This window comes from Chiloscyllium plagiosum, chromosome 14, assembly GCF_004010195.1.
Source record: "Chiloscyllium plagiosum isolate BGI_BamShark_2017 chromosome 14, ASM401019v2, whole genome shotgun sequence".
Classification (NCBI taxonomy): domain Eukaryota; kingdom Metazoa; phylum Chordata; class Chondrichthyes; order Orectolobiformes; family Hemiscylliidae; genus Chiloscyllium; species Chiloscyllium plagiosum.
Window position 1 is genome coordinate 56,853,392 of NC_057723.1, and position 72,089 is coordinate 56,925,480.

At 39.6% G+C, this 72,089-nt stretch overlaps 1 protein-coding gene across 4 annotated transcripts; it reads left to right on the forward strand.

Moving 5' to 3' along the window:
* Positions 1-8,009: 8,009 nt before the first annotated feature.
* Positions 8,010-36,367, forward strand: bnip1b (BCL2 interacting protein 1b). Of its 4 annotated transcripts, XM_043703849.1 has the most exons (9): positions 8,010-8,216; positions 8,337-8,513; positions 11,972-12,064; positions 13,390-13,481; positions 23,102-23,206; positions 23,627-23,745; positions 26,748-26,835; positions 27,942-27,979; positions 36,329-36,367. In XM_043703849.1, the coding sequence occupies exons 1-8, from the start codon at positions 8,169-8,171 to the stop codon at positions 27,964-27,966; spliced, it is 747 nt and encodes a 248-aa protein (XP_043559784.1). In that variant the 5' UTR covers positions 8,010-8,168; the 3' UTR covers positions 27,967-27,979; positions 36,329-36,367. The 4 variants fall into 4 exon arrangements, with proteins under 4 accessions (XP_043559784.1, XP_043559783.1, XP_043559787.1 ...); XM_043703848.1 differs by lacking the exons at positions 27,942-27,979; positions 36,329-36,367 and having other exon boundaries at positions 8,048-8,216; positions 26,748-27,903; XM_043703852.1 differs by lacking the exons at positions 8,337-8,513; positions 27,942-27,979; positions 36,329-36,367 and having other exon boundaries at positions 8,060-8,216; positions 26,748-27,902.
* Positions 36,368-72,089: the final 35,722 nt, after the last annotated feature.

Here is a 72,089-nt window from a genome sequence, read left to right on the forward strand (position 1 = left end):
AAAAATGCGGGGTAGACCATTTAGGACAGAGCTCAGGAGAAACTTCTTCACCCAGAGAGTGGTGGCTGTGTGGAATGCTCTGCCTCAGAGGGCAGTGGAGGCCCACTCTCTGGATTCATTTAAGAAAGAGTTGGATAGAGCTCTCAAAGATAGTGGAATCAAGGGTTATGGAGATAAGGCAGGAACAGGATACTGATTAGGAATGATCAGCCATGATTATATTCAATGGCGGTGCAGGCTCGAAGGGCTGAATGGCCTACTCCTGCACCTATTGTCTATTGTCTATAAGCGATCCTTGAACTGCTCCGCAAGTTTGCGCTCAGTCTCTGATGTAAAGGAGATTAGAATCCCTACAGTATGGAAACAGGCCCTTAGGCCCAATAAGTCCACACGAACCCTCCGAAGAGTAACCCACCCAGACCCATTCCCCTACCCTATATTTACCCCTATATTTACACATGACACTATGCGCCATTTAGCATGGCCAACTCAACTGACCTGCACATCTTTGGACTGTGGGAGGAAACCTTAGCACCCAGAAAAAAACCCACGCAGACACAGGGAGAACATGCAAACTCCACACAGACAGTCACCCGAGGCAGGAATTGAACCCAGGTCCCTGGTGCTGTGAGGCAGCAGTACTAATCACTAAGCCACAATGCTGCCCAACCAGGAGACCACATCAGGAGCAACAGATGCAATAAATCATGTTAGAAGAAATGCACATGATCTTGTACTGGACTTGGAATGATTCTTTGGGGCCTTGGATGGAGGTGAGGGGGCAGATGTGGTCGCAGGTTTTGGACCTCCTGTGGCTGCAGGAGAACATTCTGGGTGCGGAGGAGGGGTTGGTGGGAAGTGTGGACCTAATGAGGGAGTCGCGAAGAGAACAGTCCCTGCGAAAAGCAGATGGAGTGGGGCAGAAAGTATCATTTTGGTGGTGGGGTCAGACTGCAGGTGGCAGAAGTGGTGCAGGATGATAGGTATGGCTTACAACCATACAGCATTAAAATGAAATTCACCAGCTTCCAAATCTCCCCATCCCCCACCTCATCTCAGACTCAGCCTTCCCACTCCACCCTGACCCTTTAACCTGACCTTACCTGTCCATCTTTATTACCTTCTACGGGACAGCTGAACACAAAACTCTCCTACTTGTACAGCAGTCATCAAACGTATTGGAAGGATTTACCAACTAATAACTTATCCATCTCCCCAATGCATCATCTATGGTCAACAATAAAACAGATCTTGGTTTGGGACTCTAACCTGGACCTTCTGGTCCTGAGGTAAGCACTTTACCAATGTGTCACAAGAACAGCTGCTGTCCAAGTGCATATCTTTAGAAGTTGGCATTTGGTTACAAAAGGTAAGTTAGCAAGCCCTTATTGCCCATATCCTGAAGAATCTGAAATTCAAGACTAAACAAATGATAACCCTGTTTTGAAACTTTGGTTTGAATTCAGCTGATGTTTGGGTACCATCCTTCAGTAAAAATACATAGGCCTTGAAGTGGATGCAGCATAGATTAACCAGAGTGATCCAGGGATTAAAGAGTTAAGTCACAAAGACAAATTAGCAATGCATTCACTTGAGCTGGAATGATAGAGAGGTAAGTTCATTTCTGGTTAGAATGACCAAGGATTTTAGTAGAGTAGGTACAGAGCAACTATTTATTTTCTATTATTCCACACATGAGTTTGGTTGATGGACCAACATTCATTGCCCATTCCTAACTGTCTTTGAGACTATGTAGACTATGTGGTGTAGGTATACTGACACTACTATTAAGTAGGGAATTCGAGTTTTTGACTCAGTAGCAGTGAAGGAACCCTGATTATAATTCAAAGTCATGATGGTATGTGTCCAGGAGGCATTCTTGAAGATGATAGTTCCCATGCATCTGCAGCACTTGTCTTTTGAGGTGATAGTGATCATACTTCTGGAGTGTTATGTCAGAGGAGGCATAATGAATTGCTGCAGTGCATCTTCTTAGAACACACTGTAAATACTGTATCGGTCATGGAAGGTGTGTATATTGAAGATGGTGAATGGGGTGACAATTGAGGTCTATTTTGTCATGGATGGCATTGAGCTTCTTGTCTTGTTGGAGCTACACTTATTCAGACAATTGTCTGGATAACTCTTCTGATTTGTACCTTGTTGAAGACAATTTTATGCTATTTTGTGAAATCTGGACTGGGCCTTGCAGTCCTAAATAAAATATTTTTGATTATTAAACTCCTCAAATAATTTCTTGGTGAGTATCTCTCAAATACACGGACTTTTGACAAGTTATTTCGTGAAAGGAAGTTTTGAGCTGACCAACGATAACTAATTGAGTGGGTTTTTCTTTTATGAATTTCTCTTGATTCAGAAAGTTGAAGAGAATCCAAAAGATGTGTGATATTTTAACCCCTGGATGCCTCTGCTATTTGTTTAAAGTGGTGGATCTCGTAAAAAAAATTTAAGAGTTTGCATCAAATGCAGATATTTCAGAAGTAGGAATAGTGACTTAATATCAGGCAAAAATTAACTACACTCACAATCTGGATAATTAACACCTAAGAAAGTTAGCTCGCTGAGCTGGAAGGTTTGTTTTCAGACATTTTGTCACCATGACTAGGTAACCTCAGTGAGCTAACTTACATACGTATTATCAACCTGAGCTACAGATCTTCTCAAAAATCGCTCGGGATAATTAACATTAAGCTGTCCTGTCATTTGCTACTTTTTCTGTATTATTTCTTTCATTTGACAATGGTCTCAGCTGATATTATTACTGGACAAGTCAAATTCAAGACTGAAATCTGGCTTAATACGTCATATTGTTAAAAATATTAATGAGGTTTCACTGAAATCACAATGCTGTAGGTTTGGTTTGATCAATAAAAGCAGTTTATAATTGAAAAGAAATGAAGCTATTTGCATATGACACAATTTTAAAGATTTCAAAGCACGAGTAAAAACAATCCCATTTATCCTAACAGCACCCCTTTACAGTATTAAACACCAGAGAAAATCCTTCTCTACCATATCTAGTTTTAACTTGACTGTTCCTTTCGATTTCTGGTTTTGAGAGCTTGATAACCTCTTCCTTGGATATTCACTCAACTGGTTTTAAATTTTCTCAGCTTCAAATAACTCGTTTGGGGTGCTAACTGAACATTTCTGGTCTGGAACTTTCAAGTTAAACTTATACCAAAGAAACTTATTTCTTAATAGTTTTATGCTCATTCATGATCCAAATTCTACAATAAGATATATATATATATATGTATATAAAAATAATCTTAGAGATGATTTTAATCCACATATAGATTGGATGAATCAGATTAGCGAAAGTAGCCTAGACGATGAGCTCATAGGTTTTCAGGACAGTTACTTAGAGGAGTCTGTTCTAGATCTAATAATATGTAATGAGACAGGATTAATGATCTCATAGGGAAGGGAGCCCCCAGGTCACAGGGACCATGATTGAATTTTGCAGTTTGAGGGAGAGAAAGGTTGATTAAATGCTAGTGTTTTAAACTTAAATAAGGTTAATTATGAGGGCATGAAGACAGAGCTAGCTAGAGTGAACTGGGAAACTAGGTTAAGGGACAGATTGATGTGAATAGAATGGCAAACATTTTACAAAATATTTCAGAAAATAGACATTATAGTGAGAAAGACACAAGGGGGAAACAATAATCTTAGCAGCTAACTAAGGAAGTTAAAGATAGATTAAACAGAAAGAAAAAACATACAATTCTAGAGTGATGATTGGCAGATCAAAAGGTTGTACTAAATATAAAGATCAGCAAAGAATGACTAAACAATTAATAAGGAGGGAGTAATTAGAATATGAGAGCAAACTAGCTAGAAATATAAAGAAAACAGATCTTAAGAGTTTCAAAAAGTATTTAGAAAAAGATTAAGTGAGTGTTGGTCCTCTAGAGAGAGACAGCCTGAGAAACTAACAATAGAAAGTAAAGAAATAGCAGATGAGTTGAACATTTTGTGTCTATCTTCACTGTCGAGGATATAAATAACATCCCAGAAACAATTCAGGATCAGGATGTGAAAGGCACAAGTAATTTGAAACATCCTCAGAGAAAAAATACTAAGAAAACTATCAAAAATAAAACCTGGTGGGCATCACCCTAGGGTCTTAAAAGAAATGGCTGCTGAGTAGATGCACTGGTTTTAGTTTTCCATAATTCCCTATTCAAGACTCTGGAAAGATCCCATCAAATTGAAAAATAATGTGACTCCTTTATTCAAGAAGGGAGAGAGACCAGTTAGTCTAACATCTGTCAGAGGGAAAATGCTGAAAGTTATTAATCAGGAGGTTATAACAGGGCAATTAGAAATAAATCAGACAGCGTCACTATAACTTTGTGAAAGGGAAATTGTGTTTGTGTAATTTATTGAAGGTCTTTGAAGAAGTAACTGGCAACATATAATAAATTAGTGGATGTACTGTATTTGGCATGTACTGTATTTGGGTACAGTCCTTTCTCACCCACCAGCAGCTTTAAAGGATAGCTTTAAAGAATCTCAAGGAGCTCTGGCAGAAATAGCTCAACCTTCAGGAAGGAGTGCTGCAACTCCATGTAAATGATCTTTCAGCAAAATCAAAGATCAGTTCTGCACCATAAACAAACTCAAAGTTGGAACAAATAACTCGAACCACGTTTTCAGCTTTGCATTGCGTATTTGACCGTAAGTTTTGAAGATTTTTTGTAAATAACTGTAAAATCATAGAATCCCTACAGTGTGGAAATAGGCCACTTGGTCCATCAAGTCCACACTATTCCTCTGAAGAATATCCCACCCATCCCTTACCCTATTCCTGTCACCCTACATTTCCCAAGGCTAATCCACCAAGCCTGCACCTCCCTGGACACAATGTGCAATTTAGCATGGCAAATCCACCTAACCTGCACATCTGTGGACTGTGGGAGGATTCCAGAGCACCTGGAGGAAACCCACACAAACATGGCAAGAATGTGCAAACTCCACACAGATAGTCACTCAAGGGTGGAATCGAACTTGGGTCCCTGGCGCCATGAGTCACAGTGCTAGCCACTGTTCTACTCCTTGAACACTTGAATCTGAGCATTTCATAATAACCAGTATTTAAGTATTTTTGTGTACATTTGCTGTACCGTAATTTATTTGCAAATGAGTAACATTTGGACAAAAAAAAGTCCCTTTGTCTCAGTTGGTATTATAAAAATGAAACAATGAAGAACAATCTATGGCTGTCAAGGTCAAATAGACTTAGTTCATTTGTTCTTTGCTTTATTATTATTATACTAATAAAGGTTCACTTCAGAACACAGTGCAGGGACCCTGTTAAAAAAAAAAGAGTACAGTATTTAATTGCAACTCAGTATTTTGACAGTATTAAATGTTGAGTTCTGTATTGAACATTATAAAATGTAGGGTTTTTATGTGAAAGTTAACAAATAATGGCATCATTTTTTTTTCAAGTGTTTTCCATACCAAACTTGTTTGCAAGGATTATAGTTAAGACATATCATCAGGTTTCTTTTTTCAAAAACTTTACAATTCATTCCCTTATTTGTGGACAATTAAATAATCAGGCAGAATTAGAGAGTTTTGCTGTGGTGGTTCCATATAGTTTCTTTGGTAAAATAATCCATTTTCAAATGAATTATTAATTACAAACCCCAACCCCATCTCACTGATAATACTAAATAAACACTGTTTGCAAACAGTATTTTAATAATGCTTTTTAAAAAACAGGTCTTGACTTGAAGATATTTTTGGGACAGGTATTTCTCAGGATGTTTATCTTTAGTGTAACATTTGACAATACCATCAATAGTTTATAATACTTCACAGGAGCACCAATTTTTTTTATTTTCTTAGGGGAAAGTGGGTGGAAAATGGAATGTGGTCCCATTCAAACACAGTAAAAATCCCATGTAACTTTTGTATAAAGCAATGATGCTGAAGAGATTAATGTTCATATAACTGTAATGGGGCCTCCATTAGCATGTAGCAGTGGTGTGGAAGGAGAGTTTCAGTGATCGATTGCATCCTTCCTGAAGGATGGAGCATCTTTGTCAGAAAAGAGATTACATGCAGACAGGGAGAGACAGGCAAAGGATTATTTCCATACAAATACCTTGTTTTCCTAGTTTAACTCTAAAATCCCCTTATGTTTGTAAAGACCTGATGCCTGTGGAATAAAGAGTCTGTGCTTCATCCACATGCTTAAATCTTACATTATATTTCTAGCATTGTCAGCAGGATTCCACAGAACAAGCATCAGGCTGATGAGGTTGAAAAGTGCCTGGTCAGGTTGGAGATGATGGCAGAGGATTTGAAAATGGCAACGTTTATGAGGGAAGTCAAAGCTGTTCTGGTATCTGAAATCCAGGCACAGGCTCCTCCTGCTCAAATATTCTACTTGACAATGAATAGAAAAATTGACAGATTTGGAGGAAGACTAGAAACATCTGATAATTCATTGAATGAAGACTGGACTGAGGGAGCACAGCTGATTATGGCAATGCAGGAGCCTCAATAAGAACAAGCAGGTGGTGTTCATGATCAAACATATGGAAAGCCTAGTGGGAAATATTAGGAATATGACCAGGGATTCAAATAAGTCCACAGCAGACCTTTGAGGTACTGAGAATGGTTTTTGGGATAGCACGAGACTGACATAGCTACAGCCATGGTTTTATGAGTGCAAGCAAGCTGAATCAGAAGACACTGTTTCCATATCCCTGGAGCTGAAAATGTTTTTTAGTCACGTCATCCTCCTGAATCTCTTACTCAAATTAATCAGGGACAGGCAGTATAGGACTGCCTATGGGTTGTAGCCAGATTGATATTCCGGTGGCAGTAGAGACATTGAGAACATTCATGGTTTTAAGTTGAATGTGTTCAAAGATATTTGGGTGACTTTGGAAAGATGCTATAAACAGAAAATTAAGGTTGGCAGATGTAGCTCAGCAGTCTTTAAGCATGCTCCATGCACTCAAGGTGTATCAGGCTTTAATAAATGTTAACAGCAGGGAATCGTTTTTTTACCCATCTGTGCAGTGACTGCTTTTGAACTTTCATGCCAGTGTCTCCAACTTGTCAACATGGGGCCTTGCTACAACATGATGGGTCACATGGAAAACTCTCACTTGATATAACATTGGGAGCTTTACTGTGGGAGAAAAGGGTAGTCTACCCATTCCCGTAGCCAACTTCAGTGACTAGGGACACAAACATGCAACTGTCAAGGACAATGGACTGATGGAGGAGATATTTCTCAACTCATTTCAAAGATGGACATTGGTGAGTTGGAGGACACCCAGAGAAGGCAACTTGTTTCTACTCTTGCAGTGTATGGGACAAATTTCAATAAAGGTGATGATGACATAGAGTATTGTAACTAAAGATGATGGTCCAGTGAAGATTCCCTCCCATTGGAACCCATTTCATCATCTGAGACTTCCCGCAGAAGCCTTTGGAGAAAGATCTCATCCAAGAGTTATCAAGACTGTTGGCCATAGGCCCATAAACCATGTGAGAAAGAAAGTTGGAAAACTTCCAGAGCTAAATTGTGGATCCCCTTACATGACTCACTCAGTCACACCCTCCTTCCCTGACTATGGATCAAATTTGATGTAATTAAGCTAAGGGATGTGACTGCCTTTTGAATACAGATATGTCCAAGACAAAAAAAAATGAGGGTTAGTCAAACCACCACCGCAAGGAATCTTCACCCAGTACCACATGCTGGTAGAGGTAGCAAATACAATTAGGTACCAGGACTGGTCATACATCCAAATCTCAGTAACAATAGCCCAAATTTGATTCACTTATTGTGATAGAGCAACAACACTAGAATGCTGTCCAAAGGACATTTCGATGCTAGTTTGACAGTTTTGTGGGTTTCTTTGATTGACAGTGCACCATTCTAAGACACAATAGACTTTTATTAACATTTGCAAATTAATTCACCACATAGATAGGTTTTGAACAGTGGGAGGCAATCTTGGGTGTCTGTTAGGTGGTATAAAATCAGATTTATTAAGGCCTGTTTGTTCTGGTCTGTCCCTCATTACCCACACACAATCCGACCAGGTCTTATTCTTCAAACACTTCCATGAAATCTCACTAAAATATTTTGACTGGACCTCCAAAATTCTATGGGCCGTTGTCTGGGAGAAGAGATGCTAATCACTCAATCTTCACTCGTAAGTACGAGGATGAGTACAACCCGTTTTATATTTAACAATAAATAATAAAAGCGCTACAAGCATTGCTATCAAGCTGCAGAAACAGAGATTGGAAGTGTAACGTTTTAGTGTTTACAGCAGCAGGGTGATGTTGCCTTTTGGCTGCCGTCTGTTTTGGGAGAAATGCGTTCCGCCCAGGCGGCTCTGGGCCTCCGTAGCCGCTGGGGAAAGATGGTGGTGGTTCCGGATGTTCACGTCAGAATCTGCGCGCAAGAAATCATCAAATATGATCTGGAAATAAAGGCGTTGGTCCAGGTAAAGCTGTCAATGCTTCACTCGTTGTGGCAATACAGAAAAATAGCAGTTAATCCAGAATGATTTGGACCGAACTGTGCGCGTGTGCCGGCAGATTGTGTTCGGACATTGGACCCGGAGTGTGGATTCAAACTGTAAACTATTGTAGATCTGTGTTTTTATAGCAGCTTCCCCATTAAAGGTCCAGTAATTGTGAACAATAAGTATCTGCTTCTGGTTTTTTTTTCATGGGATGTCGGCGACGTGGTCAAAACCAGCATTTGTTGCCCCCCTCCCCCCATCCTCCCGTTCCACCCCACCAACCTCCACATAAACCGCATCATCCCTCAACATTTCCACCACCTACAAATGGACCCCACCACCAGGGTTATATTTCCCTCCCCACCCCTATCCGCTTTCCACAAAGACCGTTCCCTCTGTGACTACCTGATCAGGACCATGCCCCCCAACAACCCACCCTCCTCTCCCCTCCTGGCACCTTCCCCTACCACTGCAAGAAAATGCAAACCCTGCGCCCAAATCTTCCTCCCTCACCTCCATCCAAGGCCCCAAAAGAGCCTTCCACATCAATCAGAGTTTCACCTGCACTTCCACAAATGTCATTTATTGCATCCATTGCTCCCGATGCGGTCTCCTTTACATTGGGGAGACTGGACACCTTCTCGCAGAGCACACCCGCACCAATCAACCCCACCGCCCTGTGGCCCAACGTTTCAACTCCCCCTCCCACTCTGCCGAAGCCATGCAGGTCCTGGGCCTCCTCCACCGCCGCTCCCTCACCACCCAATGCCTGGAGGAAGAAAGCCTCACTTCAACCCCTGGTCATCAATGTGGACTTCACCAGTTTCCTCATTTCCCTTCCCCCAACCTGCTTTTCCAGCACCACTCTAATCTTGACTCTGATCTCCAGCATCTGCAGTCCTCACTTTCGCCTGCTGGATTAGTGAACCAGAATACCTTTTACAATAAATGATAACTTCACTGCAACACTGTGAGGTCAACTTTCAATTTTATCAATTGTATTAAATTTCACCAGTTGACCACTGCACCACACTCTCTTGATTGTGTAGGCGTGTGCACTTTTCATCCACATACATCAAGGGGATTTTTTTAATGCCAGCCTCTGAATCACTCTGGGCAGAATGAATGAGTTTTGGTGATGATAACAAAATAACGTAAATCATGTCAGAGTAACATTTACATTTTCATGGCACCTTTACGTCCTGCATTTTTGTGCAGATGATGTTTTTAAACCATGGTTTGTTTCCAGAACTTTTATGTTGTCTTGCTTTTATCAGCTCTTGTCAACGTTTTTTAACCATGGAATAAATTTTGGTTTAAACCAAATATTGAGTGTGATCACTTATTTGGTCCTTCAGCAGACTTTTGGAAGTGAAAATCCTGCAATCATTGAAAAAAAATTGGATGTTGCCATTAGTGGACCTTCAGGCTGTTCTAGATGACGAAATAATAAAGAATAACCTGCTCCATCCAGAAGTAACGGAAATGGCTCTTAAGTTATATTTAAAATTTGCTAGTGATTTGCTGTGTGTATAAGTTCACACAACAGATGAAGTTCAGAAGTGATGATTCACTATTTTAAGGTGTTCACTTTTTAGATTTGTTAGGAAGTTTATCTTTAAACAGATGAGTAGGAATTTCTGAATGTGATGTGCATTTTCTCAGTTTCCTTATAAATGAACAGCATTTTCATTTTACCAGTGAAATGGAGGAGCTCACTCTTCAGTTTTGGATAGAAGCAGGTTATCTGAACCACAATTTCTGGAGAAACAAATGCAAGTATGATTGTAAATGCAGGTAGAAATACAGATCTGTGTCTATCAACCCTCTGACTGACTTGAGAGCTTTCTTGCTGCTGATGGAAATCAGCATTTGGAAGTGCTCGGTGTAAGAACAGAACACACAAAGGACTTATAACTAGAAAAGGTTACCCTAGTCTGTCTTTGGCTATTATGAGACTTTCTGCCATTTTCTGGTCTGTGTGGATAAAACAGTGGCTCCTAAAGCTCCCTTTCATTCAGCTGCCTTGTAAATAAAACATTTGGAAAACAAAGCAGAATTCCATGACTGCTTCTTTCCTCTCTCTCACGTGTATGCCTGTGATTCCCAATGCAGCAATTCATCTGGAGGATGTTCTCCAAATCATTTAAGGCGGTTAACATTCAGGAATATGTTCTTAATGGCAGTAGACTATAATCTGTGGAGAAACAAAAGGGGTTTGGTGTCCATGTACACATTATCAATTATTGGAATGTTCACCTCCATCTCAAGGGGGACTGGAATATAAAAGTGAAGAAGAGATATTTCATTGTATAGAGTATGGGACCAACTCCAACTGAGGTTCTGCAGTCAGTGTTGGGTTCTGCTGTTTTACCTCCGTAAAGCTATATTTATCTAAGATTGCAATAGGTTGCAAATTCACTGAAATTATAGCAGAGCTTAAGGGGTTAAGTTACAAAGATGGATTTCATAAACAAGACGTTTATGAGGTTTGAAGACCGGTGGGTTGAGATCTGTAAAACACTAAAATAAATTGATAGATTAGAAGCTGTTTACTGTGGTGGGGAATTATAAAAGAATGAAGTTAGGAATCATTTTTCATAAAGAATGTGGTGTAAATCTGTAGTTCTTTGACTGCAGCTGCTCTGTAAATTGAAAATCTCAAGATTTGGGTGTACTTTTTTTTATCTTAGGTAAACAGTATGAATCAGCGGTAGGTGAGGAGTTGAAGTTGAGGTTAGTCATGATCTAGCACATTTTCTTATGCTCGTGTCCTAAAGGATAAAAGCAATGGTGAAAAATGATAATACATTGCAAGTGAAACTGCCAGTGGTATTCTCATGATAACATGCAATCTCAGTTCCGTCCTGCCCACTTGCATTACTTAAGTTATTGTGCCACACTTAAATGGAAGTCAAAACAGTTTTTTTTAAATAAAGTAGTGTAACTTTTCATTTTTGTGTTGGCTTTAAACCAAATAATGTTTCTCAGCATTCAGATTTTCTGTCCAAATTAATTTTCAATTTTACCAATCAAAGCATATTTCGAGTTTTAATGCTAAGCTGACTACAGACAGTTGAAAATTCTTCATTCTCTTGTTAAATTGTAACTTAACTCTAAAACCTTTATTGTAATATTGAATGATAAAGCAGATTAGTAATATATTGCATTTGTTAAATTAGAGGTTTCTATTATCATATCTGAATAGTTAAACATCCTTATGTAACAAATGTTGATCAAACTGCTTTGAATTTACAGTATTTTATTAGTTTTGATTTATTTTCCATATGCTTTCAATTACTTCTCAATAGACTGTAAAACAATTATGACTTCATTTTGATCCATCAGTGGTAAAGAATCCCTCATATCTGTGCAATGTTAAACCAGTAAAACAGTTAGAAGATTTGAATAGTGAGTACCTGTTGATTTCCCTTCAGGATATCAGAGAAAGTCCTGGACCCTTGAGCTTACTCACAGAATTAAATGCTAAAGTGAAAGTCATGTTTCAGCAACTCCGGCTTCAAATACAGGTGAGTGAGGACTTGAATGGCTTTCTAGTAGATATTTTTACTTAAACGTTCAATGAGAAATGTTAACAATGTAAAACAAAGAACTGTAGATGTTGGAGATGTGAAACAAAAACAGAAATTGCTGGCAAAACTCAGCAGGTCAGGCAGCATCTTTGGGAAGAAAGCAGAGTTACCGTTGAGTCAAGTGACTCTTCATCACATGCTGCTAAAAACCCACCAAATTCAAAATGATAACTCTGATTTCTTCCCACAGGTACAGCCAGACCTGCTGAGTTTTACCAGCAATTCCTGCATTAATTGAAGAAACATGACTATATCATCATTTGAAACAGGCACATAATTAAACTGAGAAATTGTGCTCAATACCTTTGCTCAACAATCATTGATCACTTTTAGTTCGAAGCACATATTGATTTTTTTGGTAAGATCCTGTACCTGTGCGATTTTGGAATCTTTTTAGTTCTGTGTAAGTGACAATTAGCCTTTCTGATATATATCACTAATTGTCTATTCCTATATCGGTTCTAACAGCTAAAAATGAAAACTACAAAATTCTTGGCTTGTTTCCTCGGATTCTATCCATTAATGTCTTTCAGTCTCTTTTGAAAGTATTGTCTGCAACTTCCTAGGATCTCATCCATGTGGCCATTCCTGAGTGAGTTTCTGCAGGAAGTATTGGCTGACAGTTCAACTCTTAAGAATGTTTAACTTAAACTCAATTCTATTCTTGATGTCTGTAACAACAGCAGCAATTTGAGTTTGGAAAATACCTTTAATTACCTCGGATACATAACCAAAGTACATAATAAACATGAGCGTGAATAGTTGAATTTGAGGGGCAGAATTGAAGGCAGAGACATTGATGAAGTTTTCAAAATTGGAAAGAGGTAATGTTTGCATTGACTATAAATACCTCTTTGGGTTCAGTGGTGTCATTTGCTTTCTTCAGTGACCTGTGTGCCTACCTTTAATGGAAATTGGCACCCACTCTTCTGTATGTATTTGTGCAGTAAGAGGACCCAGGAGTGTGATAATGACATTGCCTGTTGAAATGGATTGAAAATTCATGCTCCATACATGAGTGCACCTTCAATCTCCGAGGATGAACAAAGTTAGCACTAGGTAAGGCATCATTTGGTTTGAAGCACATTGGGCCTCCCCATTTAGTGTCTGTAAAGTGGATAGTAGAGGAAAGAGTTATAGAGGAAATTATTGCACTCTATTAATGTAGAGTTGGATGTTCTGGCTTCTGATGAGTCATTGTTGGGCTTTAAGTGGGTTCATTCATGTACGAACGCTAACATAATTTCCTGATATTTTTGAAGGACCTAGAACAGATGGCAAAGGAACAAGATAGAGAATCTGATAAACAAGCTCTACTGGCTGAAGTAGAGAATCATCGCAAGCAAATGTTAAGGTAAATGATATTTTTTGGTAAGTCTGAAACTCTTGGGATAATTATAGTTTCAAACTTTACAACAGTTTCTCTTCCACAAAATCCTTTACAATCCCAATGACGATCCATTATAAGCAAAGTAGGAAACTAAAATTATTTGAAACTGTATTGCAACTAAAAAGGAAACAAGTCCGAAAGGATTTATTATTTGGTTTAATTGATCCCTGAAAAGTTCAAGCACATACATTTAAACACGTATCAAAAAAATCTGTCATAGAGTCTTGAGATGTACAGCATGGAAACAGACCCTTCGGTCCAACCCGTCCATGCCGACCAGATATCCCAACCCAATCTAGTCCCACCTGCCAGCACCTGGCCCATATCCCTCCAAACCCTCCCTATTCATATACCCATCCAAATGCCTTTTAAATGTTGCAGTTGTATCAGCCTCCACCACTTCCTCTGGCAGCTCATTCCATACACGTACCACCTTCTGTGTGAAAAGGTTGCCCCGTAGGTCTCTTTTATATCTTTCCCCTCTCACCCTAAGTCTATGCCCTCCAGTTCTGGACTCCCCGTCCCCAGGGAGAAGACTTTGTCCATTTACCCTATCCATGCCCCTCATCATTTTGTGAACCTCTATAAGGTCACCCCTCAGCCTCCGACGCTTCAGGGAAAACAGTCCCAGCCTTTTCAGCCTCTCCCTATAGCTCAAATCCTCCAACCCTGGCAACATCCTTGTAACTCTTTTCTGAACCCTTTCAAGTTTCACAACATTTTTCCGATAGGAAGGAGACCAGAATTGCACGCAATATTCCAACAGTGGCCTAACCAATGTCCTGTACACCGCAACATGACCTCCCAACTCCTGTACTCAATACTTTGACCAATAAAGGAAAGCATACCAAACGTCTTCTTCACTATCCTATCTATCTGCAACTCCACTTTCAAGGAGCTATGAACCTGCACTCCAAGGTCTCTTTGTTCAGCAACACTTCCTAGGACCTTACCATTAAGTTTATAAGTCCTGCTAAGATTTGCTTTCCCAAAATGCAGCACCTCGCATTTATCTGAATTAAACTCCATCTGCCACTTCTCAGTCCATTGGCCCATCTGGTCAAGATCCTGTTGTAATCCGAGGTAACCCTCTTCGCTGTCCACTGTACCTCCAATTCTGGTGTAATCTGCAAACTTACTAACTGTACCTCTTATGCTTGCATCCAAATCATTTATGTAAATGATAAAAAGTAGAGGACCTAATACCGATGCTTGTGGCATTCCACTGGTCACAGGCCTCCAATCTGAAAAGCAACCCTCCACCACCATCCTCTGTCTTCTACCTTTGAGCCTGTTCTGTATCCAAATGGCGAGTTCTCCCTGTATTTCATGTGCTCTAACCTTGCTAATCAGTCTCCCATGGGGAACCTTGTCGAACGCCTTACTGAAGTCCATATAGATCACATCTACAGCTCTGCCCTCATCAATCCTCTTCCTCTAAAAGCTCAATGAAGTTTGTGAGACAACTGTTGTGCAATTCACAAAATGTTCAATATTAAATAACTTTTTTACAAAGTAATATTCCCTTTATAATGAAGAAAGAATATTGGATTGGATCCAAAATGAATTGTATTTTGACACGAAACTACCTAGATTCTGACATAAATTACTTCTAAAGATCAGCAAATAAAGATGGGCATTTTGACAAGCCTGAAACAGATGTGAAGCATAAAGCTAGATGTGTGTTCCTGAATTCTTATTGTTCTGCCTCCTGTAATGTAGTTCTTTCGTATGTTGTATTGCATTGTGTTGGCCTACTTTTTTTTAAAACAAGTACACCCAAGTTATCGTTAGAGTATTTTTTTAAGCAAGTGAGTAGGACATAGAAAGGACAAACCAGAGATAGGTGTTAGGAGAATTCTTAAATAGCCAACACCTCTCTTCATTCAGTACTCCCTCAGTTTCACCACACTGAGGCATTCCATGATAGACCACAATTTATGTTCATATAGTTAATATAAAGCATTACCATTTGGATTTTTATTTGTTACAGCACTTCTAAGAAAGGGATTCTTCTTTTATTACCAATATCTGCCATTCCCAAATCTTAGAAACTCCCTCAAAATTCTTTTTGAAACTGTTTCTTTTTGGGAGAATCATTGTTACAAAATTTGAGCTTTATAAAATTATGTTTTGGAATTACATATTTTAAATTGAGTAAATGATTGGGCTCATGTGACCTGTTTTAAAGTCTGACAAATGGTTAGTCTGGCTGGTTTGATTGTTAGAAATCAATGGAAAGCCCAGATTATTTTGGTTGGAAAAAATGCACAGTATTGAATGCAATAGGAGCTGCCTCTGTGTTAAAAATGAGTAAGGTTTGAGTCTCCCAAAGTCTCAGAAAAATGTTGATGCACTTGGTTGTAAATCGTTGTACCATAAACTGACCATTTACTTCTGAGATGGTAGAGATTTATGTTGTTGAGGATAACTAATTAGGATTTATACGTGGATACAGAATTAACATGTTTCACGTTACAATAGGGAAATGGGGCAACAGAAGCCATCTCTGAAATCAAATTACAAACTTCCTTACAGATAAATGAATTCCAAACAGCAGTTTTTCCTGTGGTTAGAGAAGTGAAAAGCTGCCTGGCTTTGCAAACTACAGCAGGAGGGAAATGGTTTTCATTCAAATACATTCGCCCTGCAACTTTTTAAAAAGTCTGAAAAATTCTGGCATAACTAGGGAAAAGAATAATCAGAATTGGCTTTATTGCTGGTGGTGGATGTAAGATCATCTATGAAAGCTGCGGAAAATGCCTGGAGATAATTGCGGGAACTGATTTAAAGCTGGGAGCAACTGTGGGATGTTTTGATAGAAATAAGTTGCCTATAAAAATATTATTTAGTTAAAAATGTTTTTTTATCATTTGTTGAAGTAAAAATGTTAAAACTTTAAATTTTGTAATGTCATTCAGTTGGAAACTAGAAGTTTGATCCTCTTTTGAAAGGCAACAATCTTGATGGAGATTGTGACAAAGTTTAGGTTCCAAATTGCTTTAGGTGTGTCTGTTTTTTTTGTGCAAAGTAGTTTAAAAAATATGTTCTTGCTTGCACCAAGCAAAACCTGACTTTAAAGAAAATAAGCTTACATTCCAAGGAATTGAATTAATCTGATTAAAACACAGATAACTGACAGTTCTAATTCATGGCTGTTGTATAATGTTAATCTTAGTGATGCTTGGTGGCTCCAAATATGAGCACTTTTTATGCAAGGCTGTCCAACTGACATGATCACGATCAGATTCTTTCTGTTATTTAAATAATCAAATACATCTTCTTCAAGATATGTGTTGCAAAATCTTAATAATCTATTAAACCATTTTATATAACCATAAAGATTTGAGACAAAGCAAAATAAAATTATTCTGTTCATTAGCATCAGTTACAAATCCACAGAAACAATATATATACACAAAGAAAGGGGATGAAATCTAGTATATTCTGGAACATAAAGTTAGTCAATCATTATTAACCAATATGTAAAGAATGCACTGAGTTTTAAAAGTCTTCATCAAGGATATCCAAATTATGGCTTGAGGTTTAGATCTAGATCATGAGCTTTGACACCCAGTCCAAAAACGTACAGCACTACTGCTTTACACTCCTTTCTCTTGTCGTCAGTGCCTGATTCCAGTTTTCTAGACACCAGACCACACTCCTTACCTGTCTGTGCTCTGCTAGTTTGTACCCCAAATGCTTCTCAGTGTGACTGAACGATAGTAAACTGTGTGCAGGAATTCCTTCCTGTTGTGAGTTATTTGGTGTAGTAATAGAAAATAGAACATTATAGTGCAATACAGGCCCTTTGGCCCTCTATGTTGCACCAACCTGTGAAACCAGTCTGAAGCCCATCTAATCTACACTATTGCATTTTCATCCATACATCTATCCAATGAGCATTTAAATGCCTTTAAAGTTGGCAGGTCTCCTACTGTTCCAAGCAGGCTGTTCTGCGCCCCTACAACTCTGAGTGAAGAAACTACCTCTGACATCTGTCCTATATCTATCACCCCTCAATTTAAAGCTATGTCCCCTCGTGCTAACCATCACCATTCGAGGAAAAAGGCTCTCACTGTCCACCCTATCTAACCCTTTGATTATCTTTTATATGTCTCAATTAAGTCACCTCTCAACCTTCTTCTCTGTAACGAAAACAGCCTCAAATCGCTCAGCCTTTCCTCATAAGACCTTCCCTCCATACTAGGCAACATCTGAGTAAATCTCTTCATGAACCCTTTCCAAATGAATCCTTTCTATAAGGACGAGAACTGGACGCAATACTCCAAGTGTGACTGCACCAGAGTTTTATATAGCTGCAGCATGACCTCATGACTCTGAAACTTAATCCCACTACTAATAAAAGCTAATACACCATATGCCTTCTTAACAACCCTATCAACCTGGGTGGCAATTTTCAGGGATCTATGTACCTGGACACCAATATCTTGCTGTTCATCTACACTACCAAGAATCTTACCATTAGCCCAGTATTCTTTATTCCTGTTGCTCTTTCCAAAGTGAATCATTTCACACTTTTCCACATTAAACTCCATTTGCCACCTCTTAGCCAGCTCTTCTTTCACCTAGCCAATTTCTGATCCAAGCTGCTAAATCACCTTCAATCCCATGCCTCTGTATTTTGTGCAATAGCCTATATGGGGAACCTTATCAAATACCTTACTGAAATCCACTATGCCACATCAACCGCTTTATCCTCATCTACCTGTTTGGTCCCCTTCTCAAAGTATTCTAAGGTTTGTGAGGCACAATCTACCTCTCACAAAACCGTGTTGACTATCCTTAATCAACTTATTCCTCTCTTGATGATTATAAATCCTATCTCTTGTAACCTTTTCCAACATTTTACCCATAACCGAAATAAGGCTCACTGGTCTATAATTACCAGGATTGTCTCTACTCCCCTTCTTGAACAAGGGGACAACATTCGCTATCCTCCAGTCTTCTGGCATTGTTCCTGTAGGCAATGACAACATAGAGATCAAAGCCAAAGGTTTTGCCGTCTCCTCCCTGCCTTCCCGGAGATTCCTAGGATAAATCCCATCTGGCCCTGGGGACTTATCCAATTTCACACTTTCCAGAATTGCTAACACCTCCTCCTTATGCACCTCACTCCCTTCTAGTCTAGTAGCCTATATCTCACTATTCTCCTCAACAACATTGTCTTTTTTCAGTGTGAATTCTAACTAAAAATATTCATTTAGTGCTTCCCCTATCTCCTCTGACTCCACGCACAACTTCCCACTACTGTCCTTGATTGGCCCTAATCTTACTCTACTCATTCTTTTATTCCTAATATACCTATAGAAAGCCTTAGGGTTTTCCTTGATCATATCTGCCAATGACTTCTCATGTCCCCTTCTAGCTCTTCTTAGCTCACTCTTTAGGTCTTTCCTGGCTAACTTGTAACTTTCAAGCGCCCGAATTGAGCATTTACATCTCATACTAATATAAGCTTTCTTTTTCCTCTTGACAAGAGCTTCAACTTCTTTAGTAAACCACGGCTCCCTCACTCAACAATGTTCTTCTTCCTGACATATACTTAATTGGCAAGGACACGCAGTAGCTGTTCCTTTAATAAGCTCCACATTTAAATTGTGCCACCCCCTGCAGTTTCCTTCCCCATCCTATGCATCCGAAATCATGCCTAATCTCATCCTAATTGCCTTTCCCCCAGCTATAACTCTTGCACTGCAGTATATACCTATCCCTTTCCATCAGTAAAGTAAACATAATCGAATTGTGGTCACTGTCACCAAAGTGCTCACCTACCTCCAAGTCTAACACTTGGCCGAGTTCATTACTCAGTACCAAATCCACTGTGGCCTCGCCCCTTTTTGGCCTGTCTATGTACTGTGCCAGGAAACCCTCTTGTTCACATAGGACAAAAACAGGCCCATCTAAAGTACTCGAACTATAGTATTCCCAGTCAATATATGGAAAGTTAAAGGCCCCCGTAACAACTACTCTGTCACTCTCGCTTCTATCAAGAGTCATCTTTGCTATGCTTACCTCTATATCTCTGGAACTATTCGGAAGCCTATAGAAAACTCCCAACAGGGTGACCTCTCCTTTCCTGTTTCTAATCTCAGCCCATACTACCTCACTAGACGAGTCCTCAAACATCCTTTCTGCCACCATAATACCATAATGGTTGATGATGCCAAGAAGAGGAGAACTCTCAAACGTTGCTTTGGGTATAATTTATCGGATTGAAATTGGAGTAAGTATTAATGTAAAACTGCAAATAAGGCAGAAGAAAATTCAAGCATCAAGTTAAGAGAGAGAGAAAGCAAGAGAACTGCAGTTTGAAGTGACCACGAGAAGAATAGAATCCTGAATGAAAAGGAAGAGGCAAAAAAAATCACCTTTACCTAAGATGAATAAGAAAGAGAGTAGCTACCTGAACTGGAGCAGAGGTAAAAGGTGCCGATGCATAAAAGGTTATGAAGAAGGTAACCCTAAATAGGTTACCGGTTGTGGTAGGAGCATTAATACATAGCAATTAATGGGCAATGAGTGCTATCCTACCCAGTGATGGCAACATTCTAAAAACAACTCAAAGAGAAAAAGTTCATCAGGTATCAACAGCTTTGATTATTTGTTAATAGAACACATTTTCATGTAATCATGTGTTTGGAAAAGCAGACTTTGACATTTAGGAAAAAGGTGTAGACCATTTAGACTTTTGATCCTGACTTGCCATTCAGTGAGATCGTAGCTGACCTGTAACCTAACCTCTTATGGCCTTCTTTGCCCGTACATTCCTTAATGCCATTCGTTAACAAAAAAAAGTCTCAAACTTATAAGCTATTGTCATGGTCCTATGGATAAATGCCACAAATCCCTTTTTTTTTGCTCCATTTAACCCTTATAATGTTCACTGTCTGCTAAGGCAGTTCTCTCACTCTACAATTTTTCCAATCTTTATTGTAGATTATTTGCAGCATGCATGTTTTGCCCAAAGGCAGATCTTTGGTTCATAAAAGTAGAATCCCTACAGTGTGGAAACGGGTAATCAGCCAACTGAGTCCATGTCGATCCTCCAAAGCACATCCCACCCTGCCCTACCCCTGTAACACTGCATTTTCCATGGCTAATCCACCTGGACATTATGGGCAATTTAACTTGGCTAATTCACCTAAACTGTGGAAGGAAACCGGAGCACCCAGAGGAAGCCCACACAGACATAGGGAGAATGTACAAACTCCACACAGTCACCTGAGGGTGGAATCGAACCCGGTCCCTGGCGCTATGAGGCAGCAGTGCTAACCACTGAGTCACCATGCCGCCCCATGTTCCATGTTCTCCGTCATTTGCCATCTTTTAATTTACCAATAGCTTTCCTTAATTTTGAAGGCATTGAACATTGTTATTTTCTTCAATCCTGCTTCTCTCTTTCCTTAAAATATACCATTCATTTCATCTCTTATTAATATTTCCTTCTAAAATGTGCCCTAACAGTTTCTCTGCCTTTTCATAAGTATGTTCAACAATTTCCTTTGTTTATTCTTTCGCCTCAGCACTTCAACAGATCTTTTGCATCCTCTTCCAAATCTGTGTTTCAAAGCTACCTTTCCATAATTGTTGTTATAATTCTCTTCTAACTACCCTCATCTTAACATCAGATTGTGTCTTCAGAGCAATCTTTGATCATGGCTTCTGCATAGTCATTAAAGAGAACTGATGATGAACATCTTGTCAGACACCTCTTCAAATTTCACATAGTTTTGACTCTATATTAGCTGCTATCACTTTTCCTGTTTGTCCTATATACACATTCCTTATGAGTGGTCTATGTTCGCAGTCTACTGCTCTATCCTTCAGCATCTTAATCCAGTCAATCAGATGATATGCCTTTTCAAAAGCTACCATATATATAAATCTTGTCAAACTCTGAACTGTGTTCACCAATTAATCTTATGCCACTTGCTTCTCTTGTTCATCATCCTCCCGAGAAAACCTTAATAGGCTTTACAACCTGTTACATTTAGTTATCACTCCCAACCATCTGAGCCATACCTCAGTAATGACTAATGACTTGCAATCCAAGTTGAATTTGAAATTTGCAAGATCTGTTCCTTCTACTTCATCCTAGTCTATCCTTTCGCTCCAGTGTTGCACTTAGGCATTTCCTACTTCTTGCCTGCTGTAATTAGTTTACACTGCTTAAATTTTTACTGTAAAGTCTGTTTCATTTGTAGAGTTCCTTTCTGTCCCAGTGTTGTTGCCAGTGTTTAATGAAATGAAACTCGTCATCCCACACCTCTTTCAGCCTTGTGTTCGCCTCCCTAATTATTACCAAAGTACTAATTTGCACATGGAGAAAGTGAGGACTGCCAATCAGAGTCAAGAGTATGGTGCTGGAAAAGCACAGCAGGTTGGCAGCATTCGAGGAGCAAGAGAATTGATGTTTCGGGCATAAGCCCTTCGTCAGGAATGAGGTTTGTGGGTCGGGCTGAGAGATAAATGGGAGGGGGCTTGGGTTGGGGGGAGGTAGCTGGGAAAGTGATAGGTGTATGAAGGTGAGGGAGAAGGCGATAAGTCAGAGGGGGGAGTGATGGACGAGTCCGGAGGGCGATGCGGAGTTGGAGGCTTGGGACTGGGAGAATGTAGGAGGAGGGGAAATGACGAGACTGTTGAAATCCACACTTATTCAGTGTGGTTGCAGGGTCCCAAGGTCGAATATAAGGCATTCCACCTCCAGGCATTGGGTGCTAACGGTTTGGCGGTGGAGGAGGCCCAGGACCTTCATGTCCTTTCCAGATGGGAGGGGGAGTTGAAGTGTTCAACCACGGGGCAGTGGGGTTGGTGGGTGCGTGTGTCCCAGAGATGTTCTCTGAAATGATCTGCAAGAAGGCGTCCTGTCTCCCCGATGTAGAGGAGAGACTGTTGCAGTAGATGACATTGGTAGAGGCACAGGTGAATTTCTGATGGATGTGGAAGGATCCATTGGGGTCTTGGATGGAGGTGAGGGGATGGGCGCAGGTTTTTGCACATGATTCATAATAATCCAGAACTTAGTAGTCCCTTCCTCTGATTTCTCTTCACAGATGCTTCTAGAATTGCTGAGCTTTACCAACAATTTTGTTTAGGATGTCTTGTTTACTCTTTCCTATTTTGTTTATCCCAACAAGGATCCTAACACTGGATCTCTGCCCCTGAGCTACGGTCTGCAAAACTCCATATACTGCAGTTTAACTCCATATACTGCCAGTTCCTATGCCTGTACCTACACTTTTGCTTGCAAGAGATACTCTTTCTCCCCCCCCCCCCCCCCAATCAACTTGCACTATAACGCTGGACAAAAAAAGTTAAAACACTTACTGTCTCAAACGTTTTTGAACTATGGGCATTGAAGTACAAAACTAAATGTTCTTTCCTTTCTGCATTTAATTCTCACTCTTATCAAATTCCCAATATTTATACCTTGTATATAATGCATTCTGCTTACAACGTGTGACCATTTTGCACGACATGCCTAACATCAGCTGGAGATATTACTTTGAGAAGAAGGTGCATTACCTTACAACATACTGAAGTTTTGTGTTTCTTTAAAGCAACCAAACAGCTTGGCGAAAAGCAAACCTAGCCTGCAAGCTTGCTATAGACAATCATGAAAAAGATGAATTGCTGCACAGTGGTGATTCTTCAATTCGGCACCGGTAAGTTGTGAGTTTTTTTTAAAGTCCATATTATTATTTTGTCTTACAATAGTCTACATATTCACGCTCAGAATTCCTTGCATTTGTTTGTGAAAGGAATTATCTTGATCTGGCACAGTGATAGCTAAAGAAAATTATTGGTATCTTTTGAACAAAATCAATTTAAAATTGCCAGTGATTTTTATTTTTGTATGGATTTTTGATACATTTGTATCTTTTGGATGTTCTCTGAAACAAGCAGAGACATCTTGTGAGTGTTGCTTTCTGTTCTATGACAGTTTATATAGTCCATGAGAAAGTGTAACCAAGCTATTTTTGTTGAGGATACTTTTGCATTTTCATTGAAATGAAACCAAATAACAAAGTACGACAACAGAAAAAATACTGCTGCTGAAATGGTCTAAGTTATTTTGGTTTTAGAAAGATGACGAAGGAAGGCTTGGTGCAGACTGCAAGCAGCATTACAGAGAGTTTGATGAGTATCAGTAGGATGATGTCACAACAAGTGCAACAGAGTGAAGAATCAGTGCAGACACTAGGTAAGGTTGAAAATATTGTGTGGATATCCGATATTCTCCATGTTAACTTATTATAAGGCACAAATGAGGAGTACTTCCGATAGATTATATAAGGTTCTTGCTAGCATCATTATGTGCAGATATAAAATTAAACTCTTTCTTCAGGATGCATAGAATTGCATGACTGTCTACTATATTAAGGAGATCACCATATATGTGTGTATATATACACTTTGTTCATATGAGACAAGATAATTAATTATGTTTATCATTTGAAATTCTTAGATCTATTTTGTCCAAAGTGACATCTCTCATGGTGAAGTTACATTGAATTTGTTTCTTTAAAGCCTTCATTTTTTTTTAAACTTATGTTCTGTGTTAAAGGGAAAAAAAATCAAGCATGTAGATGTTGAAGGAATGCACACACAGCAAACCAAAGTTTTAACCTGTGTCTCACTGCAATCCTTTCCAGAGACTCAAGTTCACAGAAATTATACACTTACTTCAAATCTTAAGTTTCTATTCAATTGATGTCTTCCAGTTTCTTTTCTGTGGACTGCAGAAGCTATTTTATGATTAGTTTCTGAGGCAGTAACTTTTCACAATTCTCATTCCCTAAATTGTCTCAGTTCTAATAATAAAATTACTTCTATACAAGCTCTCCTGGCTGGGAAACTGCACAGATGATGAAATACTTGCTGTGGTGACTGGACACCTGAATTGACCAACACTGTTATTTTTTTCTGAGCTGAACTGAAGAAGTTATTCTTTGTTCTGAAGTAAAAACAAAACTAATGACTTTGTTCTGTTTAATTTGTTTGATATAAATTCATTAGTATAAACATCTTACCCATTAATATTGCAAGAGTTATCTCAAGCTCTTGATTGTCATCATGTGTTTTTTTTAAGCAACAATATATTTAGGTCACTAAATACATTGTCCTTGACCTTTTTTAAAAAAAATCTTCATAGAATTAACCAAAATCCCTTTGCCTGTATTTTAAAATCCAGCTTCTGAATATGATGCTATATAACAAGGCTTTCATCAATCTCACTGTGTTCACTTAGATACAGGTTGCAAAAGACAGTTTTGTAGATGATGCAAAATTCACTTACAAAAATGCTCTGTGTTGATACATGAGAAACATGGAAAATAAAATCTTGGTTTTACATCGCATCTTTCACATTCAATGGATGTCCTACTTTTCTTCACAGCCAATTAGTCATAGACTCAGAGATGTACAGCACGGAAACAGACCCTTCTGTCCAACTGGTCCTGCCAACCAGATATCTAACCTAATCTCGTCTCATTTGCCAGCACTTAGCCCATATTCCTCTGAACCCTTCCTATTCATATATCCATTCAGATGCCTTTTAAATGCTATAATTGTACCAGCCTCCACCACTTCCTCTGGCAGCTCATTCCATATACTCACCACCCTCTTTGTGAAAACATTGCCCCTTAGGTTCCTTTTAATATCTTTCCCCCTCACGCTAAACCTATGCCCTCTAATTCTGAACTCTCCCATTCCAGGGAAAATACTTTGTTTATTTCACCTATTCATTACCCTCATGATTTTATAAACCTCTATAAAATCTATTTTATAAACCTCTATAAAGTCCTCCCTCTGTCTCTGATGCTCCAGGGAAAACAGCCCCAGCCTATTCAGCCTATCCCCATAGCTCAATCCTGGCAACATCCTTGTAAATCTTTTCTGAACCCTTTCACGTTTCACAACATCCTTCCAATTGGAAGGAAACCAGAATTGCACACATTATTCCAAAAGTGGCCTAATCAATGTCCTGAACAGCTGCAACATGACCTTCCAACTCCTATACTCCACACTATGACCAATAAAGGCAAGCAGATCGGCCACCTTCTTCACTATCCTATCTCCCGAAGACTCCTTTCAAGGAACTAACTGCACGCAAGTTCTCTTTGTTCAGCAATACTCCCTAGGACCTTACCATTATTAAATCATTTTGAAGTGTAGTGTTATAACAAAGGCAAAATGTGACAGTCAGTCAGTTTGCACACAAAATCCCACAAATAGAAGTTACATGGATGGCGATGGCTTGATGGTACTACTGAGTGTAAAGATCTGAAATGTAACATTTAATTATTGACATCATTTAATTTACTTTTTCCTGAACAATAAATAGAATTTTCGTGAACAAATTAGTTGCATCAATAGAACTAGTGATTCTGTAGCTAATGACAATTTTGTATTGAAATCTATTAGTTCACCATTTCATAGTGTGGCAGTCAAGTGAAGCTTTATTATAGTTGGGACTAAACAATTCCAAGTATTGGATTTCCAATATAAACAATCGGTATGGAATGTTTTATTAAAATTCATTCATTTAAAAGATTACCGTTTGCAATATTGCTAATATAACTAACATTTTGAAGAGTTTAATGTTGTAAATATCAAATTTCATACCAGCAATAAACAATGCAAAACATGCAAAATAAGAATGCAAGTGCTATTAATGCCTCCATCAGTTTTAGAATATTGATCAATATTCTACTACTTCATAGGTTTCTTGAGAAATGTTCATGGAACAACCATAATGGAAAATATGATAAAGACTAAAGGAAACTGTCAAATTTTGAATTGGATCAATAAACATTTAAATTATAGCATCCTGCACCCAATTTGGTTTGGGCATTTGACTACACTTCAAGAGTAATTTATGGAATTTTGCAGAACGTTGGATGTCCTGAGGATGTAATGATACAATATATCTCTTTTTAGTCACTGTTTTTGGGGTTATTCTCCATTCTGAAAAGATAATAAGTGAATGTGCCTCAAGTTAATTCTTGAAAATATAATATGAAATATAATCAAGTCACTATCACTTTATTGGTCACAATATGCAGTTTGATTGACTTGCTTTGATCTGTACTTGCTTCAGGTTTTGATACCATTATTTTTTTAAAAAAGTTTTAATTCTAGGTGCAGCTCTTTGGCTTACATTGTGTTTAATGTAAATCTTTAATAATTTTTCTTTTACTTAAGCAACATCATCAAGGACTGTTCAGGAGACAAATGAAGAATTTAAAAATATGACTGGCACTATTCAGCTGGGACGCAAGTTGATTACAAAGTATAATCGTCGAGAGTTGACTGACAAGCTGCTTATTTTCCTTGCTTTGGCTTTGTTTTTGGCAACTGTCGTATATATTTTAAAGAAACGTCTATTTCCTTTCCTATAGAGCTAGAATAAGAAGCATGCATCAAGGAGGAATTGAAATTAGGAACACTTCTAAATGATCCAGGGCACAACAAAAGCAATTGTATTATATTTATTTATGAATTAAAATGCAAACACATTAAGACAACCATATAAGTAATTTCTTATTTTATGTACATTAATTAGAGCTTAATTGGGATTATAATTGATACTAGGAAGCAAAGCATAAGTATTTGCAACTTGAGATATTTTGTGTTTTTCCCTTTAGCTGTATGCTATTACTAAATTGGTAGGAATATTCGTCTAAGAATTCATATCTGTGACAACCTTAAAGAAGCTAAAATTTGAGAGATGCAGCATTTTTGTTAATAATATGTACCACATCATGCATTATTGAGCCAACTAAAGTTGCTTGGATTCTGAGGAATTCTGCTTAACATTTAAGTATTGAAAAGGACGACTACACCCTGTAGTTGTTTCATGTCTTTAATATTATGGATGTAGTCAAAATAGTTTACCGGATTTTGTTATCTGTAAACAAATCATCTTACTTGACTGAACAGGACCAATTGTTTACGTTGTTGCACAACTCCCTATACTAAGGCTATATAAATTTATTTTGTAACCTGTGTTCATATTTAATGTAAGGAATTTTGGCCTTTTGTTAAAATTGTGGGAATATTTGCATGTTTAAAAATATTAAACAGATCCATTAGAAAATATTTAAATACTAATATGTGGGCAACATAATTAATCTTATTTAACTTGTATGTAAGAGGAGTTTGAATTATGACTACAAATTATGACTAAAACATTTGCATTTCCAATTGTCAAAATAAAGCTTCAGAAAAAGTCTTTTCTACTGTCTGATGTTTTGTTAAAGCTCTGTTTTTAATGAAGCTAATTCAAGGTTTGACTGTCTGCATTTATTATGCAAATAATAGTTTCTATTAATTTTATACCATATTTATACTTTATTTGAAAATCTTGTTCCTTAATTAAACTTGTGTTTTTGAAAGGATCAACAAAGCAGCAAGAAGGTGAAAGATCAGGGGAGGTAAGCATGAGTGTGGAGTAATCAGACCAGCCAAGATCTTATTGAATGGCGGAGCATCCATGAGGCAAATCAGTCTATTCCTGTTCCTAAATTGTATGACAGAATGTAACAACATTCACCCTTAAGATCAATCAAATATAAACATGAGCACAGACTCAAGAAGAGGTAGAGGCCAGTTCTGTTCTGTAATTTTTTCAGAATTGTGCATTCTAAATGTCGAGTTATTAAGCAGTGATTTAATTGGTTTGGTTTAAGATTCAGTTTTATTTTAAATTCCTCTTAAATTTCTGTTAGTATTAAAAATTATCGCCTTACTAAGCAGGAAATAAATTGTTGCAGAGGATAAAACCAAACTGATGGAGGCCATTTAGCCAATCATGATTATACCAACTCCTTGGAGAAAGCTATCCATTTGGTTGAAGTTTCCTGCTCTTTGCCCTAGACATGGGTAATTTTCTCCTTTATTTATCCATTCTCCTTTTGAAAATAGTTATTGATTCTGAATTCACTTCTGTATATAGTGATGCATTCCAGGTCATTGTGATTCTGTTTTTTTTAAAAGAGCCTGAAGGAGGAACTGGTTAGAATTGACTGGGAGAGGAGTCTAGCAGGAAAGACTCTTTGCAGGAACAGCAATGGCAGGAGTTTCAGAAAGTAATTCAGGAGACATTCATCTCGAGAGAAAAAAAGCATGGTACAGGGAGGCTGAGGCAACCATGGTTGACTAGTGAAGTCAGGAATAGCATAAAAGCAAAATAGCATGTAATGTGATGAACGGCAGTAAAACCAGAGAATTGGGAAGCTTACAAAGACTAACAGAAGGCAACAAAAAAAAAAGAAATAAGGAGGGAGAAGATTAAATATGAATGTAAGCTAGCCAGTAATATAAGGGAAGACTCTTAAGAGTTTCTTTATCTATCTAAAGGGCAAAAGTGGACATTGGGCCCCTGGAAAATGATGCTGGAGAAATGGTAATGGGGAACAAGGAAATGGCTGTGAATACTTCACGGTGAAAGACTGAGTAATAGCCCAAAAATTCAAGAAAGTGAGGGGGTAGAGCTGAGTATGGTGACCATCACCAAGGAGAAGGTGCTAGAAAAACTGAATGGCCTCAAGGTGAATAAATCACCTGGACCAGATTGACTACACCTCAAAGTTCTAAGAGACAAAGCTGAAAAGATAGTGGTGGTCTTTCAAGAATCGCTAGAATCAGAGTGGGTTCCGGAGGACTGAAAAATCACTAACGTTTAAAAAAGGACTAAGGCAAAAGATGGAAAATCGCAGACTGATTAGCCTAACCTCAGTTGTAGTTAAGATCTTGGAATCTGTTGTAAACAATGAGATTTCTGAATACTTGTAAGTGTAAGGTAAAATAGGGCAGCGTCAGCATGATTTCATCAAGGAGAGGTCATGCCTGACAAGTCTGCTAGAATTCTTTGAGGAAGTAATGAGCAGGTTAGACCAAGAAGAGCCAATGTATCTTATCTACCTGGGCTTTAAGAAGGCTTTGACAAGGTTCAGCACAGGAGGCTACTGAGTAAGATAAGGGCTCATGGGTTTAGAGGAAAAGTGCTAGCTTGGCTGCCTGGCAGAAAGCAGAGAGTGGGGATAAAAGGGTCCTTCTCAAGATGGCAGCCAGTGACAATGGATGTTCCGCAAGGCTGGGACCACAACCTCTCACTTTATACACCTTAAAACATCACACTGAGAAAATAAATTAATGATCTAGATGAAGGAACTGAGGACCTTCTGGCTAAGTTTGCAGACGATACAAAGGTTGGTTGAGGGACAGGTAGCATTAAGGAGGCAGGGAGGCTGCCAAAGGATTTGAACAGGTTAAGAGAGTGGGCAAAGAAGTGGCAGATGGAAGTACAACGTGGGAAAGTGTGAGGTCATGCACTTTGGTAGGAAGAATAGAAGCATGGACTATTTGCTAAATGGGGAGAAAATTCAAATGTCTAAAGTGCAAAGAGACTTGGGAGTTCTGCTCTCTGATTCTGTCAACGTAAACTTGCAAGTTGAGTCAATAGTTAGGAAGGCAAATGTAATGATGGCAATTATTTTGGGAGGACTTGAATATAAAAGCAGGGATGTACTTCTGAGGCTGTATAAAGTCTGGCCAGACCACATTGGAGTATTATGTGCAATTTTGGACCCTATATCTCAGGAAGGATGTACTGGCCCTAGAGTGTGATCAGAGGAGGTTCACAAGAATGGTCCCAGGAGTGAAAAGCTTAACATATGAGGAACATTTGAGGACTCTGGATCTATGCTTGACAGTGTTTAGAAGGATGAGGGAGGTGATCTAATTGAATCATACAGAATACTGAATAGCCTATATAGAGTAGATATAGGGAAGGTGTTTCCTTTGGTAGGAGAGACTAGAATCTGAGGGCACAGACTTAAAATAAAGGAAAGACCCTTTAGAATGGAGATAAGGTGAAACTTGTTTAGCCAGAGAGTGGTGAATCTATGAAATTCATTGCCGCAGAAGGCTGTAATGGCCAGATCGTTGAATATAATTAAGACGGAGATAGATAGCTTCTTGAGTATCAAGGGGGTCAAGGGTGACAGGGAGAAAGCGGGAGATCAGGGTTGAGAAACATATCAGCCATGATTGAATGGCAGATCAGACTTAATGGGCTGAATGGCCTAATTTCTGCTCCTCTGTCTTATGGTGTTATAGCTAATCTTTTCTCTAGTTCTTCTGACAATTTCTTGAAGTCTATCCACTGGTTATCTGAAACAAACTCAGAGATTGCAGGAGGAACTCAGCAGTTCCTCTGAGTATTTTAGGGTTAATTAGCCACCCAACAACATTTTAAAATGCAGAGCTTTAATTTTCCACTTCTATTACTTAAGTCTGCATCTTTAAAATAATTCACAGTTAAATGATGCATATTGTTTTTGAAACTATGAAGAACAATATCATTCCAAATTCCATCAAATTATTTTAAAACCAAATCCATTCTGCCCTAAAATGTGGGAATTGTTCTATAAAAAGGGGTAGATAACAACTACCTATGAAACTTGCTGACTTTAATTTTATAATCTTTTAAAGACTTTTGTGTTTGAGAAGATTGATCCAAGACAGAGTTTTAATTTAATAAGTCTTTTTCAGTACAATTGCCAACTTTGTATTCATCTGTGAGAATTTCTTTAAGTGTGTTACGGACAAAAAAACTGCAGATGCTGGAATCCAAGGTAGACAAGCGGGAGGCTGGAAGAACACAGCAAGCCAGGCAGCATCAGGAGGTGGAGAAGCCAATGTTTCATGTGTAACCCTTCTTCAGGACTGGGAAGGGTGTAAGGGAATTTGCAGATAAAGGGAGTGGCAGGGGCAGGGTGGTGAAGTGAAGATAGGTGAAGACAGGTAGAAGGTATGACCTGGTTGGTCAGTGGGAGGAATGAATTCTGTAGGTGGCTGTGAAGGAGTGGAAGGGATGGGTAGAGGCTGGGAAGGAAGTCAGGGGAAGGGAAAGGAGGTTATTTGAATTTGGAGAACTCAATATTGACTCCCTTGGGCTCTAGGCTGCCCAGATGGCAGATGAGGTGTTGTTCCTCCAATTTGCGGTTTGGTTCGTTGTGGCAATGGAGGAGGCCAAGGCCAGTCATATTGGAAAGGGAGTGGGAAGGGGAATTAAAATGGGTGGTGACTGTGAGATCCTGGGTTACCCATACTTGATCACTTTATCTCCAACTGCTGCTGTGACATTGACCACCTCAACCTGTCCACCCCTCTCATCCAGTCCAACCTCACCCTTACAAAGCACAGCCCTCTATTCCCTCTGCTCCATCCCCAATCTCACTCTCAAACCAGCAAACCGGGGAGTGCAGTAGTACAATGGCGCACCGACTTCTACACTACTGAGGCCAGGCGCCAACATACAGACACCTCCTCCTACCGTCCCTTCGACCACAACCTTACCTCCCATCACCAAACCATCCTTTCCCAGACCATCCACAACCTCATCACCTCACGGGATCTCCCATCAACAGTCTCAAACCTTACCGTCCCAGAACCCTACTTCACCCGTTTCTACCTCTAACCCAAAATTCCAAACCTGACTGCCCCTGGTTGACCCATCGTCTCCGCCTGCTCCTGCCCCTCCGAACTTATCTCCTCATATAGATTCATAGAGTCCGAGAGATGTACAGCAAGGAAACAGACCCTTCGGTCCAACTCATCATGCCGACCAGATACCTAAACGTAATCTAGTCCCATTTACCAGCATTTGGCCCATATCCCTCTGAACCATTCCTATTCATATACCCATCCAGATGCCTTTTAAATGTTGCAATTGTACCAGCCTCCACCAATTCCTCTGGCAGCTCATTTCATACACGCACCACTGCATGGAAAAAGTTGCCCCTTAGGTCCCTTTTATATCATTCCCCTCTCACCCTAAACTTATGCTGTCTAGTTCTGGACTCCCCCACCCCAGGGAAAAGACTTTGTCTATTTATCTTATCCATGCCCGTCATAATTTTATAAACCTCTAAGAGGTCACCCCTCAGGCCATCCTGTCTCTCTTGGTCCAGGGCACCATCCAAATCCTCCACCTCCTCCATGACTTTCCTTACCCCGGTCCCCAATACCTCATCTTCACCATAGACATCCAGTCCCTGTACATGTCCATCCACCATGGCCAAGGTCTCCAAGCACTCTGTTTCCTATTCTCCTGTCAACCCAACCAGTACACTTCCACCGACACACTCATTGGATTGGCTGAACTGGTCCTCACCTTCAACAATTTCTCCTTCAAATCATCCCACTTTCTTCAGACTAAAGGGGTAGCCATGGGCACCCGCATGAACCCCAGCTATGCCTGCCTCTTTGTCAGGTACGTGGAACAGTCCATCTTCCACAGTTACACTGGCACCATCCCCCAACTTTTCCTCTGCAATATTGATGACTGTATCAATGCCATTGCGTGCTCCCATGAGAAGGTTGAACATTTCATCAACATCATGAACACCTTCCACCCTGACCTCAAGTTCACCTGAACCATCTTGGACACCTCCCTTCCCTTCCTGGACCTTTCCATCTACATCTCTGGCAACCGACTCAACATCGACTTCAATTTCAAATCCACTGACTCCCACAGCTACCTGGACTACACCTCCTCCCATCATCCTCCTGTAAAAACACTATCCCTTACTCCCAATTCCTCCACCTCTGCTGTATCTGCACCCAGATGGCCTCCTATTTCAAGGACCACAATTTCTCCTCCCACGTGATCAATAATGCCTTCCAGTGCATTTTCTCCACTTCCCGCACCACTGCCCTTGAACCCCACTCCTCCAACTGCAACAACGATAGAACACCCCTGGTCCTCACCTTCCACCCCACTAATCTCCAGATACAGCACATTATCATCAACCATGTCCACCATCCACAGTCAGACCCTACAACCAGAGATATATTTCCCTCCACACCCCTTTCAGCATTCTGCATGGACCATTCCCTCCGCGACTCCCTCATTAGGTACATGCCCCCTCATACCTTCCTTTGTTGCCACAAGAGGTGTAAATTCTGCACCCACACCTTCCTCCTCACCTCCATCCAAGGCCCCAAAGGATCCTTCCGCATCCAGCAGTAATTTTCCTGCACATCCACACATCTCATCTACTGTGTCTGTTGCTCTCAATGTGGTCTCCTCTACATTGGGTAGACAGGATGCCAATTCATGGAATGTTTCAGGGAACATCTCTGGGATGCATGCACCAAACAATCCCACCACCCAGTGGCTGACCACTTCAACTCCCTTCCCACTCAACCAAATGCATGCATGTCCTGGGCCTCCTCCATCGCCAAATCCTAGCCACCCAACAACTAGAGGAAGAATGCCTCATCTTCTGCCTTGAGACCCTCCAACCACATGGCATCTACATTGTCTTCACCACTTTCTTTATCTCCGGTTCCCCCCCCCCCTTTATCCCAAGCCCAACCGTCCAACTTGGCATGTCCCATCTTCCTTCCCACTTATCCGCTCCACCCTCCCCTCTGACCTATCACTATCATCCCCCAGCCCCATCTACCTATTGCTTTCCCAGCTACCTTCCCTACAATGCCCTTCTATTTATCTCTCAGCCCCCTTCCCTCGCCACACATTTGAGGTGAAGGGTTTATGCCAGAAACTTTGACTCTCTTGCTCCTTGGATGCTGCCTGACCTGCTGTGCTTTTCCAAGACCACACTTTTTAACTCTGATCTCCAGTACCTGTACTCTTCACTTTCTCTGAAAGAAAACAAATCCAAGCCTATCCAGTCTCTCCTTATAGCTCAATTCTCAATTCCCGGCAACATTCTGGTGAATCTCCTTTGACCCTCCTTGCTCTTGTATGCTATGCCGTGATTGATGAAAACAAGTGTCCCATGTGCTTTCTTAACTATCCTATTCACTTGCCCTGCCGATTCCAAGATCCCTCTGTTCCTGTAAGCTACCACTATCCTGCCATTCATTAAATACTCCCTCATCTGATTTCTTCTTCCAAAGTGCATCACCTCACAATTATTGGGGTTAAATACCATCTGCCACTGGTCTGCCTATCTGACAAACCCATTGATGTCTTCCTGTATCCAACAATAATCTTCTTCACTATTAACCACTCTATCACACTGAGAGTCGTCTACAAATTTGCTTAACATTCCACTGACATTTTCATCTATGCTATTTATGTATATAACAATGTCAAAGGGTCCCAGTACTAATCCTTGTGGTACATTGTTTGAGTGACTGAAGGCCAGTATCAAGCAGTCTTCTGCCTTTGTTTCCTATTACTAAGCCAGTTTCTGATCCATCTTGCCAAGTTTCCCTCAATCCCATGTGCTTCAACCTTCTCAATCAGTCTCCCATGTAGAACCTTGTCAAAGGCTTTGCTCAAACCCATATAAACTACATCAAATGAACTTTCCTTATCCACACACAATCATATTTTCAAAAAATTCTTAACAAATTTGTTAGGCATGACCTCCCTTTGACAAAGCCATGTGGATTTTCCCTAATTAACCCATGCCTTTCCAAGTGAGTGTTAATTTGCTCCTGCAGAATTTTCTCCAATAGTTTCCCTACCACTGACATGAGACTCTCTTTAATTCCTGGTTTATCTCTACCACCCCTTCTTGAAAAGTGGAACCACATTAGCCATCCTCTAGTCCTCTGGACTATCACCCATATCCAGAAAGGAATTAAACATTTGTGCCAAAGTCCCTGCAATTTCCTGGCTTGCCTCTCACAGCAACCTGGGATGCAATTCATCCAGAATGGGGGATTTTTCAATTTTTAAAGCCCAACAGAGCTTCCAATATCTCCCCATTTCCAATGTCAAACTGTGCAAATTCCTCACAGTCCCCTTTCCTGAATTCCTTCTCCAGAGTGAAGACAGAAGAGAAGTAGTCATTAATCATGAGAAGGAATGTCCTTTGGAGGATTATGCATCTGTGGAATTCTTTACTAGAGTGGACTGTTAAAGGTTTTAAGCTTAGTCAAGGGTCAGTTATAGGGAGAACAAGAAAGTGACGTTCAGGATTATGAGGTCAGGCATGATTGCAGTAATGGCATACTTCTGCTTCTACATCTTTTGGTCCTACGGACTAGTTATTTTGGTGTATAGTGATCGTTAACATAAAATTATTTACAATTAGAGTTCATCTGCCAAAACAACTTTAGTAGCCTCTTTGAAGGACCACTATTGACCACAATTAGAGGAAATTCAGAATGGTGATTATCCACTGTAGGATACTAGTCAGTTTTTTGGGCAGGGTCAGCTTCTAGCAAGTTTTAACTTGTGCAAATATTTACAGAGACTTGATTTTGCTGGGCTTATTTGAGCTTGAAATTCATTGATGTGCTAGTTAATTGATTAAAAGTGAATTGCAAAGAAAAATGCACAGCCATGTGGAATTCCTGCCTGTTAACTCTCTTTTAAATTATGAGCTGCCAGAGGAAGTGGTGGAGGCTGGTACAATTGCAGCATTTAAGAGGTATTTGGATGGGCATATGAATAGGAAGGGTTTGAAGGGATATGGGCCGGGTGCTGGCAGGTGGGATTAGATTGGGTTGGGATATCTGGTCGGCATGGACGGGTTGGACCGAAGGGTCTGTTTCCATGCTGTACACCTCTATGACTCTATGATTGTATTTTATGTGATTCAGTTCATTTGTTGCGCAAATATTGTCAGAATGAAACTTGTGTACAAGATTTTTCTAAACTTCCTCTGTACATATTATTAGGTCTGAATAATATACCAAGAACCCCTAATCTTAACAACCTGTTATATCCAGGATAGAAATATGTGTTTTAATTGAAAATTATTCCATTGATAAATTTCTGTTTCTATCCATAGAAGCCCTACCGTGTGGAAACAGGCCATTTAGCCCAACAAGTTCACACCAACTCTCTGAGCAGCATTCCACCCAGACCGCCCCTACAACCCTGCATTTCCCATGGCTAATCCACTGAATTTACACATCACTGAATACTATGGGCAACTTGGCATGGCTAACCTGCATATCTTTGGACTAAGAAATCGGAGCACCCAGAGAAAACCCATGCAGACACAGGAGAATAAGCGAACTTCACACAGACAGGTTGCCCAAGGCTGGAATTGAATCCGAATCCCTGGCGCTGTGCTAACCACTGAGCCACTATGCCACCCCATACGTAAAGAATAAATATTTTCAGGAAATGTAAATTCTGAAATTAGGTTGATTTAAAATATTTCAGTTTAATACTTAAGAAACAACTTAAAATTTCAATATTTCAGATGAACTATTTCTAAAAGCTAATTGGCTTTCTAGCAGTGGCCTTTTGATATGACTAAATCGAAGGATACTGTAGCAAAAGGGAATATTTTTGAACTTTTAAATACAACTGTTGAGAGTCTTGGCAGATTTGAGCATAATAATAAATTCAGTTGCTGAAAAGCTAAGGAAAATATTTTGATGCAAGGTTTGGTTTCCATTAAACTGAGATATACCTGATGAAAGTGACATCATTGGTGATAAGGTGGCATGTGCCCCTGTGTTTCTTTGATGATAGCCAGCATTAGTCTTATCAGAAATCCTTTTTTGAGCCTCAACAATCACAGAAGAAGGCAAATATATAACATTATCTACTGTAGTTTTCAACAGCTTTGCATAGTTAAGATTAATGAAGTGCTCCCAAAGTAAGGTCATATTTTAAATATAACACTTTGAGATATATAACTTTTCTTATTACTTTCCTGTTGCTCATCTGCAATAAAGCTGTTGTATTTCTTCCAAGCTCTATTAAGCTTAAGTGTCCATATGAAATTTATGTTATTTATGTAACTTTAAATGTCCTCAGATGTGCAAAACTGTTGTTATTAAAACTGAGATTAAAGCTTTATAGAAATATTCTTAATGAAAATATTCTTTTGAGTATATGTGCTCACTAAGATGTAGCCTAACAATGCCTGCACTCCCAAAACTGACGTTGATCTCTTCCAGAGCAGTAAGTTCTGTTTTGATGTGCTGCACTCATTGGCATCATTCCAACCTCAAGAGCTCCCTCTACTGTGCAGATGAAAATCTCAATTTTCATAGCGCTCATTCTTAGACTGAGATATGATACAGCACAGAAAGAAGAAACTTGGCCCATGATGCTTGTACCAGCTATTTGAAAGAGCTATGCAAATAGTACTACTCACCCTGCCCAAACCTAGTGCCATTCACATTTTTATTCTTCCAAGATTACCAAACAGAAGTAGCTAATTAAGATTGACAAATTGCCAGGCCCGGACCAGGTTTGTCCTCGGCTGCTTTGGGAAACGAGAAATGCAACTGCTTCGCCACTTGCGAAGATCTTTGCATCCTCGCTCTCCACTGGAGTCGTACCTGAGGACTGGAGAGAGGCAAATGTAATTCCTCTCTTCAAGAAAGGAAATAGGGAAATCCCCGGCCAGTAAGTCTCACGTCTGTCGTCTGCAAGGTGTTAGAAAGGATTCTGAGGGATAGGATTTATGACCATCTGGAAGAGCATGGCTTGATTAAATGCAGTCAACACGGCTTTGTGAGGGGCAGGTCATGCCTCACAAACCTTATCGAGTTCTTTGAGGATGTGACTAGAAAAGTTGATGAGGGTCGAGTTGTGGATGTGGTGTACATGGACTTCAGCAAGGCATTTGATAAGGTTCCCCATGGTAGGCTCATTCAGAAGGTCAAGAGGAATGGGATACAGGGGAACCTAGCTGTCTGGATACAGAATTGGCTGGCCAAGAGAAGACAGTGAGTAGTAGTAGAAGGAAAATATTCTGCCTGGAAGTCTGTGGTGAGTGGTGTTCCACAGGGCTCTGTCCTGGAGCCTCTACTGTTTGTAATTTTTATTAATGACTTGGATGAGGGGATTGAAGGATGGGTCAGCAAGTTTGCAGGCGACACAAAGGTTGGAGGTGTTGTTGACAGTATAGAGGGCTGTTGTAGGCTGCAGCGGGACATTGACAGGATGCAGAGATGGGCTGAGAGGTGGCAGATGGAGTTCAACCTGGATAAACGCGAGGTGATGCATTTTGGAAGGTCGAATTTGAAAGCTGAGTACAGGATTAAGGATAGGATTCTTGGCAGTGTGGAGGAACAGAGGGATCTTGGTGTGCAGATACATAAATCCCTTAAAATGGCCACCCAAGTGGACAGGATTGTTAAAAAATGCATATGGTGTTTTGGCTTTCATTAACAGGGGGATTGAGTTTAAGAGTCGTGAGATCTTGTTGCAGCTCTATAAAACGTTGGTTAGACTGCACTTGGAATACTGCGTCCAGTTCTGGTCACCCTATTATAGGAAAGATGTGGATGCTTTGGAGAGGGTTCAGAGGAGGTTTACCAGGATGCTGCCTGATTGGAGGGCTTATGAAGAGAGGTTGACCGAGCTTGGACTTTTTTCATTGGAGAAAAGGAGGAGGAGAGGGGACCTAATTGAGGTATACAAGATAATGAGAGGCATTTTTTTTAGATTAGATTACATTACAGTGTGGAAACAGGCCCTTCGGCCCAACAAGTCCACACCGACCCGCCAAAGCGTAACCCACCCATACCCTTAACCTAACACTACGGGCAATTTAGCATGGCCAATTCACCTGACCTGCACATCTTTGGACTGTGGGAGGAAACTGGAGCATTCGGAGGAAACCCACGCAGACACGGGGAGAATGTGCAAACTCCACACAGTCAGTCACCTGAGGCGGGAATTGAACCCGGGTCTCTGGCACTGTGAGGCAGCAGTGCTAACCACTGTGCCACCGTGCCGCCTCATAGATAGAGTCGATAGCCAGAGTTTATTTCCCAGGGCAGAAATGACTAACATGAGGGGTCATAGTTTTAAACTGGTTGGAGGAAAGTATAGAGGGGATGTCAGAGGCGGGTTCTTTACACAGAGTTGTGAGAGCATGGAATGCATTGCCTGTAGCAGTTGTGGAAGCAAGGTCATTGGGGACATTTAAGAGACGACTGGACATGCATATGGTCACAGAAATGAGGGTACATACATGAGGATCAGTAGTCGGCACAACATCGTGGGCTGAAGGGCCTGTTCTATGTTCTATGTTCCATGTTCTAATGGACGAAGCAAAGTGAAATGTTGAATGCAAACCCTGCATCCTTAGTTAATTTCATCCTTCCTTCCCCACTACCACGAAAACCTTCATTTTTTGGCAGCTATTAATTGATTTCCAGTTACAACTATTTTGCATCACACACTGAAATCAGGCAGCCAGCTCTGCATAGCACAACCCTTTGCTATTGTCTGGATCATTTTTATGTTGACAAAATGTAACTAACTGGGTGTCAGAGGGATCAGTGCTGGGGCCTCAACTATACAATCTATACTCATGACTTGAATGAAAATACTGAGTGTATTATAACTAGGTTTGCTGATAATACAAAGATGTACCCAAGTACAGTGAAAAGGTTTGTTTTGTGTGTAGTACAAGCAGATCATATACAAAGATGATAGGGTGATTGAACAGAGTAAGAAATACGAAGTCATGGTTACATAAATCTTGCTTTTTATGCACCTTCTAATTAGATTTGAAATTTGAGAGGTCCATTCAGAAGTCTAATAACATGGACCTGTTGCAAAGCTTTCTAAATAAAGTATCTGAGCAAAAAATTGACAGATGGAGTAGAATGTGGGAAAATGTGAGTTTGTCAAATTTGTTGGAAAGAAAAGGAGAGCAGAAATAATTTAAATATAGATTACAGAATGCTGTAGTACAAAGGAATCTGAATGCCCTCCTACTTAAATCACCAAGTAATTAAGAAGACAAATGGAATGTTGATCTTTCTTGCAGAAGGTATGAAATATAAAAGTAGGGAAGTCTTGTTGCAACTGTATGAAGCATTGGTGAGAGGACACATGGTCTTGGCTGGAGTACAGACGAGATAATCTCATTGAAATATATTCAGAAAAGATACAACAGATCAGGTGATGCCACTTCTGTAGCCTGGAAATCCAGAACACAGATATATTCACAGGATAAGGCATTGATCTTCGAGGACTGGCATGAGATAACTCTTCATTTAATCACCCCAAAGCACAGCGGATGCTCATTGAGTATATTCACGTAGGATTAATAAAATTTTGTTTTTTAAGAAAATCAAGGGCAATGGAGATAGGGCAGGATTGTGAAGTTGAGGTTGAATGCCTTAGTGAATGGTTGGCTAAGTTCAAAGGATCTATTTCTTATGTTCTTATGCCCCAGGAGGGCATAGACATTTTCAGATAATAATGTAGTTAATAACCTAACGAGGCTGCAATGACATTTAATTTGACAGGATTTTAGATTTGATGAACAACCAAATAATTCATGTTCTTTTTCTTTTGTCTAACTTCATGCAACACTTATTTAATCCTCTAGCACAATGAAGCTCAAGAAATTTGTAAACACCAGAAAAACTCTCTTCAGGTTAATTACTGTAAACTTAACAAGTAATTGCTTTCCTCTGCCAAATATTGTCCTTTGGTGTAAGTTTTACAAGCCAACTGCCCAGAACAGAGCTTAATGCAATGAGGAATATACAGTAAAGGGAATTTGAATATGTGAAACAGAGAGTTGCATGCTTATGTATCCCTTACTCTAAGTTCATTGCAAGGCTTGAACCAATAATTGAGACTAACATTTTATACATACTAATGGAAAGCTGTATTGCAGGATGTGTTGTTTTCTAGGTATGACCCTTAACAGGGTTCTTGTCTAATGACTGTATTATGGTACATTACTTTTCCCAACTCCTTGGCCGACATTCATTTCTCAACCTGTTATATCAAAAGCAGATTAACCAGATATTTGTCTATTTCTGTTGTAAGACCTTACAGTGTACAAATTAACTTCTGTGTTTACCTACATGAAAGTAGTCAGTACAATGCAAAAGCAATTTTGAAGTGTATGTGGGGACATCCTGAGTACATAGATAGATGCCATATAAATAAAATTCTTTCTTTTGATACAAGGAGTTGGACTGGTATATAGTTACAAAATGTTATGTTCCTATGACAATGTTTTTCATCCATTGTTGAACAAATTTCTTTGCGGTATTTACACCTGAAAACAATATTTAGTGTTAATAATAGTAGGCTAAATACATCTTTCAGTTTAGTTGATTTTAAGACCGCTCTCTTCACTTGGTCATTATAGACTGGAGCCATCTTATTTACTGATCTTGGACATGACAATTTCAAGCATAAAAGATTCATATGAATATAATTATACGACAATTCCCCTCAAGTTCCTCTCTATTTGGTGTCCATTTTTCCAGAGGTTTGTTTTTATTTAGGGAGTCTTATAATCATTAATATCATTATCACTATTTATCATGTTATCCACATCTCATTTCCAACCACAAAGGCCAAAACTTTCATGTTTAGACAATCTGAAGTTCTGGCTGGATGCCCTGAATTGGTTCAATGGAATTCAAAACTCGAGTTATGGTATTGTGCAGAGTATGTAATGGCTTTATCACTCTGAACACCTTCTGGTGTGACTCCCATCTCTTGTGATAATCATATTTGGTCTAATTTCTTGGCTCTGATAAGATCCATACCCATGTCCCTTTGCACATTCTGACTATACAAGATCTTGGTCAGTGTTTTTTAAAAAGAATCTGTGGAATCTGACTTCTTGTCCCTTATCCAAACTTTCTGCTTTAGCTTTAAAGGCTGACAGATATTTCACCTTGTACTAATATTGGTTTTTGCCATTGGTTTTCTCTATTTGCTTTAGCATCTTGAGAGTTATGTTTAGCTTGAGGTTGTGCTCTAAGGCTGGTCCTTCTATTTGTAATTTCTAGCCTATGAATAATACCGAAGGTGAGTACCCATAATCCTATGATTTTTCACTGTGAGTGAATACAGCTAATTCTCAGTCTTGACTGCTCTTTGTGGCTCAACATTTGATTGAGGATAGAATAGAGAACGTGTAATCTGGCCTTCAAAGGGAACTTGCTGAACTGTTTAGACATGAATTAAGATGAATTCATATTATTTCTTCCAGAAGCTAAAATTCATGAATTCCTTTTCACTTCTATGACAATTGAAGTCTTGGAACTTCAATTCATCTGGAATAGTAATTGAATGGGACTAACTACATTTTCCCTTTGAAGGTGAATAAAACCATTGCTCGGAGAAAGTGAGGACTGCCGATGCTGGAGATCAGAGTCGAGAGTGTGGTGCTGGAAAAGCACAGCAGGTCAGGCAGCATCAGAGGAGCGGGAGGATCAACGTTTTGTGCATCAGCCCTTCATCATTCCTGATGAAGAGCTTATGTCCGAAACATCGATTCTCCTGCTGCTCGGATGCTGCCTGACTGGCTGTGCTTTTCCAGAACTACACTCTCGACGAAAACCATTGCTAGTCTTTTCCATGGCCTTTTCAGAAATCTCTATCAAAGATTTCAATGTAAAGCAGGCTGTGTTTTTGTTTCCCATCAGTTTGTCCATGATTAAAGACTCCTCTTAGTCCTGTAAACAATGTATCCATTGCTACTGTTGTGAATAATTCCAGATTGTAATATGCTAAAACCATTGATAGAGAGTAACTTCTTTTTAAATCTTTTCAAAAGCTGCAGTCTGTTCCTGACTCCAACACCGTTGCAGGCTTTTTCTTCACTCTTACAGTTGAGTGAGACAAGCGAACTTGAGTATAAACTTTCCCATTTAAAGTACCACACCTAAGAAGCATTGTACATTATTTACACATTTGGGTGCCAGAAAATCACTGATGGCTGTTATGTTCCTGTTTTTTCTGGAAATTGTGACCAAGGAATATTAATGCCATTCTGGAGAATTGGCATTTCTCAATTAATGTGAGATCAATGTTTTGTGATGCCTTTAATATGTCACTGACTCTCTGGTTATACTTCTTTATTCTACCATGCTCTAAGGTATCATCTATATGGCAAACGATTCCCAGTTTTCCTTCCAGGATTCTAGACATTGTCATTTGGAAACAAAAATGCTAACACAAATTGCAGACAGTTGAAGCAATATTATCTGAATAATTTAATAAATGTTGCCAGCAATTTTGACCCTTGGTCTACTTTATTAAAATTCACTTTTAGCTTTCAGTTTTCTTGAAACTTGCTTGTTGTCAATTTTGGCAAACTACCATAGACAAAAGAAATAAGAAAGATTTCTCTTCTAACTCCTTTGTTTAACCGGTGCATTCACGCAAACACAATCTTAGTTTTCCATTTGTCCTGGGAACATTTACTAGCATTGTGTCAGTTCTCTAACTGGTGTCATGACACTACTTTCAATTATGCTGTCTAGCAGACTTAATTTTCCCATAAAAATTTTTTTTGGAGTATGCAAACAGATGGGTTTTCAATTTCTTTAAACCTTTCAGTAGCTTTTGAATTTTTTGCTGAAATTCTCTGTTCATTCTGAAGTACTGAATCCATTCTGTCCAGGATACCTTGATGAATATATGCATTTCTGCTCAACATTGAGACATTCCGATTCCTTAGTACGTATGATGTTTCATTGATATCTCATCCACTGTGACCAAGCTTCATGATTACTTGCCTGTGCACCTGAACATTTGTCTCTCCTGGAGCTTGGAGTTTTCTTATTGCTGTGCCTAATGCTGACAGATTTTAACATGACAGGCTGCCTGCCAGTATTGCAACAATTACCCATGTGTTGAGTTTAATTTCAGTTTCAAAGCCTTGAACCTTCAAGGTGATGGTTCAGAATCTGTTCTGACTCTTTTTGATCTGACCTTGAAATGTTGTCTTCACGTTTGTTCTTTGGCTTTAATGTTTTGCCTTTTGTCTTAGAACATAGAACTTTGAATGTTACAGTGGAGTACAGGCCCATCAGCCCTTGATATTGTGCCAACCTGTGAAATTAATCTGATACTCATCTAACGTACACCGTTCCATTATTATCCGTGTGTATGTCCAATGCCCATTTAAATGCACTTAACGTCGACGAGTCTACTACTGTTGCAGACAGGGCATTCCACACCTCTACTACTCTGAGTGTAGAAACTACCCCTAATATCTGTCCTAAATCTATCACCCCTCAAATCAAAGCTATGTCCCCACGTGTTAGCCTTCACAATCCGAGGGAAAAGGCTCTCACTGTCCACCCTATCTAACCCTCTGATTATCTTATACGTCTTTCAACCTTCTTCTCTCCAATGAAAACAGCCTCAGTATCCTCAGACCTTCCTTCCATACTAGGCAACATCCTAGTAAATCTCCTCTGAACCCTTTCCAAAGCTTCCACATCCTTCCGATAATGCAGTGACCAGAACTGCATACAATACTCCAGGTACAGCCTTACCAGTGTCTTGTACAGTTGAAGTGTGATCTTGTGGCTCCAAACCTCAATCCCCCTACCAATAAAGGCCAACCCCCCCTATACCTTATCGACCCCGTCAACCTGGGTGGCAATTTTCAGGGATTTATGCACCTGGATGCCAAAATCTCTATGTTCATTCACACTGCCAAGAATCTTACCATTAGCCCAGGACTCTGCGTTCCTGTTACTTCTTCCAAAGTGAAATACCTCAAACTTTTCCGCATTAAACTCTATTTACCATTTCACAGCCCAGCTTTGCATCTTATCTATGTTGCTCTTCGGCAATATTCACAACTCTGCCTACCTTAGCGTCATCTGTAAATTTACTAACCCATTAATCTATGCTCAAATCCAGATCATTTATAGAAATGACAAACAGCAGTGGCTCCAAAACAGATCCTTGTGGCATATCACTGGTAACTGAGCTCCAGGACGAACATTTCTCATCAACTACCACCTCTGTCTTTTTTCAGCTAGCTAATTTCAGATCCAAACCATTAAATCACCCTCAATGCTGAAACTCCGTATTTTGTGCAATAGCTGACCGTGTGGAACCTTATCAAATGCCTTACCGACGCCCATATACATTACATCAACCATTTTGCCTTCATCCACCTGTATGGTCACTTTCTCGAAGAACTCAATAATGTTAGTGAGGCACAAACTACCCTACACAAAACCGTGATAGATTAGAGTGGTGCTGGAAAAGCACAGCAGGTCAGGCAGAATCCGAGGAGCAGGAAAATCGACGTTTCAGGCAAAAGCCCTTCATCAGCCCTTCCAGCTGTGCTTTTGCAACACCACTCTAATCTAGACTGATTTCCAGCATCTACAGTCCTCACTTTTGCCTTCTCAAAACCATGTTGACTATCCTTAATCAACTTATTCCTTTCCAGTTTATCATAAATCCTATCTCTTAAAATCTTTTCTGACATCATACTCATAACTGCAGTAAGGCTCACTGGACTACAATTACCAGTGCTGTCCCGATTCCCCTTCTTAAACAAAAGAACAACATTTGCTATCCTCCAGTCTTCTGGCACTACTCCTGTCGACAACAATGACATAAAGATCAAAGCTAAAGGCTTTGGGTTATTCTTTGGCTTCCCAGAGAATCCAAGGATAAATCCCATCAAGCCCAGGGGTCTTATCTATTTTCAGATCTTCCAAAATTGCTAAAACTTCCTCTTTATCAACCTCAATCCCATATAACCTTAGAGCCTGCATTTCCGTATTCTCACTAACATTGCCCTTTTCCAATGTGAATAACGATGAAAAGTATTCATTAAGTGCTTTCTTTATGTCCTCAGATTCCACACACTACTATCTTTGATTGGCCCTACTCTTATTCTCGTCATTCTTTTATTCCTGATGTATCTATAGAAGGCCTTAGTGTTGTCTTATTATTTTCAGTTGTCTAGAAAGTTTCCTTCTGTGGGACTTATTTGTTTTTGAGCCAAAGGAACTGCTGATAACCTTCAATATCTTCTAACAGTATCCTAACTGACTGCACTTATAGCAGTCTCTCCCCCACCCCCCTTACACCTTCTCCATCATTGGATATTCATTGCACTTGTGAATCTCTTTGAAGCTACATCTCATTCATCCTAATATAACTGATGATGTTAATCTCCACTGCTTTGGAATTTTGATGAGTTTCAGGAGGATTAAATTGCCACCTAGGGGCCTGTCCATCTGACTACTTCAGAAGAATTTCCAAATGTTCCTCACAGTAGTGACTGATCTTCAACATTGATTTCTGATTGTGTAGCGAGTCAGATTGGATTTGTTCTGATGTTAAATGTGCTTTTGATTGAAAAAGGTCTGATAATTTCTCATCGCTCACCACAACTACTCCATGGTCTCTACTTAATTCATCCTTCAAACGTCTGTAACTGCAATGTCCTGCTAGATAATACAATTTTAAAAATGCTTTTATTGATTCTCTTGAACTCTGATATTGTTTATTAAATCTCGCCTATTCTATCACCAAATTTCTTTTGGTTTAAAGTACATGTCAAATGCTTTAGTCAATGCATCAAATTCTGTAGCACTTTATTCCACACTTGGTTTTACCAAACCATCATCAATTAGGGAGCTTACCACAAATTAAAGTGTACAAATTAAAGTCTGAATTTTACTGTAGCATTGAAATGGCAACTTTCAGAGCTTCCACATTTGGTCTTATTATGGGCCTTCTTCATTATCAAATGTTTGAGATAATGGCAAGGCCTCTAACAGAGCTGCTACCCCTCTGGACCTTTGTGCCAGACTAACCTGAGTGAGTACTTGGGTTTCGCCTTCATATCATTGAAGGTTCTGGTTCTGCATTTTTACTCTCCAGTATATTGCTGCTTTGCGACTCGGCTTCAAGGTCTGCCATGGTTCTTTGATTCCCACCTTTATGAATCTTCCCACTCTGTAGACCTCTAAGTGAAGTCTTCTGGAAGCCTTTTCTTTGCCTTCAGAGTCTTCCTGCTTTTTACTTGATCATACTTTTGATTTCTTCTGCTATCTTTTACTGTCCTTGGGGTCTTCTCTGTTCAGCTATATCTGGACTGTGTTTTTACCTCCAGATCTTGGCTGTGGAGGTTTTCCCCTGGCAGCCATCATGCTTTACTATGTACTTTAAGCCAATACTGCTTGCTGCACATTGATATCGCTGGGCTGTGGGTGTCTGCACATACATTGTCCCCAAGACTGCTTGCTCCTCATTTCTAGGCAAGGCTCTTTAACTTCTTACATGCTGCAACATTCCTTAATATACGTTACCAGGTAGTAGGTTCTCAAACACAGCTCTCTACTGTAGAGAATTTTCCATTAGAACATCAGTGCTTATTTTTGCAGAAAGAAATAGAGTTATTGCTTGTCCTGCTGAGCATTTCCAGTATGTTCAATTTTTATTTCTTTGATATTTTTGTTTTGTTTGTTTAGGAAAGGTGAATACTGCTGGCTGGGTCAGGATTTATCGTCTATTCCTAATTGCACTGGAGAAGGTAGTGATGAGGTGCCTGCTGCAGTCCCTGGGGTATCAGGACACCTATAATGCTGTTAGCGAGGGAGTTCTCGGATCTTGACCAAGTGACACTGAAAGTATGACAACATTGTTCCAGGTCAGGTCAGAGTTACTTATGGGACAACTTTCAGGAGGCGGTGTTCTTATGTAAGTAATGCCATTGTGTTATAGATGGTACAGATCATAGGTTTGGAAGGTGCTACTGAAGAGGTCTCAGCAGACTGCTGCTATGCATCTGGTACACATCACTGCCACTGATGGAAGGAATAAATATTGAAGATGGCAAATAGTGTGGCGATCAAGTGGACTGCTTTGTCTGGATGGTTTTGAGCTTTTTTCAATCTTTAGGACATGCGCCTGTCCAAGCAAATGGCAAGTATTTATTCACACTCCTGACTAGTAGATGGAATACAGCAGATGAGTTACTCATCACAGATTTCCAAGTCTCTGACCTGCTTTTGTAGCCACATTATGTGTGTGGGTAGTCTAATTCGTTTTCTGGTCAATGGTAATCCCCGCAATTTTGATAGCCATGGTTTAGAATCATAGAATCCCTACAGTGTGGGAACAGGCTCTTTGGCCCAAGATTAGATTAGATTAGATTAGATTAGATTAGATTAGATTCTCTTCAGTATGGAAACAGACCCTTTGGCCCAACAAGTCTACATCAACCCTCCGAAGAGTAACCCACCCAGACCCATTCCCCTACCCTATATTTACCCCTGACTAATGCACCTATCATTATTGGCAATTTAGAATGGCCAATTCACCTGACCTGCATATCATGGGGTGGCATGGTGGCTCAGTGGTTAGACCCGGGTTCGATTCCTGCCTCGGGTGACTATGGAGTTTGCACATTCTCACCATGTCTGCATGGGTTTCCTCTGGGTGCTCTGCTTTTCCCCCATATTCCAAAATATATGCAGGTCAGGTGAATTGGCCGTGCTAAATTGCCCATAGTGTTAGGTGCATTAGTCAGGGGTAAAAGAAGGCAAATCAGTCTGGGTGGGTTACTCTTCAGAGGGTTGGTGTGGTCTTGTTGGGCCAAAGAGCCTGTTTCTACACTGTAGGGAATCTAATCTAATCTTAATCCAACAAACCCACACTGACCTCCTGAAGAGTAACTCACCCAGACCTATTCCCTACCTGATTACTCTACATTTACCCCTGACTAATGCACCTAACCTACACATCCCTGAACTCTATGGGCAATTTAGCATGGCCAATTCACCTAACCTGAACATCTTTATATTGTGGAAGGAAACCCACGCAGACACAACGAGAATGTGCAAACTGCAGTCACCTGAGGCTGGAATTGAACCTGGGTCCCTGGTGCTGTGAGGAAGCAGTGTTAACCATTGAGCCATTGTGCTGCCCCAATGATTGAGCTGCCCCAACCACTGAGCCACCAGCTTCAGCAATGGTAATGCTACTGAGTATCAAGGGAGGTGGTTAGATTCACTTGTGTTGGAGATGGTCATTGACTATCCTTTGTGTAGCTTGAATATCATTTGTTTACTTAACAGCCAGTACTTAGATGTTGTCCAGGTTTTGTTGCATATAAGCACAACCTTCTCACTATCTGAGGAGTTGTGGATGGTGTTGAATAAGGATATTTGCATTAATCTGTTCTTACAAATTTTAGTCAGCAATAAAATTCAAGATTTTGGACAATACCGTATCTTTTAACATCTTTTTATTGTTTGTTTGAATTTCTTTCTGGAATTTGTTTAATCAAAATTGTTCTTACTACACTTAAAAAGCTAAGAATTAAAACAATGTGACAACTCAATCAAAGATCCACCATAATGTATATATAGTAAGATAACTCAATTATGGAAAGTGCTTAAAAGCTTTGAACTTTTTCACTACAACACATAATATTGAGAATGTTAATCATATGGAGGTTTTCAAAATCTGAAAAGTTTTTTTGTGAGGTTAGTAACTGAAATTACTTTCATGGGTTGGCAAATTGGTTATCTGAGTCACATGATTAGCATTATAGAGTCATGGAGATTTACAGCATGGAAACAGACCCGTCAGACCAACTCTTTCATGCCAACCAGATATCCCAAACTAATCTAGTCCCTTTTCTTTTGATTAGATTAGATTAGATTCCCTACAGTGTGGAAACAGGCCCTTTGGCCCAACCAATCCACACTGACCCTCTGAAGAGTAACCCATCCAGACCCTTTTCCCTCTGACTAATGCACCTTAACACTAAGGGCAATTTAGCATGGCCAATTCACCTGACCTGCTCATCTTTGGACTGTGGGAGGAAACGGGAGTACCCGGAGGAAACCCATGCAGACACAGGGAGAATGTGCAAACTCCATGTAGACAGTCCCCCGAGGCTGGACTTGAACCTGGGACCCTGGTGCTGTGAAGTAGTAGTGCTAATCACTGAGCCACCGTGCTGCCCAATTTGCCAGAACTTGTCCCATATCCTCTAAATCCTTCCTATTCATATACACATACAGATGCCTTTTAAATGTTGCAATTGTACCAGCCTTCAACACTTGCCCTGGCAGCTCATTCCATACATGCACCACTGCATGAAAAAGTTGCCCATTAGGTCCCTTTCATATCTTTCCCTTTTCATCCTAAACCTATGCCCTCTAGTTCTGGACTCCCCCGCCCCAGGGAAACGACTTTGTCTATTTATCTTATCTATGCCCCTCATGATTTTATAAACCTCTAAGGGGTCACCCCTCTGCCTCTGAAGCTCTGGGAAAACAGCCCCACCCTACTTAGCCTCTCCCTATAGCTCAAAGCCTCCAACCCTGGCAACATGCTTGTAAATTATTTCTGAACCCTTTCAAATTTCATAACATCCTTCCGATAGGAGGGAGACCAGAATTGCACGCAATATTCCAAAAGTGACCTAATCAAAGTCCTGTACAGCCTCAACTGACCTCTCAACTCCTATACTCAATGCTCTGGCTAATAAAGGAAAGCATACCAAACGCCTTCTTCACTATCCTATCTACCTACGACTCTACTTTCAAGGATCTATGAACCTGTACTCCAAGTTGTCTTTGTTTAGCAACACTCCCTAGGACCTTACCATTAAGATTTGCTTTCCAAAAATGCAACACCTCACATTTATCTAAATTAAACTCCATCTGCCACTCCTCAGCCCATTAGCTCATCTGATCATGATCGCATTGTAATCTAACCTTCTTCGCTGTCGACTACACCTCCAATTTTGGTGTCATCTGCAAACTTACTAACTATACCTCTATGTTCATATCCAAGTCATTTATTCAAATGATGAAAAGTAGAGAACCCAGCACCAGCCTGTGGCACTTCACTGGTAACAGGCCTCCAGTCTGAAAAACAACCCCCCCCCCCCACCGCCACCCTCTGTCTTGTATATTTAAGCCAGTTCTGTATCCAAATGGCCAATACTCCCTGTATATCATGAGATCTAACCTTGCTAACCAGTATCCCATGGGGAACCTTGTTGAATGCCTTACTGAAGTCCATATAGATCACGTCCACCACTCTGCCCTCATCAACGCTCTGTTACTTTTTCAAAAAATTCCAGCAAGTTTGTAAGACATGATTTCCCATGCATAAAGCCATGTTGACTGTCCCTAATCTGTCCATCCCTTTTCAAATACATGTAAATCCTGTCCCTCAGGATTCCCTCCAACAACTTGCACACTGCCGATGTCAGACTTGCTGGTCTGTACATCCCTGCCTTACCACCTTTCTTAAACAGTGGCACAACGTTAGCCGACCTCCTGTCTTCTGGCACCTCACCTGTGACTATCGATGATAAAAATATCTCAGCAATGGGCCCAACAATCACTTCCCTACCTTCCCACAGAGTTCTTAGGTACACCTGACCAGGTCCTGGGCATTTATCCACCTCTATGCATTTCAAGACATCCAGCACTTCCTCCTCTCTAATATTTCATTTTTCAAGATATCACCATCTATTTCCCCACATTCTATGTAGTCATAGATTATAATCATAGAGATGTATAGCATGGAAACAGACCCTTCAGTCCAACTCGTTCATGCCGACCCGATACCCCAACCCAATCTAGTCCCACCTGCCAGCACCTGGCCCATATCCCTCCAACTCCTTTCTATTCATATACCCATCCAGATGCCTTTTAAATATTGCAATTGTACTAGCCTCCACAACTTCGTCTGGCAGTTCCAACAGGTTTATTTGAAATCAGATGCTTTCAGAGCACTGCTCCTTTTTCAGGTGGAGCTCCATCGCAAGATCCTCCCAATTATTAATGTTAATGCTTCTGTGCTTCAAGGCTAGCTTTTGAGTGTCTTTGTAGTATTTTCTTTGTTCTTCTCTAGAAAGTTGGCCATTTGAGAGTAGAGAAAACAAGACTTATTGATCTTCCATGTGCTTCTCTACAGTAAACTGTTGCAAAATACTCGTTTAGTATCTCCCCCATCTCCTGTGACACCACACAAAGGCCGCCTTGCTGATTTTTGAGGGACTCTATTCTCTCCCTAGTTACCCTTTTGTCCTTAACGTATTTGTATAATCCTTTGAATTCTCCTTAATTCTATTTGCCAAAGCTATCTCATGTCCCCTTTTTGCCCTCCTGATCTTCCTCTTAAGTATATTCCTATTGCCTTTACACTCTTCTAAGGATTCATTCGATCTATCCTGTCTATCCTTGACCTATGCTTCCTTCTTTTTCTTAACCAAACCCTCAATTTCTTTAGTCATCCAGCATTCCCTATACCTACCAGCCTTTCCTTTCATCCTAACAGGAATATACTGTCTCTGGACTCTCATTATCTAATTTCTGAAGGCTTCCCATTTTCCAGCTGTCCCTTTACCTGTGAACATCTGCACCCAATCAGCTTTCGAAAGTTCTTGCCTAATACCATCAAAATAGCCTTCCTCCAATTTAGAACTTCAACTGTTAGATCTGATCTATCCTTTTCCATCACTATTTTAAAATTAATAGAATTATGGTCGCTGGCCCCGAAGTGCTCCCCCTCTGACACCTCAGTCACCTGCCCTGTCTGATTTCCCAAGAGTAGGTCAAGTTTCAACCTTCTCTAGTAGGTACATCCACAGACTGATACAGAAAGTGTTAACAAGTTCCTCTCCATCTAAACCCTTAACATTATGGCAGTCCAAAAATGAAAGGAGTTTTACCTAGACAAGTTTAATAGAAAACAGAATGCTTAAAATTCAGCAAGTACTGAGATTTTGGTCATAAATGGAGTTTAAATACCGTACACGTTTGGACTAACAGTGGCATATTATGATTTGTAATTTCAGTATTGTCTAATTCAAAAGTATCAAAAATGAAGAATGACCAATAGTAAGATTTCAGTAGATAGTTCTAACAGAGGAGTCAACTGTTCAGCCTTGTCCTGCTGCAATTTTTGTCACTCCATGAATGACCATCCTGCTTGCACAACAGCAACCATTTTCTTTTTTGATACAAATTTATCTTCATTAAAGAAAGATTAAAATGTTACCATGTAGCTGTCGGATTGTAAGTTAAAAACTCATCGTTCTTACCTGGTATGGTCTACATGGCAATAGCCTACAATTCTCTGACATGATCTCATAAGTCATTCAGTAAAGGGAAACTTAGAAACATAAAAGAAATGAGCAGGAGGAAATCATTCAGGTCCTTTGAGCCTGCTCAGCCATTCATCACAATCATGGTTGGTCGTCCGACTCAATATCTAATCCTGCTTTCTCCCCATAACCTTTCATCCCATTTGTCCCAAGTGCTATATCTAGCTGCCTCTTGGATACATTCAATGTTTTGGCATCAATTACTTCCTCTGGTAATGAAGAATGTGGAACAAATGTTAGTCTTGTCAGAAACGGCTACATCGTATCAATGGATTTAGTAAGTGACCAAAACCTGAATGTCAAAGTGCTCTGGAGAGTAAACATCATGAAGAGTGCAGCAGGCTGGGATACACTTGTCATCCGTTTTTTGGGTAGTAAACTCAGCAGCTACGGCAAAATCTTCAGCAAAAGAAAATGAAGAGCAGTGATCAAATTCAACCAGCAGGTGATCCTGTTGAGTTCTATTGTAAACCTTCAGCTCTGTAACTATTGTAATGACAAAGATCTGGCTTCATAAATTATATGGCATGTGACATAAAACCTGGGGTAAGTTTTAAAGGGAGGAGTAGAAAATATGATGGCTGAAACCCGTACAACTTGAATGATTTGTGTATTATATATAAACAATATAAATGTTGCAGAATTATTGAAAACACACTCATTTGGCAACCTTGTATAGTTTAGAAATAAAAGATACTACAACTCAGTTGACAACAATACTCCAGGATTTACCCAATATTTTTCTGCTCAGTTCCTTGGGACTATCAGTTAGGTAAAGCTGTAACAAGTATAGGATTAATCTTTAACTGCCTCATTATTGTGTGGCAGTTGTGGAAAGTTTCAGTTATTCACATAACTTTGTTTTAAAGTTATTGCTTTAGAAAGTGTGGCCTAAAGTTTGAAGAGCATACAAGTTTTGGATGTGCTCTTTCACATTAACCTATCTTTACATTTCTATAAAACTTTCTATGGCATCTCCTGATGTTGGCTTAGAGTACAGCCCCAGAAGAGGAACAGGGAAGTCCAGAAACAGGCGTCACAGTTTAAGAATACGGCATAGGCCATTTGGGATGGAGATGAGGAGGCATTTCTTCATCTAGAGAGTGGTGAGCCTGTGAAATTCACTGCCACAGAAAGTGAAGGAGGCCAAAACATTGAAAGCTTTCAAGACAATCTTAGATATAGTACCTGGGGCTAAAGGAATCAAAGCGTATGGGGAAAAGTGGGATATTGAGTTAGATGAGCAGCCGTAATCATTTTGAATGGAACAGTGGGCTTAAAGTGCTGAATGGTTTATTCCTGCTCCTAGTTTCTATGTTTCAAAAAGAAGTCTTTGTAAGCTGAGTTTTTTGTATTTAGCAAATTAATATATTTTCTTTTATTTATCTTGAGGTCTCTAAGAATTCTACACTTTTTTGGCTGAGAGTGAGTAAATAGCCTGCTTTCTTGTCTTTACTTGATGTAATGCATTGCCTTTAACTGATGTAATTCATTGTCTGGGACTGCAGCTTTTTACAATATATGTTAATGATATAGAAGATGGTATCAGCAATAACATTAGCAAATTTACTGATGATACTAAGCTGGGTGGCAGGGTGAAATGTGAGGAGGATGTTAGGAGATTACAGGGTGACCTGGACAGGTTAGGAGAGTGGTCAGATGCAAGGCAGATGCAGTTTAACGTGGATAAATGTATGGTTATCCACTTTGGTGGCAAGAACAGGAAGGCAGATCACTACCTAAATGGAATCAATTTAGGTAAAGGGGCAGTACAAAGAGATCTGGGCGTTCTTGTACACCAGTCAATGAAGGTAAGCATGCAGGTACAGCAGGTAGTGAAGAAGGCTAATAGCATGCTGGCCTTCATAACAAGAGGGATTGAGTATAGAAGCAAAGAGGTTCTTCTGCGGCTGTACTCCAGGTGAGACCACACCTGGAGTACTGTGTGCAGTTCTGGTCTCCAAATTTGAGGAAAGACATTCTGGCTATTGAGGGAGTGCAGCGTAGGTTCACGAGGTCAATTCCTGGAATGGCGGGACTACCTTACGCTGAAAGACTGGAGCGACTGGGCTTAAATACCCTTGATTTTAGAAGACTGAGAGGGGATTTGATTGAGACATAAGATTATTAAAGGATTGGACACTCTGGAGGCAGGAAACATGTTTCCGCTGATGGGTGAGTGCCGAATCAGAGGACACAGCTTAAAAATACGGGGTAGACCATTTCGGACAGCAATGAGGAAAAACTTCTTCACCCAGAGAGTGGTGGCTGTGTGGAATGCTCTGCCCCGGGGGCAATGGAAGCACAGTCTCTAGATTCATTTAAGAAAGAGTTGGATAGAGCTCTCAAGGATAGTGGAATCAAGGGTTATGGAGATAAGGCAGGAACAGGATACTGATTTAGGATGATCAGCCATGATCATATTGAAAGGTGGTGCAGACTCGAAGGGCAGAATGGCCTACTCCTGCACCTATTGTCTACTGGTGTAGTTCATTGCCTGGCTGCCAGCCATGGTACATTTCTGTTTGAGCTTCTACTTGTCAATTTCCAACTGTGAACACAAACAAGATTGTGTTCTAGCTTTGTGAGAAATTTAGTTTGAGTAAGAATACACAAATCCTTGCCACCCTGTCCCACAGAACATTTATAAAAAGGCATGACTCATTAGGAAAGGAATTATTCACTTAAGTAGGATATTCCTTAGCTTAGTCCCGCTTTGATTATCTTCATTGCACACCAAGGATATAAATTAATAAAACACTCCCTCATCTTAACCAGTGAAAACTCTCCAACTCGGTTGCTGAGACAAAGGAAGTACCTTGTATTTCCAAAGTGTGTTTCATGTCATTAGAATATCCCAAAGTACTGTACTGTACAACTAATTAATCACTTTAGAATGTTGTTAAACAATAAAATCATAGAATTATTATAATAACAAAGGAGGCCATTTGGCAATCATGTCCATGCTGGCTCTGTGCAAGAACATCTTAACTTGTTCTTTCCCTGTGACCCTCCAACCTTTTTCTCTTCAGATTTAATCCAATTACCAATTGAAGACTCCAATTCGATCAGGAAACACATTCTGGATTCTAATCAATCACTTGTTAAAGAAAAAAAGTTTTTTCATGCTGCCATTGGCTCCCCTGGAATGGCCTGGTTCTTGAAACTTCCAATGGGAGTAAATTTTTTTCAATCCATTATATATGGGCCCCTCACGAGTTTGAACAATTCTATGGAAACGTCTTTTAATGTTCTCTAAATTGAACAAACCCAGCTTATCCAATGTAACTGAGGTGCCTGTAACCATTTTTGTAGATTTCTTTTCTGCAACCTGCCTCAAGCCTTCATATCCAGATTTGATACAGTGCTGCAGCTGAGACCATGCCAGTACTAATTAATGTTCATCAAAATTTACTTGTTTTTGTAATGTCTGCTTTATTTAAAGGTCAGCATCCTGTATGCCTCACTAACCACTTTCTCAACCTGCCTTGCCAACTTAGACAATATGTACACATATCCCCCACATCAGTCCATTACTGCAACCCCTTTAGAATTATGTCCACTATTTTATATAGTCTCTTCTTTCTCCTACCAGATTATACCACTTCATAATTATCTGTATTAAATATCATGTAGTTATGATTTTACTCATTCTACCATGGGTGAGAGTTTTAGTGAAAGATCAGCTGTGGTCAAGAATATAGAATTGAGGCGATAATCAGATCGACCATAATCTTATTGACTGGGAGCGCAGTCGAAAGGCGAAATGGTCTACTTGTGCTCCTAATTTGTGTGTATCTATTTATGCAGAGAAACTAAAGCAGGCTCTGAGCCCAGTAATGTGACAAAGATGGAAGAAGGCAGTCTTGATGATTAGGCAGTTGTCTGGCCAGAAGTTCATCTCAGGTTCACGCAATACCAATGTTGAGAACTGTCTGGATCAGTTTATACTCAGGGATGGAAACACCGTGGTCAAAAACCAGAATTTGTGGTTTGGACCAAAGACAACAGCTTTAGTCTTCCTAATATTTAATCTGAGGTAATTTATGTCCATCCAATAGTATGACATGTTAGAGACAGCAGATGGAAGAAAAATGGTGGGAAGATGGAAATGAGTATCCATGTAAATCATTATATGAGAAATTATATAATTAGAAGATAGACATATTCATATCCTCAGAGATTTCAGAAGTTTTTGTGTTGGGAGGTGGAAAGAAAAGCTAATTCAGGGGATTCTCTGGGTACATAATACATACATATTAGATAATATCTATTCAAGCTTTGACAATCTAAAGAGCCAGTGAAGTGGTTTTGTAAAAGTATCAAACTCTCAAAGTCTATTTTAGTCATTCTAGCAAATATTTTGTTGGTGATAATAATGGCATTTTCTGGTTAATTTACTTCTCTATAATCTGTAGCATTTCTTTTCTTCAATAGAGAGTATGTTTCTATAAAGCAGTAACAGTCTATGCTATTTGTGACTGAAAAATATTTTGTTTGTCCTATGTTAAAGTAAAAGAATGACTGTCTATATATCAGAGTTTCAGAGTCCACCCGCAAAGATCTTACCAAGTTTTCTCTACTTACAGATGTTGGAGGGTCACTTTTGTACATGGAACTGTTGACTGATAGTGTCCCTTGTGTAATGCAATGTGTGAATTAATCAGAACAATGTTCAATTTGGTTTCTTCAACAGTTTTGCCATTTCAGCTGCAGTTTAACTAATTAGCCTTAATTAGTTGGTCTTGTTAATTCTATTAATCCTTAAAGCTGGAGGCATTGTCTAAATAAGCATTTTCTTAAAAAATAGAAGTAGATGAGAACAAATTGATAAACTTAATTGTTTTCCATTGTGAATGTGGCTAAGTCTCTCCTTGCAATTTTTTCATGCTCCTACTTTCATGTGTTTCTGTGGACTTCTTTCTTTGATTTGCAATATGAACTTAAGTGTCCAACTTTCTCTTCTAATTATCTTCCTCTGTAAAACTCTGAAGAATGCTTTGTGAAGGTCTATTGTGATGGATAAATTTTAAAAGAAAATCACTCCATATGACTGAAAACAGTTACTCAGGCCAGCACTCTAATGAAAGAGTGGCAGGGTTGAATTAATTGAATTACTTTTTCAAAAAGCAGCACAAATACATTGGGCCAAATGATCTGTCTTATGTGCTTTAATATTCCATTAAAATATTCAGTTAGTCACTAGGTTAGACTAAATAACCAAATAAAATTTGCAGCATTAGGCCTTCCTTCAGATTTAAATAAGCTAAATGAAAAGGAATTGATATATAGACACAGTTTTATATGCACAAACATGGTGCATCCCCTAGATTTTTTTTAGATGCTTCTGTAGTTTCAACCTTCAAAGTTTATCCATTTAAAACTGGATCCTCCTTTCATCACATTAGCCTCTGGGAAAAGTCTGTGTATGCAACAGCACCTGCTCATCTGTGTCCATCCGTTAATCTGTTACCACTGAAGAGATGGGTGACTAGATGGCACTTTTGTAGGGCTCTAGGAAACAGTTAGTTTCCTGAGGGATTCCACAAACTGAGGTAACACACCTTACATCGTTTAAATAAGAGAGAAGTATCCTCTAGTTATCATAAACAGTTGCTATTTGGAATTTCATCTTATTATTTATTAGCAAATGAAGTCAATTTATGTTCATCAATAAAATCTGTCTTGAATACTGAGAAAGCAGGAGAATTCCATTTGTTCTTTACTCTCATTGTTGGAATTCAGTGTTTTTCTAGTGTAATGATATTAAAGCAGACTATTGCCATTTTTTGCAAGTATTTTAAATTGATTTCAAAAGCATTATTGACAGACTGATTAAAACTATAAATGATATACTGTATAAGAATTAGAACACTGGAAAACTATTCAAATCAATTGATAGGATATTATACTGCTTTACTTATTGAAACTTATGCATTTGAGTTAAGGTTTCCAGTGTAGGATCCCTTTTACCTCATCCTTGCCTTTTCCCAAAATTCAAACAACAAAATTCAAACAACAGAAGTAAAAGTAGGTTTGAGAAGGTTTACAGTCTTTGCATGCAAGTGAACAGAGGGATTTTCTTCAAGGGTTGATTCTGAATTCCCTTCCTCCTAGATTTCTGCACTTGCAGCTTTATTCCCATGGTGACCATTGACCTCACAATACATAATGTAACCCTGAACATTGGATCAGTAAAACAGAAAACACCTGAAGATCAATGTAAACTTGACTCCTGTCACTCTACTCCATCAACATGTTGCATTGAAGTGAAGATGAAAGGAAGAGACTGAGAAAATGAATGCCTTGTCTTAGGAAAATTTAGAAAATGTGGTGGAAGCAGCTGGAGATAATTCAAGCTACCTGTTTTGTCAAAAGGCCCACGCTGTCAACTTTAACTGAAATCACATATATTCCCAACAAATTAAGCCTTTAGATATCTGCTTTGAATATTTGTTTGATGCTCTGATGCTTTGCACTGCAACAGCTGACACACTGGCAATAACAATTGAAGAATTTGAATGTACTGGCAGACATGCAATCTCTACAGGTTCATCTTAATGATCAAAAAACATCTATTACAGTGCTGTCAACACAGCACAGCTATGAACTTTAACTAGATGAAACAATAAGCTTGCTTTAAAGGCAAAATCTTTTATATTACTTATAAGCCTTTAAAACATATTTAATATTATTTTTTTAAATGTCAGGCACAAATTATTTCCCAAATTAAATCAATGAGATAGTGTAGCTTCTGAGTTGTGACTTACTTGTCTGATGTCAACCTAAGGCTTGGTTTTAGCTGATAAATTGAATTACACTGTGAAACCTACTTGTCTCAAATATCGGAATTTATTTGCTCAAAATGTTAATGAAGTCATTTTACTACTTACATTTGTTGAACTGTTCCATTTGAAAAAGAACCTGCATTTATCTTGTGCCTTTTCAAGTACTGCATTTCCTTTGCCATTCTCAGTTGGAATGGTTAGGTGCAGTGACATGACCAGTCAGATGGTATTTGTGTATACTGTCTGGCTCTGATCAAGTCAGTGGTCCGAATATGGTTTCCTGCATGTACAGAGCTGTCCGCCATACAATTAAACTTCAAATGGACACATGCATATATACCAATTTTTCATGTACTGTGCTGACATGTGCATTTTCATGAGCCACATCCACAAGTTAGCCGTTCTGATTACAGTCAGTGTGGACTAAGTTCCTCTCATCTGACCTCAGTTCTGCTTGCACTAAGGTACAATTACTAATGGAAATGATCTGGCTGCAGCTTAGATGGAATTCCGTGAAATGAAGACCAGTTGATTCATAAAACTGTAAGACATAGGAGCAGCGACTCTGCTCCATCCACCAATGAGACCATGACTGATCTGTTAATCCTCAACTCCTCCTTCCTGCCTTTCATCTTCAACCTTGAGATTCCTTTGCTGATTAAAAATCTGTCATTCTCAACTTTGAATATACTTACTTACCCAACGTCAACAGGACCTTTGGTAAAGAATTCACCAGGTTCACTACACTCTCCATGAAAAAATTCCTCCTCATCTCTTTCTTAACTGTGTAACCCCTGATTCTGAGATTATGCCCTATGCTCCTAGAGTCTCCCACACCTCTCAGCATCTAACCTGTCAAGTCCCCTAAGAGGCTTGTATGTTGCAATAAGGTCACTTCTCATTCTTCTGATCTCCAGTGAGTACAAGTCCAATCTACTCAACCTCTCTTTATAAGAGGACAAAGGGCCTCTTTTGTACAGCATGATTCTATGATTCTGGATTGATGCATGATCACAGTGAGATAGGGGGCAGAAAGTGAGATTGGCATTTTAGTGGGGGCGAGGGGAATAACACTTTGGAAGAAGAGTTTATGTACGATGAAGAGTTGAGTGGGGTAGGAATGTTAGTTTGAAAACAGGATTAGCTACTGAAAGAGCACAACTAAGGCATCCTTTTAAGCTCATTCCTTTTAGTTTTCCATTCTATCATTTTTTTTGGTTAGCATTGATTTTTGTCAGATTGTCCCACTGCAAAGCGCCTTTTGATGTTTTCCTGTAATAAAACACAATATCAACGGAAGTTGAGGAACCATTGATCTAGATTATTTGCTGGACTGGGATCTGCATCCATAATTTTGTATAAGAGCTATCAACTTAGTTAAACCGACAGAATCAGAAGTTTTTTTGAGATTCTGTGCACAGAACTTGACATTGTTTCACAGAAAAAACAAAATCTTTATGGTGCATATAATTCTTTCAGTTTCTTCATCCTTTTTATGTGGACAAATATGAACAAGACTCCTCAAACTACATACTCCATTACTTTCAATCAGCAGAATCTCTTATCACCAGTTCCCTTTGCTATTTTTATTCAGTAGTAGCTAACAAGACGATGTCTGGCTGAGCTGAGGCCAGATTTGAGACTAAGAGCGTAGCTGTCTGTGATATGTACAAGGTCTGATGATGATGCAGAACAAAGTGGTGAAGCAAATGAGTATAAAATATAAACTACAAGAGCAAGGCCTCAGCCATACATCAATTCAGATTTATACCAGGAGCTGAACATCATGACGCACAGCTGGAAAAATTCAAATCTCTACTGGAAGCTCTTTTTAATGTTTAAGATAAATACTGCAGCACCCACATTCTAACAGCATTATGAAAACATGATACTAAGCTGATAAAGAACCCAGGGATTTCCAATGGGTCACAAAACCATGCTTCAGGTGTTTGGTTTCAGAATGAAAGTCTCCTGATTTACACTACCGTATTGATACACAACTGAGCCAGCTTGGCATCATCATTATTGTGATGGTATAACAGGACCTCTCTGCACCTGCAGGAGGGAAGAGGGAGGGGGAAGAAAAAGAATCATAAAGAAAACTCTTCAGAGGCAATTGCAACATAATATACAATTTCTTGCATTTGCTGAAGAAAAGTTTCTGTCACTGGGTGATCATATAAAATTGCTCATTTGAGGACATAGGAATCACTAAGATTTGCCACTAGAATAGAATCTGAACAACCCTAAGGCAGCAAAGACATATTCTTTCCTCTGTCAGTCTGCACAGCTGTGATATGTAGTTTGTCCTCAAATAAATCTAAACTTCAGATAAGTGAATGCACCTGTGACCCAGCCTCCTGCTGACTTAACACTTTAAACAATTTACTTACACTTTCATCCCAGAGTTAATCACTTTGCTCCTAACATTATTAACATTTCATCCAGTTTGTTATTATCTCTTTAAAACTTAAATGAGATGACAGAATCTTTAAATATTTCAGATTTATCCTTTGTTACTGTTCAGTGGAAAATATTGTTGCCTTATATTCATTAAACAGCAAGTCTGTACAGATTTACTGATGGCAATGTGATTGCCATTTGCAAAATACTTCACTTGTGGACTTTGGATCAAGAACCAAAGAGCAGGAGTGCAGAGAAGAAATTCAATGCATTGACTTCCCCCGCTTTTGGAATAAGTTTGAATTTGCTGGCACAAACTTCATTGATCACAGTTATTGACTTGAACAACTTGTAGTAGTCTAGGGCAACTACCATGCCCACTGCATACTCCACAGCTGATCATCTACTCAGGGTCCTTGCAATGATTGTACTGAATGATCTCACAGAGTTCTGGCCTTGGAGGGTCTGGCTGCAGACTATAATATTTCAGTCGTGACTCTTAGCAATCTGGCACCAGCATGGACTGTGGCTGAGGGGCTGCCAGGCAACAATTAAGACATCTTGAGAGAGTAGTGTTATATGCATCTCTGACTTACATGCCACTTACATGTTGCTTCTTATCAGCACTTGCTTTGTTCTGAGCAAGAACGAGTGTGTTGGAAACAATATGAGGATTTGGAACAGCAAGCACACGCTTTTCAGGCTAGAAGAAATGTTGGAACCCACTGAGTCTTCTAGAGCAGCTACCAAGGGCTGAGTAACTGAGGGACACTTCACAAATGTGAGTATAGAAAGTATTACATTAGATTGATTGAATAGCTTTGATGTCCTGCATATGACTCTCTCCCCACAATCCCCCGCCACACCTGACACACACACACTCACAAGTGCAGAGGCAGGCAGGCGAAAGTGAGGACTGCAGATGCTGGAGATTACAGTCAAGATTAGAGTGGTGCTGGAAAAGCACAGCAGGTCAGGCAGTGTCTGAGGAGCAGGAAAATCGATGTTTCGGGCAGGAGCCCTTCATTCGGAATGAGGAATCTGACGCACTGAGAATTAGTGGTTCACAATCATTGATTTTTAAGAGATGTAGGCTGCCCTCACATGGCATCTGTGCTGCATGATTTCCTTTACCGGATATCCTAATTGGAGAGATGCCTATAAACTCTATAGCTAACCCCTACAGCATCCAAAGCCAAAAGCAGCGAACTCCTTTTAAGTTAACTCAATGTGATGTCACTTCTGCTTTCGGAAGGTGGCCTTTGATACTGCTCTTTCAATGTAAGTTATTTGTTATGGAATTATTTTCTAACCAGGATTGCACATTGAGAGCAAATACACAATGCTATCAAAATATATTGAATTTCATATCAATTGTGTGGAACAATTTGTGCCTGTGCCTTAATTATTTTGCTGTAATTAATACATATATCGACATAATGTATCTTCCATTGTCACGGGACAATATGCTTATCGGTAAATTGACTTAGACTAACAAAAGATTTGACTGAGACTGCTCCAAAAGCAATTGCCTCTTACTAATTAGCTCACTACCCCAGAAATGTAGGAATAGAGGAGCAGAAAGAGGCGATTTGCCTCTGATCCAGCTTGACAATTCTAGATAGTGGTGCATCATTTACTTCAACTATATTTTCCTGTACTATCTTATATTCCATAATAACAAGAATTTTATAACTTGTATGAGACCACTGCTTATTTTTCTAATCTCTAGCAAACAGACTCCTCAGTTTTTCCCACCATTCCAAAAGTTCGAGAAGTGAGCCTCCTAATGTAGGATATCCTTCCTGAATCAAGGGGACAAGAACTGTGCACAATACTCAAAACATAGTTTCACTAGTTTCCATGCAATTGAAGCTTTTTTGCTCCTGGACTTAAATCCTCCTGAAATAAAAGTTAATTGATAGCGTTCTAGCTTGCTTTCTGCACCTGCGTGCTTAATTTCAGTGATTTATGAACAAGGACACATGTCCTTTTGACATCAACACTTTCTGATCTCTCACCATTTAAGACATTCTCTGTATCTTTACATCTCCTATCAAAGTCAATAACCTCACATTTATCCTCATTATATTCCATCTGCAATGCTCCTGCTCATTCACTCAACCTATGTAAATCCCCTTGAAGCATCTTTGCATCATTCTCCCCCCAACTCACATTACTAGCAAGCTGTGAATCATCCGAAAACATGGAAATATCACAATTGCCACTGCCACCCAACCCCCACCCCCATCCCCATATCATGGTTATTGATACAGATTGTGAATAGATTAGGACTGAGAACTGAACCATGCAGTGCTCCACTTGTCAAGGCCAGTCAACCTGAGAATGGCCTATTTATTGATACTTTCTGTTTTCTGCCTGCTAACAAATCCTCAATCAAAGCTAGCATGTTATCCACAATCCCATACACTTTAATTTTGTTCACTAACCTCCTGTGTGGAACTTTATCAAAAACTTTCTGAAAATTCAAATAAGCACCATCCATTGACTCCCTTTCATTGACTCTGGAACAATATCCTCAAAAAAAAAACTGTCAGGTTTGTAAAAGTGTTTTCCCCTTCATAAATCCATTTTAATTCTGTCTAGTCAGACATTCACTTTCTAAATATTGAGTGATTATGCCCTTTATATAGATAATAGATTCTATTAATGTTCCTACTCCTGACATCAAGCTAAGAGGTTTGTAGTTCCCCATTTTCTCTCTGACCCCTTCCTTAAACAGTATAGTTACATTTACAACTTTCCAATCTGCAGGCACCATTGCAGAATCAATAGAATTTTGGAAAGATGATCCATTATCTCTATAACCATCCCTTTTAACATTTTAGGTTGTTAACACTAAAACACAATAGTCCAACTTTCAAATCATTACTTTCTCCAATAATACTTCTTTTGTAATAATTTCTTTCAGTTCCACAGTGTAACTCAACTCTTGGATTTTAATTAATTTAAGGAGATTTCTTGTTTCTGTGGGCACAGATGAAAAATATTTAATTAGATTTGTGCCATTTCATTATTTTCTATTATAATGAAATGGATCCTGTAATGGATCCATATTTGTTTCTGCTACTTTTTTTTTCAATTTTACCGACCATGGAAGCTTTTGCAGTCTGTTTTTATGTTTATACCTATCTGCAATCAAACCTTTTAATGTAGCTTTCCAATTCACCACAACCAACTTCTTCCTCATACCTTCATACTTTGTTCAGATGTCTTATGCTATAATTTTACCCTTTCAATTGGAAATGGATTAAAGACATACTATTGTTAAGAAAGCTTTAAATTGACCCTAACAGGCAATTTATTTGCTAATGACCAGTTGCTAAAGTTGTCCATTGTACACAGATCCACAGAAACATTTGGATTGAAACAATGGTCTGATTCTGATGTGAGTGTCAAATTATAAAGTGGAATTAAAGCTCTCTTTTATGGGTGGGGATCCTGCCACCTTCCAACAAATAATGCCCACTTAAGGGCCTCCTGCTGCCAGCTTTGACAAAGGGTCAGTTAGACTCAAAACGTCAGCTCTTTTCTCTCCTTTCGATGCTGCCAGACCTGCTGAGATTTTCCAGCATTTTCTCTTTTGGTTTCAGATTCCAGCATCTGCAGTAATTTGCTTTGACCTCTCTTCTATGATGTGTTTTATGGTGGCATGGAAGCTTAATTAGTAAGAGGTAGTGGGTGGGGATCCTGCCACCTTCCAACAAATAATGCCCACTTAAGGGCCTCCTGCTGCCACTGGTATCAACTCAGTTGCTGGTGGGTGGCTGCCTATGCTGGGCATATGATAACTCTGAGGTGACATGCACCTTAGCCTCTGCCTCCACTGATGTGTGCAGTTTCAATGAACTATGAGTATCTGTGTTGGTATAAGATGTACTGCTAACATGAGGTGGTGCAACCCTTGAGTAGCCTTTCTTTTTGGAGTCTGAAAGGTTTCGTATACCGATGGCAAACGCTGGACCTCCACATGTGAACCATTTAGTAAGGAGAGAACAACAAAAGAGAGGACAAGTAACACGGACTGAAAATACAAGAATTCTGGAAGGTTTTTTTTTCTCCGTCTCTGAATCTCCTGTAAACTTAAAAATTAACCAATGGAAAAGTAAATAGAAACAACGAACAATCACTGAGAGCCACTGCTGAATAAAAAAGGTTATAGCTAAACAGTTAGGAATAGTGTTATTCTCACAGGTCTCTAAGAACTTTAGAACTGCACTTGCCTTTACCTTTCTGTTGAGACAAGACACCACACCCCCCCTTTGTTTAGTACTCATGTTTATGGATGTCTTTAATGTTGCATCTTATTATTTTTTCTCTTCCTTTTACTTAAGTAAACTTTGGGCTGGATTTCACCTGAAATCAGCTGAAGTGTCATTTTGGCAAATTTCATGAAGAGTGTCTCCTGATGTGACCTAATAGATTTTATCGCATTCCCTACCCAAACTCACCTCATTATTTATGTATGTACTCCAATGGAGAACCAATTTTCCTTTTCTCCCCCTTGCCAAAAGCAGAAGTACTGGCCATTATCAGGACCTCCCACCAGTCTTGGTGCCAGCACTGTCTTTAAAACACAGCATGTCAATAAGGTGACAGGACATAATAACGAGGATGTTGATGTGTGCAAATAGGCCTTGTGCCATTCATGAGCAAATGTCATCATGCTAGTCAGCATGTGGTTGAAAAATGGGACATTTTGTTCTCAACAGTGGGAAGCTCCTTGCTGGCCATCTCATGTGATTTTTACCAAGTGTTTTATCAATTTCAATGGCATTTAGGAACTGGAAAGATTCTGCCAAAGTAACTAATCAGCTCATTCACTTTGATCTAGTTAAATATGATGTAATCGAGGTGTGGTAGCAGCATGTTCAAAGAAAAGCCGTTGTGATTGACCAAGTGTGGGTTTAAATAGAGGGGAGAAAACTCTTGTGTTAATGTCCTTAACTCTGAACCTGGAGACCCTTGTTAAAGACTTGCCTGTACCAGAGAGCCATAATGGTATCACTGAACAGATTGATTGTAAAACATTAAAAAGGGAGGGAGAGGGCTGATATGCTGCAGTGATAGTTTCCTTACCTCTGAACTGGAGGATCCAGGTTCAAGTCCCATCTGGTCCAAACGTGTGTAATAATATGGCCAGAAGTTGGTTAATAATATCATAAAAAGAGGGGAGCTCATCACTCCTCTTCACCTGGTTGAAACAGGGGACCCACCACGCTGTACCTGGTGTCTCCATGGATGGGCACTCTAGCCATTTTCAGTGCATGCTCCACAATGCAAGTAAGGACTGCAAGCTGTACCTGTCCTCCCAGACATGTCCTCTTCATCTTGGTAGCAATTACTTTGCAGTTTGTCTGAAAGCTTAAGATCAACACAACTGGCACACGGCTGCCCTCTCCTTTCATACTCTTACACTCACTGACATGATTACACTGCACGCCAGCCTCCTGACTAGCAGCATACAGGTTCTAGCCTGTGTCAGTAGGTTTTCTTTAAAGCCTCACTGCACATTCTTATTCCATGGTGATTGGCCCTCTCAATGCCCAAAGTTATCTTTCCTCCAGCACACTGGTGATTGTTGAGAAGAAACCAAACCTTCCATGTTTCTCTTATCATTACTTTTCCAGATCTGGAGAAGTCATTGATGTGTAACAGAACTTCATCGTGCTCATCCGCATCACTTGTCTGCAGCTGACCTTATTGACAAATACAATCTATGCTCTCTTGTTCTGCAGTAAATGCCTCATGTGACTGCCAGCAGGAACAGACTATCCCTGTGGCTCTTACGGTCTCCAGCAATACCTGAAGGGACTCATTAGAATGGGGGGGGGGGCGGTGTGGTTGGAATATGGGGGCCATTCTTCAGCCTCTATAACTTTCACCAGCAGTCTCTTTCACTCTTTGAATCAAGCTGCTCCAAACTTGACGTGCCTCCCTCTACATCTGCTGCAATTCTTTCGGTGGCAAATTGGCTCTTAATCCCCTGACCATTTTTGCTTTTGAGTATTGTGACAAATTATATTTTGTAATCTTCATGCCAATGGAGCCCTGATGCGGAATTGAAAATCACAGCTAGAGTCATTTATGGTACAGAAGGAGAGAATTAGGCCCATTGAGTCTATGCCTGTTCTTCATGGACCAATCCAGTCAGTACAATGTTCTGAATACAAAGTGCATGACTGTAGCTATTGTAAGAAAGTTGAAAAATGTGGTGCAGGAAAAACACAGCAGGCCAGGCAGCATCCGAGGAGCAGGAGAATCGACGTTTCAGACATAAGCCTTCAACCGCCTCTATTGTAAAAAAGTTTGGAATGAAGGAAACATAATGAATAAAAGAAAAATATAATTTGATCTACAACAAAAAGTATATTTAATCAGGCCACAAGAATTGAGTTAGGTCTGAAAGTCAAATTGATCCAAAGATTTGTAATTGGAGAGGAGGGTTCAGAATCATAACCAATGCCAAAAACCACATTATGGGCAAGGGAACAACATGTTTACTGAAGATTGTGTCCTTGATTACATTTGTACACGGGAAGTATTTTCGTTTCTTTATGAAGGCAGCCTAATTTCCAAGTTGTCATGGAAACTACTTTGACAGTAGTTATATTATGAAATATACTAACTCAAAGCAGAGCACAACCACCTGATGAAGGAGCAGTGCTCTGAAAACTAGTGCTTCCAAATAAACCTGTTGGACTGTAACCTGGTGTTGTGTGATTTTTAACTTTGTCCACCCCAGTCCAACACCGGCTCCTCCAAATCATAAAGCAGAGGATTTTGGCTTAAACTCCTCACTCCATAGACATACCCATAGAATCCAGAGAAAGTATATTCCTGTTAGGGTGAAAGGAAAGGCTGGTAGGTATAGGGAACGGTGGATGACTAAAGAAATTGAGGGTTTGGTTAAGAAAAAGAAGGAAACATATGTAAGGTATAGACAGGATAGATCGGGTGAATCCTTAGAGTATAAAGGAATTAGGCGTATACTTACTGTGGAAAAGGATATGGAAGATATAGACTGTAGGGAAATAGATAGTGACATCTTGCAAAATGTCCAGATTACAGAGGAGGAAGTGCTGGATGTCTTGAAATGGGTAAGGGTAGATAAATCCCCAGGACCTGATCAGGTGTACCTCAAACTCTGTGGGAAGCTAGAGAAGTGATTGCTGGGCCTCTTGCTGAGATATTTGTATCATCGATAGTCACAAGGAGGTGCCGGAAGACTGGAGGTTGGCTAACGTGGTGCCATTGTTTAAGGAGGGTGGTAAGGACAAGCCAGGGAACTATAGACCAGTGAGCCTGACATTGGTGAATGAGCTGCCAGAGGAAGTGGTGGAGGCTGGTACAATTGCAACATTTAAGAGGCATTTGGATGGGTATATAAATAGGAAAGGTTTGGAGGGTTATGGGCCAGGTGCTGGCAGGTGGGACTAGATTGGGTTGGGATATCTGATCGGCATGGACGGGTTGGACCGAAGGATCTGTTTCCGTGCTGTACATCTCTATGATTCTATGACCTTTACACAATACTTATGTGAGGTACTGATGTTAGAATGCAGGAGCAGTCTCGTGTTGACAGGATGCTTCTGAGGCTTGAGTGTCTATTTACAGGGAAATGAACAGAGCAAATGAGGCAGATTTTAGGAACTAAGAAATGTCAAAGTGTGCCTTGCTAGTGATAGTTGGGATTTCAAACCTCAAAACAAGTTGAAAGATTGTCAAAGGACACTGGATGTTTGAATCTGGTGAAGTGAGGAGAATTGAAATGCAGGAGAATTAGAAATAATTAAAGGTCTGTCCCTGTAATGTTACGTAATTGTGAGTAGTGCAATGCCCAGTGTAAGAGATTCATATGACTTTTTTCACTTGTTTTACTTAGTTAATGTGAAAGTACATGTTCAATAGTTCAATGTGATAATTATCGATTAAATAATGTTATTCAATTTGAGTTTTAGCCATTATGTTGCAGTAATAGCCTTAAAACATGAAGTTTTGATACTGATGGTTGTTGGGAAGTCTTTAGAAATCTTTTTAAAAGTTACTGGTCTCTAAGGAGATCATAGCTGCAGTCCTCACTTTCTCCTCTATGGAGATCATAACAATATGAACTGTATAACAATGTTAAAGACTCAGACATATGGAGACAATCAAATTGTTTGTATTTTGTTTGTCTTCTCTACATGTAAACAGAGTGATCATCGATGATTTTGTTCAGCTGTTTCTCAACTTTATTGCATGGTGTAATATGCTGAACATTGAGAAAATATATTTCTGTTTAAGGTCTATGTGATCTGACAGTTACTCATGATTAATTAAGTGCTTAAATTAAGGTGAGAAATTAAGAGTTAATTGCTTTGAATGGGTGACATTGTTATTTAGAATACTACTTATTCATCTCTGGGACCTAGTTTCAAATTTAGCTAGGGCAGATAAAAATGAAATTTTACTGTCTTTGAAGATATTTGTGTTTTGGCAGATATGAGGTAATTCATGTACTCTAAATGTTCATAAAACCAAATTATCCATAATTTAGCACAAATTGGCCATCTTCTTTAGACAGTGCACAGGCATAGCAAAAAAAAAAGAAACGGAATGATGTTAGCAATCTATGGTTGAAGTTTCTACATGGAATTCAAATTAAATCTTAGTTCTGGAATACAGCAGAGGCAGATTTGCTCTCTCTCTATATTGTACCATGCAGACATAAACTGAACATTTTAAAGAACATTGAATCTGTGATGTAAGTTTTGATAGTTTATGAAAATATTTTCACTAGCCGAAGAGTAGGTGATCGGAGAATGGCACAGTAGGTCAGTGGTTAGCATTGCTGCCTCATCTCAGACTTAATTCCAGCCTTTGGTGACTGCCTGTGTGGAGTTTGGACATTCTTCGAATTTCTGATCAGTGTCCTAGTTTCCTTTCATATTCTGAAGATGTGTAGGTTGGGTAGATTGGCCATACTAAATTTTCCAGGGATGTGTAGACTAGGTGGATTAGCCATGGTAATGCGGGGCTTGGGTCTGGGTGGGTTGCACTTTGGAAGATCAGTGCAGAAGTGTTGGGCCGAGTGGTCTCTTTCTGCACTGTATGAATTCTATGACCCATTTTTAAGACAATTGAATTGGGATGAGTTTTTTTTGTAATCAATAAGTTATGATCTGGACTGCTCTGACTGAAAGGGTAGAGGAACCAGATTTAATTAAAACTTTCAAAAGAGAATTGGATATACACTTGGAAAGGAAATAATTGTTAAGTTATGGGGGAGCAGCAAGCATAATTGGATAACTCTAGCAAAGAGCAAGAATAGACATTATGGGTTGAATAGTCTCCTTCTCTGCTACATGATTTTATAACTTTGATATTTCTTATCTTTAAAATTGATTTGGAATAAAACTGAGTTCACAGAGGGTGGAAAAGAAGAACGTCAAGTAGTTCATGTGATATATAGTAAAATAAATTTTCCTCCTCCC

Bases quoted from the DNA above. Each gene is read 5' to 3' on its own strand.
- bnip1b (XM_043703848.1), top strand. From the start codon at position 8,169: ATGGGCCGTTGTCTGGGAGAAGAGATGCTAATCACTCAATCTTCACTC. The intron at 8,217-8,336 runs GTAAGTACGAGG...TAGTGTTTACAG, and splicing joins TAATCACTCAATCTTCACTC to CAGCAGGGTGATGTTGCCTT. The intron at 12,065-13,389 runs GTGAGTGAGGAC...ATATTTTTGAAG, and splicing joins AACTCCGGCTTCAAATACAG to GACCTAGAACAGATGGCAAA.